Genomic DNA, 72,089 nt, shown 5'->3' on the forward strand with positions numbered 1-72,089 from the left:
GCATCAAGACCAGATATTTTGTCTCTATCTAATACCGGCAGATGATATAAAGCCCTTGGTCTCTTTATTGTCTTCTGAGAAGAATCTGGAAACCCCTTCTGCTGAGTGAGTACCAAAATGAGTTTTCAGTGTACCAGTACTAGGGTTTAGGACTGAGGAAGAAGTGACTCAGCCCAGAGAGCAAAGGGAAAAACTTGAAGTGGAAAATCTAGGCCAAAGCTAAGAATAGACAAAATCTGCACATGGAGAAGAAAACAGGAAAAAGAAAAAAAAAAAAAAAAAAAAAAAAAACTGCTGGCTACATGAATGCAGAAGACTAGGGAAAAATGTTTAATAGAGAATTTTCTTTTTACATCACCTATGCTGTATAAAATGTGCAATGTAAAGAAACCCATGCAGCTCTCAAGCACAGTGAAATCTGATTTACTAAAACCCATTTTAGTTAGAGACTCCTGCAGAGGAAGAGTTCCAGGATAGTCACCAACATTATGATTTATTTTTCAGTAAGAGTAATTTATTCATTCATCTCATATATAATTGAAAGAAATTCAAGTAAAAGGATGATTATGCTTTTAGTGAATGTGAACTCTCACCATACATCTAGCTTCACAGATTCTAACATAAAATGAAAACCAGGAAGCAAACAATTTCAAAATAGGTCTAAGCATCTTCTTATCCTACTACTCTGTAAGAGTAGTTTCTCTTCCTCTGCTTTGCTCCTTTTCTCCACCTGCTTTTAGTCCCTCCTTCCCTTTCTTTCACTCCGACTCCTCACTCCCACTTTCTCCATACCCTCACACATCCTGCTAATAGATTTGCTTGGGGAAATGCTTATTATTTGCAATTTTCTTCTTTCTGTTCTGCTACTAACTGATTTTTGCATTCTCCTTATTTGTAATTTCACATGTTTTTGAGAGGAAGAGAGTTTAACTGCAGAGACTTCTGCCTTGTTATGTTCGATTTTGCAGCAGAATTAAACAAAGTTTAACATTGTGTGACTCTAGTGATTTTTTTTCTTTTTTTTTTTTTCTGGAGAAAAGAGTCAGTAAACAGATGTGTCGGCAAGAATGCATTCTAAAACACCTTAGAAACAATCATTGCCCAAAAGAGTTATGCTCCGGTTCCCTTACAGTCTATTAAATCAGTGTTGGATAGGCTTCTGTATCCGGACAAGCAGCTCATATATATGTTAATGCAGAAACGCAGCTACATCTCCCACCCCAAATATTAATAATCAGCTTGACTTTTTGAAAATAAATGGAATAAAAAGTCAATAAGTTTGCCAGGATTTGCCGCTATGGGGAAAATCTGTTTGGCTGTCATTAGGAATGATGTTCTGCAAGGGTCTGTGAAGCACACAGCTGAGCTCTTTTGAGTTCCATTTTCCAGTCAAGAATTTACTCCTTGTCACCTTCAATTCGACATTAGAAACTTAAGTCAGGTAGGAAACATGTTATGTTATTTTTCCCTCTCTAGCTGACGACCAGGAATCTTTAAAAGTCAACAATGGGGAGTCAGGTGGTAGCGCAACCGGTTAAGTGCACGTGGCACAAAGCACAAGGACTGGCTGAAGGATTCCGGTTCGAGCCCCCTGGCTCCCCACTTGCAGGGGAGTCACTTCACAGGCACTGGGTGAAGCAGGTCTGCAGGTGTCTATCTTTCTCTCCCTCTCTCTGTCTTCCCCTCCTCTCTCCATTTCTCTCTGTTCTATTCAGCAATGACGACATCAATAATAAATACAGCAATAAAACAACAAGGACAACGAAAGGGAATACATAAATACAAAAGTCAACAATGTTGGATTTCAGTTTTGTTGTTCACTGAATGAGAATGCTGTTATTGAGAACCCAATCTCTCTTGCCTTTATTGTTCTAAATCTTTCCTATGTGCTGACCAAAAATTATATATATGACATTGACTTAGTTGACAGATGGTTTTATTTTACCTGTATTAAGCATAAGGTTTTAAACCTATTCAATCAGGTATAGAAAGAAGCCTCAAATTTCTTGAAAGAGCTTTACCATCCATTGGGGGGATCCAGAATATTTTAGGGACCTCCAGCCTTGGGGAAAGGATAACTGTGCTGTTTTTATAGGCAAAAGAATAAGAATTTCTTTGCTAAAACATGACTGTTTTCACCATGGGAACTTTTTCTGTTTATAAGTTCATAGAATAAAATGCAGGATTCTTTTTTCGTGCATTTAATTTTCAAGCCCCATCGTAATCATGTTTGCTCAAATCATCACTAATATCAACCTAATTGAGTTAGTGAATCACTAGAAAGGCTCACACTATCACTAGAGAGTTAAAATGCATAATTAGATATAGATGACATGAAATAGCTTGGAATTTTGTTTGCCTTACTTTTTTTTTTGTAGAACCAAGGTACTTACTTGCATATTCAATAAGTTCACTACTTTCTATATAGATTTTGCATGTAACTATATAAAAATAGAGAAAAATGGGGCTTTCTTTGGTGCTGTGGTTCTCCCAGTGATTGCCAGTACTCAAACCTGGACCATGAATAGGCCAGGCTCTCACTCCACCTAGTGAGATAACTCTCTGATCCTGCAAAGTTTTGCTGACTTACTAAGGCAGGGTTGATAAAGTTCTCCAGAAAGAAGTCATTATGTCCCAAATCTAATAAAGATGTTTTGCCTATGATTTATTGTATAGCTACAAGAAAACAGAAGAGTACAAACAGAGCTCAACAGAAATGGTATATCATTTACAAAAATGGGACTTTTGCAGAAAGCATGGTAGTTATTATAAGAACAGGTAGATTAGCAACTCTGACAGCTAACTGCTAAACCAATTTACAAAGAATTGGTTAAATGTAGATGGGGATATCCTAAAAGCATTTCGTTCACTTAGGTCTTCAGTAAATTATATGGTTAACACTTAATTAGTTTTCAAGCACCTCTCGAGGGCTGAAGAGAATGAAGAATGTGGTAAAGAGAATTCCTATTCTCCTAGAGTTTACATTCCAGAGAGAGAGAGAGAGAGACTATCAAAATAATCAGTAACTGTAATCAAAGTAATCAAGAGCACTCTAATAGTGCACAGAGATGAGGATCTAACCTCTCAGATATATTTTATATTTTATTTGAGACCTAAAAAGAGAGCAAGAGATGCCTAAAAGAGAATAATGAAAGGGTATCGCACCAAGAATATTTGATGGTACATGAAGCAATAGGTCTTGCCTTCCAAAAATTATTCAGTGTTGGTCAACTGAGATGTTTGTTTTGAAGTCAGCTCCTTTGTCTTATCTTGGACTGACCTGGAAGAAATCATGTTGCGACAAGCCAAAAAATAGAAGGACAAATACTGAATGATCTCACTTATAGGTAGAACAAAGAAAGAAAGGGGAAAAAAAAGTGAAATGTGGACTGGATGTGATATATTGTACCAAGGCAAGAGCCTCTGGGAAAGGAGGGTAAGAGAGGAGATGGAGAGAGCTTTGGCATTCTGTTGCATGATGGCCGAGAGGCCGTCAATTAGGGGTGATGGTGTTCTGTAACCCCTGCCCTGGAGAGATGAGAAATTGTACCCATGTGTCAAAAACTGTTCTATACATCATTAACCTCCCAATAAAATGATTGAAAAATCTTCAGTTTAGAAACATAGCACTAATTAAGACTAAGATCCTTAGTGGAAAGATGTTTAATAACATTGAGGATAGAACAGTTTGTGATTATATTATAAACATCTTGTGCATAGCGGAAACTTTTTTTTTCAGTCATAGTAACTGAAATTCACATCTTAATGGATTTTCATGTATTATTTTACAGGAGTAAGATGTGCAAACCAGGGTTTTCTCCTGTTTTATCAGTGGGTTAGTGGCTTACAGTACAGTTGTTGACATATAGCTACAACCTCTCATCTCCTCCTGACAGTTATCTGTAAGACCCTCTCCCCCAACCTAGGTCTTTCCCGTCACCAAGCATCAGGACTAAGGTGTCCTTTAAGGATTCCTGTTATGATGTGACTTTGTGGCCAAAAGCAACATAAATGTGGTTGACACGAAGAGAAATAGTGGAAGAAAAGGAGGAATCATTACTTATTTATATGTTTATTTGAATTTTGATTTTTTTTTGACCCACAGTACTGCTCAGCTCTCTTTTATGGTGGTGCCAGACACTGACCCCGGGACCTCTGTTCCCTTAGACATGGGAGTCTGTTGAATGAATAGCAGTGCAATCTCCATATTCCTGCTAGCTATTTAAATAGCAATAGAGTTATCTTATTGAGAAGAGAAAGTCAACTGAGTCAAGGGAATTATTCTAGATTTCTACTTGGTTTAAGGACTAATTTCTTTTTTTTTTTTCATTTTTATTTATAAAAAGAAAACAATGACAAAACCATAGGATAAGAGGGGTATAACTCCACACAATTCCCACCACCAGATCTCTGTATCCCATCCCCTCCTCTGATAGCTTTCCTATTCTTTAACCCTTGGGAGTATGGGATGCAGAAGGTGGAAGGTCCGGCTTCTGTAATTTCTTCCCTGCTGAACATGGGCATTGACAGGTCGATTCATACTCCCAACCTGTCTCTCTCTTTCCCTAGTGGGGTGGGGCTCTGGGGAAGCAGAGCTCCAGGACACACTAGTGGGCTCGTCTGTCTGTCCAGGGAAGTCTGGTTGGCATCATGGTAGCATCTGGATCCTGTTGGCTAAAAAAAGAGTAACATATAAAGCCAAACAAATTGTTAACTAATCATGAACCTAAAGCTGGAATAGTGCAGATGAAGATTTGGGGTCTCCATTTTTAAGATAGCTAGTAGGCATATTTTAGTTCTATTCCAAAGGGCTAATTTCTAAGTAACAATTAGGGGCTGATTTCTTCAGGATGCCTCTATCCAGATGAGTTAATTTTTTGGCTCTTAAATCATTAAACTGATAATATTAACTTGAAAAAAGATGGCCTAACATTAAAGTAATATAAAGAAAAAATATATAAGGAAAATAAAGGTATTAAGTTAGATTAAAAAAAATTAAATTCACCTTAGCAGTTTTTTTTTTTTTTTTTTTTTTTTTTTTTTTTTTTTTTTTTTTTTGCTGCTTTTACCCTTTGTTGTATGTGGCCCAAGGTCACACAAAACCAAAAAACCAAATCAAACAAAAATCAACTGTTAGGTATTCACATCTTTAAAAAGCAGTCCTCAATGTCTAATAATGTCCCTTTTGTCATTATTTAAATGCAAGTCATCAGCAAGGTTGGTAGCTTAATGTCTATGGAAGAAGATTCTCATGTCTGAGGCTCCAAAGCCCCAGGTTCAGTCCCCTGCATGACTATAAACCATAGCTGAACATTACTCTGATTAAAGGAAAAAGTATGAATGTTTTTTAAATTATGAGATATGTAAAGAAAAAAAACTTATTCACGCTTTATTTCTTGTCAAAATATATGATGATGATGATATGAATGGGATTGAAGAAGTATTATTAATATTCAAATTCAAAAACATCTGGATACAAGGACCAATGTCTATTATCAAAAACTGTGAAATTTCTGAGATGTATCCATACTAATAAAGTAGCAAGCTAACTTTCCACAAGTCCCTGTATACAGACAAAAGACATAAGATTCCAAAGCCAGAGATGATAAGTAATAATATATTCTCACAGCAATAGCAGTAGACAGAATACCAGCATTTGGACTATTTCCCTGAGTTTCTTTCATGTTTTTGTCTCTAGATCTTCAATTCTCTGGACCAACTTTTCTCAGTGAGGGACAGAGAAAGACAGGGAAATAAGGAATAAAGCCACAGCATCAAAGCTGCCCCAGGTGGGGTAGAGGCCAGACTAGCCCTGCCCTCTTCCAGATGAGCTGTCTTGCCAACAGTCCAGCAATCCCTGAGTTTCAATTCCTTGGAGACTAATGAAAAGACTCAGAAGTTGCCTATCTAGTCTGTGAATTGTGTCTCCCACCAAGAATTCTGAGTCTAGAGAACTCACATCTTTTATAATCCACAGTAAAGAGACCTGACATTTCCTCTGTCCTAAAGCAGTATCCATATGATTCAGGACAGCTAACAGACCTGCCCTTTGTTCTTGAGGCAAAGACTACTTCTAACTTCTAAGACTGTTTGCTATACAAATATCCTTGAAAGATAGTCCTCAACAAAGACAGTTCATGCCACTATTTGCAGAAGCTTAAAGTCATCATGAAGAGGACGAGGGGAATAGTTCACTTGGATAGAGTTCTGCTTTGCTGTGTGTGCCACCCCGTTTGACACAAACCCTCTAACTTACTGACTTCAGTGCTGTGACCTCTTTCACACTCTAGCTCTCTGGCTTCTCTGTCAAAGTTAAACAAAAAATCACTGAGTGGTCCTTCAACATCCCTTCCCTCAACTTTTACAATCTTGAAAGTGTGGTTCTGAGTCAATTAAACATCACCCTCTGTGCTTCAATTTTCTTTTTGTTTTACCACTTTTATCTGTCCCTTTATTTTTTTTTAACAAATCTCAGAAATTACCCCTCATCACTATTGTGAGCAAGATAATAAAAAAATTGACAGATAGGATAATATTTGGCAGGAAAAAAGTTCATATTCTCCAAAGAGGGAACCAAAAAGATATTTTTTTAAAATCCAGGTTTCTAATGAAAATTTAAAATCATAAACTGTGTATAGTCTCGATAAAAGTTATATTGTAGTAGAAAGCCTTCCGTGATGAAAGACAACCAGCACTTTCAGTCTCTTTTGATTACAAATATATTAGCAAGGGCTATGTTCAAAGATGCAAAGTCTTCAAAGGCAAAATTCAACTTCAAAGAAGCAGCCAGTGGATGCATGGAGAATGTCTTCTTTAAGGAGTTTTCATGTCTTAGATGAGTTTTCATAATATAAAATCAGTCTTTTAAAGTTAGTGAATAAAAAGAAGACAAAGTCTTAGGAAAGAATGTGTGTTTAAAGTGCTCCATCGAGGTCTTCTAATGCACAGCTGCTAAGGCACAAAACAGGAGATATCCCTGCAAAAAAAAAAAAAAAATTAAAAATTAAATAAAAAGTTATTGAGCAATTCTATGAACAATTCTATGATTCAGGGACATCATTGAATTTTCTCTTCTTCTTATTTTGATAAGTGTCTCTGCAGAAATAATAAGGCAACTAACCTTAAACAGTTTCTGTCATGTTGGACTTTGTCAGTAGTAGCCAATATACTCTCAAATCTAAGGTTTAGAAATCTTCCTCATAGAGTCAGAGCAAAGGAAGCTAAATACTGAGAAGTGGAAACTGTCATCGATACATTTGTCCCATTTTAAAGATTAATTCATCTCATATTCTATAATCAAGCACATTTACCTCATCTAATGTGTATCAAAAGCACTTTTTTAGTGTGTTCTCCCCACCCCCCACCATTATGACCAAGGATAAACATATGACTTTGGGATGCCGGTAGATTTTTTTTCAAGTGCTGATCTCCATTGTAATATATTGACGTGGGGTATCATTATTTCAAGAATGACAACCAAAAAGATGTATCCTTTAGTAGACAATGTAGAAAAGTGGTGGTCCAGGAGGTGGTGCAGTAGATAAAGCATTGAACTCTCTCAAGCATGAGGTCTTGAGATCAATCACTGGCAGCACATGTACCAGAGTGATATCTAGTTCTTTCTCTCCTCCTGTCTTTGTCATTAATAAATAAATAAATTTTTTAAAAAAGAAAGAAAAGAAAAAATGAATTCATTTATAAACATTATCATACTAGTGTGCAGACATACTTACAGAGAGGCTATTTTTGACTTGCTCATGTAACACTCATCTTCTTCCTAGTATCTTAGAATACTCACATATCCTATTTCCGTAAATCCAGAGCTATATTCAATGTTATCTTAGAAACATTGAATATACATATAAATTGAATATATATACCCATTGAATAAATATTCACTGAATATATATATTATATATGTACTATATTTGTGTATATATATATCCATCTTCTTCTCAGATCAATTAAATACATGCTTATTTTTTCTGGTTATGGAGGTCTAGGGAGTAAATTTCATTGCTTAGTTTGCTCTTTAAAAATTTTAAATGAAAGGACCTGGGTTTGAGCCCCTGTCCCCCACCTGCAAGGGGAAAAAACTCTGTAAGTGGTGAAGCAGGGCTGTATCTGTCTCTTCTGATCACGTCCTTCCTTCTTGATTTCTGGCTGTCTCTATCCAATAAACAAATAAAGATTTAAAAAAATCTACTAGAGGCCGGGTGGTAGCACACCTGGTTGAGCACACCTGTTACAGTGCACAAGGATCCAGGTCTGAGCCCATGGTCTCCACTTGTAGAGGGAAAGCTTTGCGAGTGGTGAAGTAAGGCTACAGGTGTCTCTCTGTATCTCTCCCTCTCTTTCTCACCCTTCCCTTTCGATTTCTGACTGTCTCTATCCAATAAATAAATAAAGACAATTTAAAAAATATATCTTTTTAAAAAATTTAAACAAGAGAGAGAGAGAAAGAGCCCTCTGGAGTCCAGGTCATACAAACGTGCTGTAGTCCCACTGTGCTAGCTGCCCAATCAAGCATTTTTCAGTGAACGTTCTGCTCTCTCAGAAGTTTCATTTCTTCCTCTGTTAACTTGACCTCTCCCCACTTTCCATCTGTTCCCACTCAGAAAGGTTGGCTCTCCTTCACCTCAGAAGTCATGTAACCAGAGACAAGCTTCTTTGCTCCCTTTGTTCATTTTTCATGGTTCAACTAAGAAGCTATTTGTTAGCTCCAAAATGCCAGAGACGCATCCACCCAACGTCGGCACTAAGAGTATGATAGAAGTTACATTACTGTGAGATATTGTCACAATTTACAATCCTCTTCTCTCTGGCAGACAGAGCAAAGAGAAAGGAATTATAGTAGCTGTAGACTAGAGTGAAGAGACAGCCTGCACCACTCCGCAATGTCTGGAGACTAATGTGGATAGGCAGGGGCAGGGGAGCTCTTGAAATTCTGACTAGATGTCTGTGCTTGCTCTAGCTCCACCTTCTGAAAGCAGCAATGGTACACCATAGCAGCACTTAGAGAAGTTAACATGAAGTCTTGATACCACACCACATGGAAGTATGACATGGTCTGGGACTGAGCTGCTGAGCAGTAAGATAATACAGGGTAATGCCCTAAAACATTTAAAGAATTAGCATCTCCAAAACCAAGCATATTTTTCTGTTGTGGTAGTTTTCATGGATAAAACTTGGTCCTATTAGTACAAAGTTTAACAAATTGATGTATGAGACCCTAAGGTCCTAGGCTCAATCCCCAGTGAGCCCTAGCTAATCACTGTTTTTGTCTGTCGGTATCTCTTTTTCATTAAAAGAATAATAAAATATAAAAATAAATGGTGAAATTGTAATACCTCCAAAATAGTGGAAGAGGAAAAAGAATAAAGGGGAAGGATAGCCAAAAGTTGCATTAGGTGCAGGTAGCCTATACTCTCAGAGAGATGTTAGGGGAAAATGAACAGAGACTCTGAACTCAATTCCATCATAATCCAGAGAAATAAGAGGAAAAAGGAAGAACATTCAAGATTATTAATAGGTGTAGATGTGAATTAGAATGAAAGAAAAAGCAAGACCACAGGGGGAAAAATGGGCAAATATGTAAAAATATAGATAGGTAGTTATAGAAATAATAGCCAACATATATATGTGACCTTGGAAGAGCAAACGTAGTTTCCAATGGAGGGAACAGGGACACAGAATGTCAGTGGTCGGAATGGTATGGCTGTATACTCCTGTTGTCTCATAATTTTATAAATCAATATAAAATAACTAGTACTGTTTAAAGTCATTAAAATTTAAATAGCAACTAAAAAATAAATGGGACCTTAGAAATAAATAAAAATAGGCATCAGTTTTCATATGAGGGCAGCCATCTTTGTCCAAATGGCCCACATGTTTCTCTGATGTGTGCCATTTCATTTTCCTGACAAGTAGTTTAAAATAAAAAATAAAATAAAATAACCATGAAGGATACTTAGAGATTGGAGGGAGAAATCTTTAAGAATCTCCTTCATGATCTTTTCAAAGTCCCAGTACCAACTACATGGTAAAAAAAAAAAACTGACAAAACAAACAAATAAAAACCCAGAATCTTGTTATAGTGATGGTAGAAATGATTCAATGCAAAAGCACCAGACTTGCATGCATAAGGCCTCAAGTTTTGTTTTTTTAATATTTATTTGTTCCCTTTGTTGCCCTTGTTTTTATTATTGTAGTTATTATTGTTGTTGTTATTGATGTCGTTGTTAGATAGGACAGAGAGAAATGGAGAGAGGAGGGGAAGATAGAGAGGGGGAGAGAAATATAGACACCTGCAGACCTGCTTCACTGCCTGTGAAGCAACTCCCCTGCAGGTGGGGATCCAGGGGCTCAAACCAGGATCCTTATGCCAGTTCTTGCACTTTGCGCCACCTGCACTTAGCCCACTGCACTACCGCCAGACTTCCGGGTCTCAAGTTAGATTGCTGGCACCATGCATGCCAGAATGCTGCTCAGTGTCTTGATTACTTACTTAGCTACTTAATTAGCAAAAAGCACAGAACATAGAGCACAGAACATAGACAACTGGGTATCAGAGGCAACTAAAAAAATTAAATTGCTAGGCTGGCTGAGCATTGTGATGGCAAGCCTGAGGTCACTGGTTCATTCCCCGTCCGCATGCTCAAAACCTCAAAACCTGACACTCTGGCTTATCTTTTCATTTCTGTCTTATGTGAAATCCTTTCTCATGTGAAGTTAATAAAATGAATATCTTAACTTCTAAAGAAAAATGGTTATCTGAATCAGTGTACAGTCTTGATGGAAGAAGGGATGTTCAGTGTTGTCTGTGATCAGTGTTTTCTGTCCTTCCTCATTTCCTGCAAGCTTACATGCCATGGTTGACTCTGGGGATCTGTCACAGCAAAACACACAATAAAAAAAAAAAAAAGATGCACTAAATTGAGATTGAAGGAAGCAGAACCAGAAACATTCTGAGCAAACAGCAGTAGTTTACAATGGCTGGAATTGGTCTTAGGGAAATTTCCTAGGGCTTATTACAATGCTCTTAGCAGCAAAGCTGTCTGGCATTTCCTAGGTGAGATTAATAGCATTTACTATTCATGTCATGTTGCATATTTTAGTAAAAGCTTCATATTTTAAAAATCACTTGATTCAAATCGATGCCATCACTTTTTGAGTAAAGTGATAAGATCGACAGCAAAGAAATGGTTGATAACAAAAAAGCAAATACCAAAGGCATTCATTTTATCCACATTATCAATATTTCACATCAGTCTCAGGTGTTTAACCCAGTGCAGTAACTGATGAAGATAAAGTCAGTTCTGATCGGCTTCTTTTTCCCACTTCATCTTTCTCAGTCTTATGGCAGCTTACAGTCTGACATCAAGCCTTACTGTATTACTTTTCTTGTCTGTGAAGTAAGTACATAAAGTCATTATGCATGTGCACTATCTCCTGCATGTTCACAGCTCAGGAAACTTTAAAATACTTGAATTAATTTGTGAGTCATTCTGTCAAGTTTGTTTTAATTTTTCCCTCTGGGCTTGTGCTCTAATAGATAAAAAGAAAATTATAAAACTGAACAATTTCAAATTAAAAAATAATGCCTCCTCCTCAGGTAAATAAACAAATAAATAACAGCCATCTGAATATCGTAGTCAACTTGTACAGTTATGCCAATACTTGTACATCTTTTCATATGGGTTGGTATATATAAAGATTATGGTGGATATTCAGTTAATGACATGTATATATACAAATAAGATTATCAAGGATGCTTATAATGCAAAAATGGAACAAGAATTTATAACAAATAACTGATTTAATTTAATCTGTCAAATATTACCAATGATTTGGATGGTCATTAAAACTGATCTTTCTTTTCTTGACATATGTGTCAGGTGTTAGGGTATTTACACAGAAACATGAAGATGAGTGAAACAAAAAAAAATGATGCCTTCTCTTCCTGGAGCATTTTATTTTTTAACAGATTATTTATTTATTAATGTATAAAGAGAGTATAATTTGTTTTATCAGCAGAAATATCAGATTCCTTTTTTTAAAAGGATTTCTTTTTTTCTTTTTTCTTTATGTATTTCCTTTTGTTGCCCTTGTTTTATTGTTGTAGTTATTATTGATGTTGTTGTTGTTGTTGGATAGGACAGAGAGAAATGGAGAGAGGACGGGGAAGACAGAGAGGGGGAGAGAAAGACAGACACCTGCAGATCTGCTTCACCACCTGTGAAGCGATTCCTCTGGAGGTGGGGAGCCGTGGGCTTGAACCAGGATCCTTATGCTGGTCCTTGCGCTTAGTGCCACCTGCGCTTAACCCGCTGTGCTACTGCCTGACTTCCAGAAGTATCAGATTCTAAGGCCTCTGACCTAGGTCACTTTGATTACAGCAGTAGAAAGTCCTATTTATGCTGAGAAGAGGGGGAAGATTGCCACCAATTTCATTTTTTTTTTCTTTAACTAGAAGATAACCCTGGCTTCCCTCTTGAGAAGTTAACCCTTAGCTTCTCTGCCCCAAGACAGCAATGCCACTCTTGGGCATTTATACAAGGGACATGCAAACACTAATCTGTGGTTTTCCAAGGCTTGAGCCTGGGTCTTCTCACATGGTAATTTGTACTTTCTTCAAGCTGGTATTTTCAAGAAGTACTTCTGTGTTATGTAGATTATTCCTTTTAAATTTTTTTTCCTTTATTGGGTGATTAATGTTTTACATTCAGCAGAGAATACAATAGTTTGTACATACAGAGCATTTCTCATTTTCCACATAACAGTACAATTCTCCCTAGGTCCTCTTGTCATACTTTTCTAGGACCTGTACTCTCCCTACTACCAGAGTCTTTTACTTTGGTGCAATACACCAACCTCCTGGAGTATTTTCAGTGAAACTCCATCTTTTAAACTGATTGATGAGAGAAAGAACTAGAAGGGCATTATAATTGTTTCAAAAAGCAATGACCATTGAGATAATAAGTAGTATTATCAGGGACTGGGCAGTAGTGCAGCAGGTTAAGTGCACATGGCTCAAAGTGCAAGGGCTGGTGTAAGTATCCTAGTTAGAGCCCCCAGCTCCCCACCTGCAGGGTGTCGCTTTGCAAGCAGTGAATCAAGTCTGCAGGTATCCATCTTTCTCTCCTCCTCTCTTAATTTCTCTCTGTCCTATCCGACAACAGTAGCTATTACAACAATAACAAATACAACAAGCATAACAACAAAGACAACAAAATGGGAAAAAGAGCCTCTAGGAGCAGTGGATTTGTAGTGCAGGCACTGAGCCCCAGCAATAACCCTGGAGGCAAAAAAAAAAAAGTGGTGTTACCAAGGCTTTACCTGAATTTTTACTATTTTAAATTTAGCTGTGAGTTACCATCTGTTCATTTTTAGAGGTGGCAGGGCTGAAGTATCTCATTCTAGTCCCAAGTAAATAAAGAAGCAAAAAATTCTGAAGACTGAGGTGGTATCCCGTGGTCTTAGTATATTTCTCATCCTATCAACAGGTACCGGCAAGGTAGCTCAGCCTGAGAAATCTGGGCAAATCTAGAATCAAAACAAATAAGTGGTCAGTTCATCTGCTGTGAACAGTGGTTGCTAGAAGTTTAAAGGAATCCTATGTCATACATATTATATGCTTGTTACTATTTGTAATAGTGTATCAAATAAGGTAGGTATCATTACTCACATTTTTTTTTCAATTCAGTGTTATATTTTTAGTATAAATGTTATTTATAAATTTTGTAGACAGTGATAGAAGGAAAGTTAAATATTGAAAAGACACTGAAATTCAGAGATCTGTAGCTAAGGTTTTTTTGTTTGTTTGTTTCCCTCTGACCTTCAAAACATGTCACCTGCTTGTAGGACACACACAGGTGTGTGTCCTACAAGCAGGTGACATACAAGGTCAATCAGATGGAGGCCTTGAGTTGGTGTCAGGTGCTGAGTGCAGGTGCTTTCAGAGTTTCAAATAAACTTTGACTTCTGGTGCATGGATGTTGCTGACTTATTTGGAGAGTAGATTTACTTTTGTGTCAGAATGATGACTTTAGAGTAGAATTGAGGCTGCCTACCCATATGACTCACTACAAAGAGTCAAAATGGACCCTAGCTTTTGATGACTCTTTGCACTGAACATGGCTGTTGGCTGAGCTCATGCAGGGACTCAGGGTACAATGTAGGATTTGGTGCTAGACATAAATGCTTTTAATAGAAATTACATTTTTTGGCATGGTAAAAATAATAAATAGGAATAACTCTTAGTTTACTTTTGATTATTTCTGTCTCTGTGGCCTTAAACAAGAATATGTAAAATGTACCTAACACTTTCTGGAGAATTTGTTGTTGAAAAGATATTAAGGGGAAAAAATGTGTGCTCATTTTCACATGAAGAAGAATATGATTTTTTTCTAAATTAGTGAATATATTTTTACCTTTAGAGTCAATAATTGGGAACTAGGATCTAGACCACTAAAAATAACACTGCATAAAAATATAGCTTCAGATTTGTGTTGAAATAGCAATTTGAACACAAATAAAGTAAACATAATAGAACTAAGCATAAACAGGGAGTCGGGCTGTAGCGCAGCGGGTTAAGCGCAGGTGGCACAAAGCACAAGGACCGGCATAAGGATCCCAGTTCGAACCCCGGCTCCCCACCTGCAGAGGAGTCGCTTCACAGGCGGTGAAGCAGGTCTGCAGGTGTCTATCTTTCTCTCCCCCTCTCTGTCTTCCCCTCCTCTCTCCATTTCTCTCTGTCCTATCCAACAACGACAACAACAATAATAACTACAACAATAAAACAACAAGGGCAAAAAAAGGGAATAAATAAAATAAAAAATAAAAAAAGAACTAAGCATAAACAAAATATACTATAGTCTGCTACAATGCCAGCCTGCAGCATTTGCTTATTATGGATTTGATTTTGTGAAAAGTGCAATTTCTCAAAATAGAATAAAACACAGAGGCACACATATGAAAACATACACATGCAAACTAGTTTAAAGTCATATTATTCACATACACACACACACAGAGAGAGAGAGAGAGAACATTAAAATGGAATATAGAAGGTTTTAACCTGGTAAAATACAAACCTATTTACCTGAGGCCCCAGAGGCTGCAGATTCAACCCAAAATACCACTTCATGTCAGACCTGGATTGTTCTCCGGTTCTTTCTTTCATTCTATTCTCAGCTTCTTATTATGGATAAAAAAATGATTGATAGATAGATAGACGATAGCTATTCCTTTAAAATATAAATAAAATAATATAAATCAGCATATATAAAAAAGACATGTGAAATGAATTGTTTTAATTTTTTTATTATTATTGGAAGTAAGATCAGCCAGAAGGAGAAAGATGAAGGTTTTATTCATAGGTGGGATTTAATGAAGAAAAGGAAAACATTAATTCTTTCAGTCCTAAAGGAAAGATTTTCTCTCACACACATACACTTTCTCTCTCTCTCTCTCTCTCTCTCCTCTCTCTCTTCCTCTTCCTCCTCCTCCTCCTGCTCCTCCTCCTCCTTCTTCTTCTTCTTCTCCTTTCCCTCCCCCTCACCAGTTGAACATACACATAAATGAACCCAGCAATGGAGGACCAAAACTGTAACTGGGGAATGGTGGAAGTTGAGGAGCAGAGTGACAGCAGCCAGATTGCAAGAAAGATTTCATTGTAAAGTCATAAATTGGCTGCAAAAAACAAGATTCCACAGTCAAACCTGTAGAGCACAGGGCAGTCTGCTATTTTGACAACCTGGTTGCTGTTGTTTGAACCCTTTCCAACACTGCCACCTCAGGAGCGTGTCTGCATCCTGGGAAGAATAGATGAAGGCAAGTCTCCAAGAACTGCCTCACCAAATTGAGTGACACCAGGCACCCTTTCAAGGGCGAGACACAAAAGAGGGAGAATTATTCTCCTCTGCAATTTGCTGGGCTTCTGGTCAGACTTAGCCATTTAAAGTCTTAGTAGGCATAATGATCAGCAGGGATCTGAACCTATATTTAATTTTATTCTCTGTGAGTCATAGAATAGCTTCTCAAAGAGAATTAAAGAGCACATGGTCAGCAGCAGGGAATAGCCATCTCCAATTCTAAAGCTCATGTTGGATTCCCAGAAATCTGACTATGAAGAACCTTAAAAACTGCAGCCATCCAATGTAATCTTTATTACTTTTAATTGGGTTGCATTTGTTCCCAAAAACCAGTAAACCTGAATATTTATGAAGACATATTTCTAAGAGTGCAGAAAACCACAAGTTCAGTCCAAAGCTTAATGATTTCCCCTCAGAAAGGAATTTCTCTAAGACTGTGTGAAATAAAAAGGCATGATAGCAGTACATAGAACTGAAATTCTTGAAAGTTGTCTCGTCTGTGTCACTCTGTTCTATAAGTTTTACTAAATTTACTATTTTATTATCCTATTGTAAATAAAAGATAAAGAGCATTAACAAGGTTAAAAAAAAAAAAAAAGAAGGAAATGGTGTATTGCGCCAGAGTAAAGGTCTCTGTGGGTGGAGTTGTTCACGTCCTGGAACATGATGGCAGAGGAGGACCTAGTGGGGGATTAGTGTTATGTGGAAAACTGAGAACTGTTACATGCACCAACCACTATGTTGTACTGTCGACTGTAAACCATTAATACCTTCCATTTTGAAAAACTTAAAAAAAAAAAGAAGTTAAAAGGAATCTATGCAAATTACAGATGTCATCTTGGAACAAGAGTTCTGTTCTTTAAGACACACTGTTAATGGCTTCATGATATAGTAATTACTCCTTTTTTGAGAAAAATACTACTTGATTTCCCTTAGTCTGTTATAAATGAACTATTAAAATTTGCAAATGTGGCTTCTCAAAAATTAATATAACATAACATTTAAATGAGCAACAAATGGGTTCATTCTTACTAATGAAGAAATCTAAGATTTAGAAGGCATATTTTTTTACTTCTTTTTTAAGATGTTGAAAGCCAGAATTAAAAAAAAAAGTCTCACAGAATGTCTACATGTAAAGGCACTTCAAAAGTTTGTATATAGAAAAGTGTAACCAAAACAAAAGTTTCATGTGGTAATGATAACGTTATTCCATTAATCCTGACTCCATTTGGCTTCTTTCCCATTACTGAAAGCACTGCTAACAGGGAGTCAGTCAGCTAGTCAGCTAGTCAGCTAGTCAGCTAGTCAGCTAGTCAGCTGGCTAGTTGACCTTGGAGGACATCTGAATCCTTACTCCATGAAAAGCTTCTTTCTTTCCTGCCATCAGACTGGTGGGGGCCTGCTTGTACGAGAGAGAGATGTATTGTCTGCAAAGTTCAACAAAACTTACCCGATAGTTTGCTTTCCTCCTGTATTAGGTGACATATAAGGCCCTATATTTTGCTCTGTCTTTACCTCATCACAGACCCCTGCAAGCGTCAACCCGGCTTTGACCTAGCACGTTATGATTGGGCCCTCCTCAATCGCTATCGAACAGGCCGGTGCACCGCTATGTTCCATCGCTGGGGAGCCAGAGACGACCCGAACTGCCCCTGCGGCTACAGACAGACTGTGACCCACATAGTCAATGACTGCCACCTCTCCAGATTCAAAGGAGGTCTCGAAACTTTACATCAGGCTCAACCTGACGCTGTTGACTGGCTACGGAAGAAGGGCAAACGCTAGAAGAAGAAGAAGAAGAAGAAGAAGAAGAAGAAGAAGAAGAAGAAGAAGAAGAAGAAGAAGAGCAAGAGGAAGAGGAAGAGGAAGAGGAAGAGGAAGAAGAAGAAGAAGAAGAAGAAGAAGAAGAAGAAGAAGAAGAAGAAGAAGAAGAAGAAGAAGGAGAAGAAGAAGAAGAATTAATTCAGATATCTAGGTTATCGGTAGGTTTTGAAACTCAGCTCCACAGGAACTGGGTTTTGACTATCTCATAGGACTCTAAGGGGAGAAGATGAGCTTAACTGGAAGACTGGATTGAACTTAACCCCAGCAGTTAATATTCTACAGTTGAATCAGGAAATGGAGGGGCAGATTTAGGGACTCAAATTCTGCTGGCCTCACTCTCCTGAAATAATAAATAAATAAAATTAGGACCTATTAAAGGCTTTGTTCTAGGAGGAAGTTTGAGGGGCTATGGAGCCAGACATAACTCAGCTTCATAAGAGTGACAACTAAGACAAAAATATTTGAATAAATTGAAGTAAAGTTGATAATATATTTTATTCAGTGGTGGCTGATGCAAATATTCATCTTTTAAAATTAAAACACACACACACACGCACACGCACACGCACATGCACACATCAAGGTTTGAACAAGTCCATTCTACTGGGCTTTTGCCACAAAGATGTATACAGTATAGGGAATGAATTATTTCATTTGACAGAATGATTTGTTCCATATTGCAGTTAAAGAAACTGATTAAAGCTCTCTGATCTGGTTGTCAGAGATCTTTGAAGCTTTTCAAATTTATTCTACTCTTTTCTGAAACTGTATAGTTACTTCTTGTAATTGCTCACTAGATGTGCATATCAATTTCAGAAAAGGGTAACAGTTTTCTAGTTAAATATTCAAGATGTTGGTATTGCCAACTCTACTCAATTTATTATTAAATTTCTCTAATTTTTGGTAGTATAATTCAATAGCCTCATTGTTGGCTCCTTTGGTTATATTTTCTTTGCCAAAATAAATTTATTTTATATTTGTTTTTAAAAATATTTATTTATTATTTATTCCCTTTTGTTGCCCCTGTTTTATTGTTGTAGTTATGATTGATGTCATTGTTGCTGGATAGGACAGAGAGAAATGAAGAGAGGAAGGGAAGACAGAGAGAGGGAGAAAAAGACAGACACCTGCAGACCTGCTTCACCACCTGTGAAGTGACTCCACTGAAGGTGGGGATCCGGAGGCTCAAACCAGGATCCTTATGCCGGTCCTTGCGCTTTGTGCCACCTGCGCTTAACCAGCTGCGCTACCACTACCTGACTCCCTTATTTTGTATTTCAACAAGTGATTTACTCTATCCTTCCTTTCTCCTCCTTCTAAATTATTATTAATTTGCATGTTATTGATAATAATTGACTAGTGGTAACCTTTGTTGTATGACTCACTTCCATTAACTCATGTGCTGCCTTTTCTCATCTTTTTTTTTTTATTTGTACTGATAACTTAGAAGGAGAGAAAGGCACATACATATATTAATTTGTCCTTCAACAAAACCAACTTTTCTCCTTATTATAACGTCAGAGTGAATCCATCAAAATGTGCTTAGTTTTAGAAAGATTGCATCTCAGTATCAGACACCTGTTTTAAGAGATCAGACCTAACAGGTAGGTCAGAGCCAACAAGGAAGTGTCTATGAAGCATTTTATAAAGAATTTTATAGGAAAAAAGTCATTGCTAGTATTTTGCCAGGGGGGACACTATGGTGGCAAAGATGTTTAGGGAAGATTAATTTAGTCTGTAGCCAGAAGTTTGTTAGAATAAAGGCAAAGGTCAGCTAACAACCTGTTATTCTCTAAGATTAAAATAAAATGTCATATAGAAGTGGAAATAAGAACAGATATGACAAAGCTAGAAAATGGGATTATAAAAACTAGCCAACAATGGAATGTTAAAGACAAAGTTCTTTTTTTTTTCTCCTTTAAAATTATGTCGGAGGGAGTCAGGCGGTAGTGCAGCGGGTTAAGCACAAGTGGCGCAAAGCGCAAGGACCGGCGTAAGGATCCCGGTTCGATTCCCCTGGCTCCCCACCTACATGGGAGTCGCTTCACAGGTGGTGAAGCAGGTCTGCAGGTGTCTGTCTTTCTCTCTCCATCTCTGTCTTCCCCTTCTCTCTCCATTTCTCTCTGTCCTATCCAACAACGATGACATCAAGAACGACAATAATAACTACAACAATAAAGCAACCAGGGCAACAAAAGGGAATAAATAAATAAATAAATATTTTAAAAATTATCTGTCGGCTAGTACAGTTAGTCTACTTGGTGATCTTGGTGACAGGAAGAAGACAGAATAGAGGAGATGGAATAAGAAGAATTTCCCAGAAATCTGACTATGAAGAACCTTAAAAACTGCAGCCATCCAATGTAATCTGTACCATGTAACTTGAAAGAGTGAGGAAATCAGCAACCTTTTAAATTTTTTTTTAGAACTTCCTCTTAAATCTCATGCATGTGAAGCACATGAGTGTCACATGACCTATTCAGACCATGCTTCCTATGATCACATCCTCAAGCTCCATCTCTTTGCCACTGTGGCGCAGGAAGTTGCAAGTACCAGTAGAAATCTGGTTCTTCTGACTCTTAGGTGTGCTACAGTCTGGAAGTCGCATATTCAACCTGCATCAGATTGCTGGTGGCAGAGCCCACCCCCCGACTACATGGCTAGATTTTTTTTTTAATTTTTAATTTTAATATTTATTTATTTATTTCCTTTTGTTGCCCTTGTTTTTTATTGTTTTAGTTATTATTGTTGTTGTTATTTGATGTCGCTGTTGTTGGATAGGACAGAGAGAAATGGAGAGAGGAGGGGAAGACAGAGAGGGGGTGAGAAAGACAGACACCTGCAGACCTGCTTCACCGCTTGCGCAGCGACCTCTGCAGGTGGGGAGCCAGAGCTCGAATCAGGATCTTTATGCTGGTCCTTGCACTTTGCACTATGTGCGCTTAACCCACTGCGCTACTACCTTACTCCCAACTTTTTTGTTGTTGTTGTTGTGATTTAATGTTGATTTACAAAATTATAAGAGGACAGGGGTATAACTCTACACCTTTCCCACCACCAGAGTTCTGTGTCCTCACTCCCTCCACCAGAAACTGCAGTGCTTCTCCCAAGATCACAGATATGGGTTGACTATTATTTCTATAATTATCTATATGATTATATATTGCCCATTTTTTCCTATGGTCTTGCCTCCTCTTTTTTTTTCTAAGTCACACATACTACTTCTGAGTGTCCTTCCTCCTCCCCCACCCCCACACCCCAAATCTCTCTCTGAGTCTTGGTGGAATTGGAGTTCAGAACCCTCTGGTAATATTCTCTTAACATATACCCCTCTGGGAGTATGGACCAAAATTCTTTATGTGGTTGCAGAAGGTGGGAGATCTGGCTTCTGTAATTGTTTCTTCTCTAGACATGGGCATTGGCAGGTCGATCCATACTCCCAGCCTGTTTCTATCTTTCCCTAGTGGAGCAGGGCTCTGGGGAAGTGAGGTTTCAGGACACATCAATGGGGTTATTTGTCCAGGAAGTTCAGGATGAAATCATAGTAGCATTCAAAACTTGGTGGCTGGGGAGTCGGGCTGTAGTACATGTGGCATAAAGCACAAGGACCAGCATAAGGATCCCGGTTAGAGCCCCGGCTCCCCACCTGCAGGGGAGTCGCTTCACAGGCAGTGTAGCAGGTCTGCAGGTGTCTATATTTCTCTCCCCCTCTCTGTCTTCCCCTCCTGTCTCCATTTCTCTCTGTCCTATCCAACAACAATAATAACTACAACAATAAAACAACAAGGGCAACAAAAGGGAATAAATAAATAAAATAAATTTTAAAAACTTGGTGGCTGAAAGGTGGTAAGATATAAAGCAGGTTAAAAATGTTTAATAAACAGGAACCTGAAAATAGGAATAGAGCAGATGTGAATTGGTATCTTAGGGCAAAAAGAAATTAGAAAGTCTATTTTATGTATGTTCCCAGGGGGGCATGACTTTAGTAATTTTTGCTAGAGCTTGATAGCTAACATGCAGACAGTCTAAAATTATTGTCTGGGAAGATGGTGTCAAAGTTGGCAATAGAACTAGAAAGCTGCATCAGGGTAGAGAATAGCTCTCAAACTTAATTAAAATATAAAAATACAAGTATCTGTTTACCCCATCAATCTTACCCAGGGCATAGATATATATGAGCCTGTATATCCTTGGGTTCCTTTCAGTCTGTGTTCACAATCCAAGGTCAAAGTTGGAAGCATTCTAGGCTGCACTCATTTCAGGACCAGTCGTCCTCAAGTGGGCAATCCCTACCACTGCTACTTTATATAAGGGCAAGGTGCTGAAGAAGTCCAGGAGAGGGCCTATGATGACAGTCCTGGTGGAAGTGACCAGTGATGGTAGAGGGAGTGATCTATTAGAGGTCTAGGCCCATCATATTTATGTGGGAATCCAAGATTCCCTGACTAGGGCCCCAGGTGATGGGGTGTGTGGTTAGCTTTTGGTTTAATTTCCTCTGTTCCTTAACATAGCTCTGTAAATAAGTCATTTTCATTAACAGCTCTGTAAATAAGTCATTTCTCTAGTTAAATCCTTTAATGTCTCTAATTACTCATTTTGTGAGTGCAACTTGTGGTCTGCTGAAAGCCATATAGAAAAGAAAATCAATCTTGATTACAAATTGTTTCTGGATAAAATTGGAGGACAACATCAATAGATATTGGTAGGGAGTTAGCAAATGGGAGCTCTACTGGTTGATGCAAAGGTGAAACAGATTCTATAATTGGCTTGAAAATTAGAACTAAGAAACCGTTTACTAATTTTTCCCTGTCATTTTTAGAATTTACAAATGGTTTTATTGAAGTTACATTGCGTTTTAACATTACAGAAGTTTCAGGTAACCTCACTAAATATCAGTCTGTATATATACTGCACTGTATGGGTGTGTATATATAACATCTTGTAAGGTATCTATAGATGTCTGAGTTCACCAGTAACAAACAAACAAACAAACAAACAAGAACAGTTCTGCCCTTCACCATGCAATTTAACCTTCTGGTACACATGAATGTGTGTGTGTGTGTGTGTGTGTGTGTGTGTGTGTGTGTGTGTGTGTGTGTGTTGCTTTAACTTTTAGTTCTTTCACTGTTGGGTGGTGTTCAGGAATTACATTATAGTTGTTGACATATAGATACAATCTCTCATCTCCCCGTGATAGATGACTGAGATAAATTCACTCCCCCAATTTAGTTCCTTTTCTACGATCATGAACCAGGATCTCACAGCCCATTCAACCCTTTCCGTGTCCCCCTCCGTCCAGAATCCTTTGTGTTGGTGCTGTACATTTAATACAATCCAAGCTGGATTTTATGGTTTCTCTTTCTGTGCTGCTTTCTTAAGTGCGGGCTATGAGTGAGATCATCCAGTAATGACCCTTCTCATTTTAGCTTTTCCTTTGTTTCCTTTCATCCTTCCCTTCTTTCTCCCTTCCTTCTTTTCTTTTTTCTATCCTCCCCTTCCTCCCTTCTTTCTTTTCTTCCTTCCCTCCTTCCTTCTGTCTTCTCTTTCTTTCTTCCTTCCACGATTTCTTTCCTTCCTTCCTTCCTTCCTTCCTTCCTTCCTTCCTTTCTGTCTTTCTTTCTTCCCTTCTTTCTTTCTCAGAATGCTTCTCTGCTCTGGTTATTGGTAGTTTCGGGGATTAAATGTGGGATATTGGATTCTCAGTCATAAAAGTCTTTTACGTAACTATTTTGCTACCTTCCCAGCTGGAATTACAAAAAGAAAAAAAAAGTGTAAATAGTCAATAAATTATTTTTTATGTGAGATTGAATGACAAGCTTATAGATTATACGACTTTGAATATAAAAGAGGTCCGAAATATAGCATTGGGGCTGGCCAAATAGCTCATTTGCATATATGCTGATTGGCAGTGTGCACCACCCAGGTTCTAGCCTGACCCCTGCCACACTGAAGGAAGCTTCAATACTGTGGTCTCTTTCTAGCTCTCTCTTCCTCTCTTTTTCTGCCTCTTTCACTGAAAGAGATAAAATAAGGGCCAGGTGGTGGTCTACTTGGATGAGCACACATTATAATGCTCAAGGACCTGAGTTCAAGCCCCCAGTCCCCAACTACATGGGGAAAGCTTCACAAGTGAAGTAGTGCTGCAGGTGTCTCTGTCTCTTTCCCTCACTAACTTCCCCTTCCTCTGTAATTTCTAGCTATCTCTAGTCAATAAATAAAGATAAAAAAACTTTTAAAAAAACATGAAAAAGTGAAGTAAAATAAAACAAAATAAAATAGAGAAGAAAATAATGATATACCATCATTGTATTCATTGATTGCTTCAGGAAACTTATGTATTTATTTATTTACTTATTTGTTTATTTGACAGTGACAGAGTGAAAGAGACCACAGTAGTAAAGCTTCTTTCAGTGCCATGAGTGGTTGGGTTCAATCCTGGTCATGCACATGACAAAAGAGTATAGAGTTCAGCTGCCCAGGAAACAGTTTCTAAACAGCGTACAATGCCAATTCTTAAGGTTTTTCTTTTTCTTTTTTCTGTTTTGTTTCTTACCGAGCACAACTTCACCATTCCTAGACCACTTTAATCCACTCCAATGATTTAAATGCCCCTTTTGTTTAAAACACTAGTTGGGTAACTGCTTTGTAAGCAAGTCAGCCCCTACTGCAGATGAACTCAAGAAATATCTGATCACAAAACTGTGTAGATTTCCCTTTCTTCCTCATTGAAGCTCTTCCTCCTTAATTCTTGGGCCTATGCGACACCTTTCCTTTGTTTTGACCTGGAAAAATAGATCAGAGAAAACTTGTTCTCCTGTTCTTGCTTTGACCAACTCTAAATCAATCCTATTCACCTCTTTCCAAAACCCTGTGCTACTGTGTTTTGATATCAATTTTGCTTTTTTGTGCAGAAGCCTAAGTTGGGTCTTTTAGCATCAAGTCTGAAATTATAACCATAGAAGGAAACAAATGACAGTTTCTTTAAAGGGTATTTTAAAGTGTGTTCCATGTTCCCTATCACAAATTGCTGGGAATTCTTACTTTACAGTCAAATAACACATAATTTAAAAGAATCACTTTGAAACACTATGTAAAATTTGAAATAAAAATTATGTATCCCAGAACACAGAAGGGAAAAAAATTTCAACATGTAACAGAAAGTGTATACAGCAAAAGAGAAAGAGAAAGAAAAGAAAGCATGAAAAGGAAAATTGTAGATGACAGAACTGAGTCAGATATTCAAGCTAGAATGGTCATTAGAAAAAAAAAATAATACCTTCTTGTCTAACAACAAATGAGTTTGACTCTGATGGGGAAATTTAAATAATGTCACACAGAGGTAATATTATAGGCAAATCATACCAGACAAGTATTTTAAAAACTCAACTAAAAAATCCTAAGTAGTACAAAATTAATAGGTTTGTATACATAAAAAGATGACACATAATCATCACAAAAATTTTCCACAAATATATAGAAAACTCTTAGTGATAAATGAAGTCGCATTGCTTCATGAAAGGAGAATAAAGGGAAATTTTTGTACAAAATGACCTCAAGTTCCCTTCAAAGTCTAATCCTGGCACCAATATTGTCTTTTGCTGTATTCAAAAACTGAGGCGTCAGTTGGCAAATTACTCCCTGAATGCACACAAGCATTTTTCTTTCTTCTGAACTCACGCTCTGTCTTTCAAGTCACTAGAGTAACAACTGAAAAATGATCACTCCAGTGGTTCCTCATAGACTATACTTCTGAGCTTTACTTCCTAGATTATATTCTGGGCAACTGCCAGAAAATTAAACAAGACACTCTTTGTGTAGTGTTTTTATCATTCTAGGCATTCACTCTTGCCTGAAATTCCAATGAAAATGAGAAAAAAGGTGACATGTCTTCACACTGAAATTGTAAACATCAATTCCCAAAGCTCTCATGAAACAACAAGTCTATCAGTTAATATCTTGACTTCTAAGATGTTGATTAGATCAATTTGTCTGTTTTAAGTTGAGTTTCAATTTTTAATTAGACAACAAGGTTTTGTAACTTAGACTGAACACAAAGTAAATTGCATTAGAGAAACTGCTGATCTTCTCCTGAAGGGGGAAGCTTCATGTTGGTGAAGTAGTGCTGCAGGTGTCTTTCTCTCTCTCTTCCTCTCTCCCTCTGTAGCTTTCACTTTTCCATGTCAATTTGTCTCTGACTCTACCCAGTTTAAAAGAAGAAGGAGGAGGAGAATGAAAAACTGCTGGAATGCTAAAACACATTTGCTTTCCAAAAATGCACACTTTTGTGATCTGCAATACTTCCTTCCTCACTTCACTTCCTGGACATAATTTTTAGTTTCTCACCTTTGCAATGTGAGCATCAATTTATGGGCCTAAGAAGATGGCATAATCGTTATGCATATAGACTTCCATGTCTGAAAACCCAAGGTCCCAAATTCAGTCCTTTGTAGCAGTAAGCCATAGCTGAGCAGTGCTCTGGTAAAGAAAACTAAATAAGTAAAATAATAATGATTAGTTCATTAAAAAGCTTACCAATGTATGTAAGCATGTCAGTCATTGTGATTCATAGGAAAAATGTTTTTTCTAAAAGAAGACCTAATAAAAAAAGTAAATTAAAATTTTACATAGTTATTGATATGTGAATTTATAAAAACTGGATATATTTTTATATGGCTTCATCTGAACATGTTTGCCTCTGATTTTCCTATTCTGTTTGCATCTTATTCTAAATTGTTGAAAAATAAACTTTAAGACACAGTCCACGAAAAGAATAACTAATGTGTGGGGACTTTGTTAAAACTGAAAATGGCAGCCTATAGGTGGCACAGTAGATAAAGCATTGAACTCTGAAGCCTGAGGTCCTGAGTTCAGTCCCTGGCATTGCATGTGACAGGAGGATGCACTGGCTCTCTCTTTTTAATAACTAATTAAAATGGTAAGATTAAAAATATTTATAGAGATTGATAAAGCTGAGAAAAACAGAGACTAAGAAAGAGGAAAAGTGAATGACATAACAACACCAAAGCTTAATTCCCTGCAGCAGAGGCTGGGTTTGAACCTGGATCCTGCACATGGTAAACCAGCATAGTATGCAAGTAAGCTATCTTGCTAGTCTTGAAAAAAAATTAAGTTTGCTTTCTAACAGTTAATGTAAAAGAATAAGGGGAAAAAAGAAAGTGTGTAAAAAGACATGTCACAGACTGGGGAAATATTTACAATAGCCCCTTCTGATAAACTACTGTAATTCAAACATTAAAAAAAAAAAATCAAAATCTTAAACTGAACAATAAGAAAATGAAGAGGGAGGACAAGAGCTTCATGAGCAGTGAAGCAAGTCTGCAGCTGTCTCTCTTTCTCTCTCCTTTTCTGTCTTCCTACCCTTTCAAATTCTCTTTTCCCTACCTAATAAAAATAAATAAATAAATAAATAAATAAATAAATAAATAAATAAATGAAAAATGGTTGCCCAGAGCAGTGGTGGATTGGTTAAGGCACCAAGCCTCAGTAATAACAATGATGGTGATAAAAAGAAAGAAAGAAAGGGGAGGGGAGGGAAGGGGAAGGGAAAGGGGAAGGGGTAGGGGAAGGGGAAGGGGAAAGGGAAAGGGAAGGGGAAAGGGAGGGAAGGGAAGGGAAGGGAAGGGAAGGGAAGGGAAGGGAAGGGAAGGGAAGGGAAGGGAAGGGAAGGAAAGGAAAGGAAAGGAAAGGAAAGGAAAGGAAAGGAAAGGAAAGGAAAGGAAAGGAAAGGAAAGGAAAGGAAAGGAAAGGAAAGGAAAGAGAAAGGAACAAACACAATTTAATAGTGGAGTAAATACCTTCATAGACAACTTTTTCAAGCAGATATAGATTTAGCTAGTAAGTGTAAGATGAGGTGTTCAACAATACATGTCATCAAGAAATTATGAATTGAATCAACAGTTGATATCAAACACCTGTTAGAGTGACCAAAATCTGAACTCTTATGAATATCATCTTGTGCCTCATGGAACTGCAGAGGATCCAGATTCTTTGTACAGCAAATAAAGAAAGCAGTGACTTAATTCAATCTTCCAGGATCAGAGGATAAATGGAGACATCTTGGTCTGGCTGAAAGGGAGGTATAAACATACCTGTGAGAAGCTCTGAGAAAGTGTGTGCTAGTTGTTCTAACATCATCTCTAAAGAAAATCAGGAATACTTCATGCAAAAGACTGAAGGTACTTAGGACCAGAGAGGGTCATCAGGGCATCTCCAGGAGATAAAAGCAGGGAAGAAACACTTGTTTCTTTTGACAAAATTCAAGGGAAAAAAATCAAACAAGCAAGCATGCTGAATAGCCAAAGAATGGCTTCAAGGTAGTGCCTTTTCTTAGTCGCCATGGGAAGATTGTTTATGTGACATTCAACTAAACCTTATGGAACAAGATTCCAGGGAAGAACTCAGCTTCTGTCACGATGGATTCTGAGGACAGACTAATTAATTAACAGACTGTTAAATGACACTTGCTTCTCAGAACCGTGTCCTTCAAATGTATTTTAACTACCTGGCGTTCTTAGTACTTATATTGACTTTATCTATTATCTACTTGTCATCTGTCTAGCTTATCTGTATGTGTGGTATTTAGCTAACATTTTTAAGGGGAGTTTGTACTTCTTTCCAAATTGAAAAAAAAGTGTCTAATCCTGACCAAGTTATTTCAGAGGTTTCCCTACATTATTGCAACTTGTAACCTCCTGAAGTCTCTTTGTAAGGCTGTGAATTATAATGTTCATAAATAGCTTCGTTCAATTTTCATGGCATGAACAGATATGCCTTTCCTGTCATTTTGCAGATGATAATTAATAAAAGTCAAATAAGTAATCATCCAGTTAGGTACACATTCAGGAGAGATAAGCATAAGAACATACTCGACACATTAAGCAGTAGACATAATAGCAGCTGTTCTAACAACACACCCCCAGATAGGCAGACTTTCTAGCTTACCACCAGAGGAAGGCTGGCCAGTAGCTCTCACACTGACAGGGCTCCAGGTTCTCTCACTCTCTGACACTCTTTATGGATTCCTGCACTTCCAGTTCCAAGGATGAGAAAAGAAAGAACAAGAGGATTGTTCGGGCCATCGCTTCCCCCCATATTGTGTGATTCCAATCCTTCTTCCACTTTATCCTAATGGAGGTTGGGGAGTATTAGAAAATATGGTCTGATCAAATATGGTCTGATCAAAGAAGGGAGATAGAACTGTGAGCATCTGGCCAATTTCCATCCCATAAATGTGTAGAGTATCACAGCTAACTCTCCTGGGGCTGGGAAGTAGTTTAACTCACAGAGTACACACATTACCATTGTCAAGGACCAGGGTTTGTACTCTTTTTTAAAGATATTTATTTATTCTCTTTTGTTGCCCTGTTGTTTTATTGTTGTAGTTATTATTGTTGCCATCGTTGTTGGATATGACAATGAGAAATGGAGAGAAAGAGTGGGAGAGAAAGATAGACACCTGCAGACCTGCTTCATCACTTTGAAGCGACTTCCCTGCATGTGGGGAGCCAGGGACTCCAACTGGGATCCTTTCCCTGGTCCTTGAACTTTGTGTCACTTGCACTTAACCTGCTGCGCTGCTGCCCACTCCCCAGGGTTTGTACTCTCAACCCCTATTTTCAAGGGTAAGCTTCATAAGCAGTAGAGCAGTATAGCGATCTCTTTCTCTCTCTCTGTCGATTTCTTTTCTCCACTTCATCTCTCACCTTCTCTACAAAGAGAGAAAAATGAACTCCAGCTTTCTCGGTAGTTGGGCGGTAGCGCTGCGGGTTAAGCACACATGGTGCAAAGCACAAGGATTGGCAAGGATCCCATTTTGACCCCAACTCCCCACCTGCAGGGGAGTCCCTTCACAGCTGGTGAAGCAGGTCTGCGGGTGTCTGTCTTTCTCTTCCCCTCTCTGTCTTCTCCTCCCCTCTTCATTTTCTCTGTCCAATCTAATAACAACAACATCAATAACAACAACATAGTAATTACAACAACAATAAAAAACAAGGGCAACAAAAGGGAAAATAATAAACATAAAAAATAATTTTAAAAAAGAACTTCAGCTTTCTCACACAAATAACACAAATAATAGCTCAGAGAAGCAATTTTGATCATGAGAAAATGGAAAAGGACCCTAGCGCCTGCAGAATCATTACTGGAAAGGTTAAGAATAAATGAGTTAAATGGGAATAAGTAGCAGAAACTTTGCGTTCACTTTGCATTTTATTCAATACCTAGCACTTCCTTTAATTGATGTATCTTTTTTTATTTTTTATTTAAGAAAGGATTAATTAACAAAACCATAGGGTAGGAGGGGTACAACTCCACACAATTCCCACCACCCAATCTCCATATCCCACCCCCTCCCCTGATAGCTTTCCCATTCTTGAGTTGGGGGATTGGTGCTATGGCAAGCATTTTTTGACTGGCCAGTCTAATATCTTTTTCAGGCTTTTTTTTTCCTCCTTATCTCTTTGCTTAAGGATATAAAACTGCTAAAATCTCATATGTCCACATTATTTCAGCCAAGGAAGCATGGTCAGTCACATGTGACAGCTCTGTGCCATCAGATGCAATGAGGATTTGACTATAGTTTCCTAGGGAAGATGGGTGTTTCCCTGGAAGAAAGTTTGTACTATCTGCTCCCATCACTCCCTGTCTTCCTTCTGCGTAAGTGTGGATGTGAGGTCTTAACACTGGTAGCCATTCTGTTTCCATGACACTACTGATGTCACTGAGTCACTCTGTACAGCCCCTGCTCCAGCAATTTATAATTCTTGCCCTCTGCCAGCTGAGCTGTTCCCCTAGTTTCAGTATTCCATATTTATTTTAGTTTTCGGCACACTAATATGGAAAAATTAAGAATCGACCTGAACAATTATCAACTGAATGATCAAGAGAAACACACTTAATATTTGAATAATTGCTTGATGTCAGTTCAGTAAGAAGGATTGCTATATATTTGTTTGTGCAGATAATCTCACAATGACTTGTGATTATAAACTGGATAGTTTCTGGTTTGTGTAATATACCAAAGGATTCTTTTTTTTATTATTTTTGCATTAAAATGTAGCATACAGATACATTCTGACAGCTGATAGCTTTTTAAAATCACTTTATATTAAAAAAAACTGGAATCAGTTAAATTTCATTGATTGCCATCTATAATTAAAACATCTCTTGCCTATTAAAAAGTATAAGATAGGGTTTTCAAAAACTTTTGAGAAATTTAAGATTCAAGCCATTGAATTTCTACACAAGCAAACTTGGATTCTGCTAGTGATTTGAAATCCTCTCTGCAGATGTCTTCAAGAAACATTGAAATTGCTTAACTTAATTCAGACTGCTACTGTGTGGCTTCCTTTCCCCCTGCAGAATGTCACTCAAACAGCAGAGGAGAGCAGATATTGAGTGGGAGGGCCAGAGATTCAGGGATGGCTGGATAGGGAGAGCTTCCTGCATGTGCTCATTGTCAGTCTGGACTGTTTAGGCTGATATGGAGGAGGACTCTGCAGATGAAGGAGAATTTGGAGGACCATAAAGACCCACAGCCAAAGAGTAGATCAAAGTAGGAAAAGGGGGAATCAGGCAGTAGCACAGCGGGTTAGGGAGCACAAGGAACAGCAGAAGGATCCTGGTTACAGCCCAGCCTCCCCACCTTCAGAGGAGCCACTTCGCAGGCGGTGAAGCAGGTCTCCAGGTGTCTGTCTTTCTCTCTCTCTGTCTTCCCCTCCTGTCTCCATTTCTCTCTGTCCTATCCAAAAAACAACATCATCAATAACAACAATAATAACTACAACAACAACAATAATAATAATAATATAGCAAAGCTGGAAAAGGGAAGTTCACCAAACATTTTCACAATGCTCAATGTCACTGATTAGCAGAGAAGTACAAATAAAAACTAACAATGAAATAGCACTTTAGACCTGTGATAATGTCATACATTAGAAAGGATAGGGGAAAAAAGGAAGGAAGAAGGAAGGAAGGGAGGGAGGAAGGAAAGAAAAAAAATAAAATGTTGGAGAGAATGTGGGACGTGGGGAGGACACTTCTGCACTATTGGTAGGCTGTAAATTGGTCCCACCTTTGAAGAAAACAATCTGAAGAAGATTCTTTAGAACACTAGAAGTAAACTCACTCTGTGAGCCAGCAATTTCTCTCTTGGGGATATAGCAAAAGGAAACAGAAGCGAGTATTAGAATATATGTTTGAGGGGCTGGGGAGTGCTGAGTGCACATGTTACAATGCACACGGATCCACGTTCAAGCTCTCAGACACCATGTGAAAGAGGGAAACTGAGTGGTGAAGCAGTGCTTCATGTTTCTCTTTTTCACTGTCTTTCTCCCTTCCCTTTCAATTGCTCTGTCTCTATCCAATAAAAAATATATAAATAAACAACAACAACAAAAAAAAGAAATGAGAGATCTATGCACAGTTATGCTCATGGCAACACAGTAAACTATTAACCTTTCAATGAAAATGTTTAATCAAATAACACTTTCTCATAAATACAGTTGCCATCAGACACATTATTTTTTTGTGTCTTACCATCTAACCACCCTTATTCTGGGAAAAAATCACCACACTTAGCAAGAATAAGAAAATCAACACATTATCTAAGACAGAATTTCAATATATTGCTTAAATTACAAGGGTTTGTGATTGAGAACTAGAATACCATCTGCACTAAAATGTTTAAGGTTCAAAATAAAAAAGCAATATTTGTGGAAAGAAAGAGTAAATATGGGTGTGTTCCATATTAGAAAGTGACTTCGTCCTTGAATACAAGCAAAACCTTGGAAAAAGATGTGATTACTCTGTCCTTGAAATGGATCATATTGAGCTTAATTTAACATATTTTGCATTTTTACTTTCTAAGTGATTTATGCTGAAATTGCTGCATAATATTTTTGAGGAAATAGACAGCAAACTTGACTTTTTCTTTTCTATGTTAGTATCAACAAGGTCTCACACATGGGCAGTTAACTCTTCACTCTCTTAGATAAGGAGAGAAGGGGGGGCTGGGTGGTGGCACACTTGGTTGAGTGCACAGGTTACAGTGTTCAAGGACCCGGGTTTGAGCCCCCGGTCCCACCTGCAGGAGGAAAGCTTCACAAATGGTGTAGCAGTGCTGCAGGTGTCTCTCTGTCACTTCCCCCTCTCTATGTCCCCTTCCCCCTCAATTTTTAGCTGTCTCTATCAAATAAATAAAGATAATAAAAATAAAAAAGAGAGAATGAGACGGCTAGATTAGATAGACAGACAGACAGATAAATAAATACCAGAATTTTTCCTGGGGCCTTGGCACTTCCATATGGTGCCAGGACTTGAAATTTTGTAGAACCCCACATTGACCTTCAATACTGCAATTTTTTCAAAGATGTGTTTATTTATTAACATGAGAAAGAGGGGAGGGAACCGGGTCATCACACTGGCATATATGATACTGGGAATTGAACTCGAGCCCTTATGCTTTTAAGTTCAAAGTTCTAGCCATTATGCCACCTCCTGAGTTATTTAAACTTACCATTTTTTAAAAAGAATGATATTGGTAAAATCAGGGAGATGCCATTGAAAATGCTCACACACTAATGCCAGAATTTAAGAATACTAGGGTTTATGGCAAAGGAGATGGAATTACTGAAGCCACACTGCTGTTTTGGAGATGATGCTGAGTTATCTGAGTGAGCTCAGTGTAATCACAATCATCCTCTGACATTATTAATTTACAAAATTATGAGATAACATGAGTATGATTTCACACCATTCCCACCACCAAAATGTTTGTCACCATTCCCTCCATTGAAAACTACAGCAGTTCTCCCAAGGTTACAGATATAAGTTGACTATTATTTCTTTTTTTTATATTTATTTATTCCCTTTGTTGCTCTTGTTTTTTATTATTGTTGTATTTGTTATTGTTGTTGTGATTGATATTGCTGTTCTTGGATAGGACAGAGAGAAATGGAGAGAGGAGGGGGAAGCAGAGAGGGAGAGAAAGATAGACACCTACAGACCTGCTTCACCACCTGTGAAGTGACTTCCCTGCAGGTGGGGAGCCAGGGCTCGAACCGGGATCCTTACGCTGGTCCTTGCGCTTTGTGCCACCTGTGCTTAACCCGCTGCGCTACCTCCTGACTCCCGACTATTATTTCTATAGCTGTCTGTCTCTTGTTATATATATTTGGCAATTTTTCCCTATGGTCCCACCTCCATTTCTTTCCTGTTTTTTTTTTAAATGTATTTGTAAAATGGAAAATATCAGCAGAATCATAGAATAAGGGGGGTGAAATTCCACACATTTGCCACCACTAGAGTTCCATATCCCATCCTCTCCACTGGAAGCTTTCCTAGTCTTTATCTTTTTGGGAGCATGGACCCAGGGTCATTACAGAGTGCAGAAGGTGGGAGGTCTGGTTTCTATAATTGCTTCTCCAATGGATATGGGCATTGACAGGTTGATACATACTCCCAGCCTGTCCCTGTCTTTCCCTTCTGGGGCAGTCCTCTGGAGAGGTGGGGTTCCAGGGTACATTGGTGAGTTTGTCTGTCCAAGCAAGTCGGGTTGGCATCATGGTAGCATCTGCAACTTGGTGTTTGGAACATGTATTCCTTCGCTTCCTCCTTTCTTGTGGGACTCAGTAGTTCTTTGTAAGGTGGGGTTGATCGTGGCAAATTCCTCTAGTTCTTGAATATTTGAGAAAAACCTTATTTCTCCCTCGTATATGAAGAATAATTTTACAGGATACAATATTCGAGGCTGAAATTCCCTCTCCTTTAGAACTTTGACTATGTCATTCTACTCTCCCCTTGCCTCTAGAGACTGTGAAGAGAAATCTGATGGAAGTTTTATAGCTCTGTCTTAGTATGTAACTTCGTTCCTTGCCATAGCAGCCAGCAAAATATTTTCCTTGTCATTGACTTTTGATAGTTTTATAATAATGTGCCTTGGAATTGGTCTTTTTGTATTTATAAATCTGGGTGATTGTTCTGCCTCTTGAATGAGAATGATCTGATGGTTTCCTAAGTGAGAGAAGTTCTCAGCTAAAATTGCTCAGAAAATGGACTCTGGGCCTCTGGCCTTGTCCTCCTCTTCAGATATACTTTTCCCTCTTATATTCGATCTTTTTTTTTTTTTTTTTTACTTTTTATCTTTTTTCTTTTTCTTTTTTTTATATTTTTTAAATTTCTTTATTGGGGAATTAATGTTTTACATTCAGCAGTAAATGCAATAGTTTGTGCATGCATAACATTCCCCAGTTTCCCATATAACAATACAACCCCCACTATGTCCTCTATCATCCTTCATGGACCTGTGTTCTCCCCACCCACCCCAGAGTCTTTTACTTTGGTGCGATATGCCAATTCCATTTCAGGTTCTACTTGTGTTTTCTTTTCTGATCTTGTTTTTCAACTTCTGCCTGAGAGTGAGATCATTCCATATTCATCCTTCTGTTTCTGACTTATTTCACTTAACATGAATTTTTCAAGGTCCATCCAAGATCGGCTGAAAACGGTGAAGTCACCATTTTTTCTTTACAGCTGAGTAGTATTCCATTGTGTATATAGACCACAACTTGCTCAGCCACTCATCTGTTGTTGGACACCTGGGTTGCTTCCAAGTTTTGGCTGTTACAAATTGTGCTGCCAAGAACATATGTGTACACAGATATTTTGGGATGGATGTGTTGGGTTCCTTAGGATATATCCCCAGGAGAGGAATTGCAGGGTCTTAGGGTAGGTCCATTTCTAGCCTCCTGAGAGTTCTCCAGACTGTTCTCCACAGAGGTTGGACCAATTTACATTCCCACCAGCAGTGCAGGAGGGTTCCTTTGACCCCACAACCTCTCCAGCATTTGCTGCTATTACCTTTTCTGATGTATGACATTCTCACAGGAGTGGAGTGGTATCTCATTGTTGTCTTTATTTGCATTTCTCTGACAATCAGAGACTTGGAGCATTTTTTCATATGTTTCTGGGCCTTTTGGATCTCTTCTGTGGTGAATATTCTGACCAAGTCCTCCCCCCATTTTTGGATGGGGTTATTTGTTGTCTTGTTGTTAAGTTTGGCAAGCTCTTTATATATGTTGGTCATTAAACTCTTATCTGATGCATGGTATGTAAAGATCTTCTCCCATTCTGTGAGGGGTCTCTTGGTTTGGGTACTGGTTTCTTTTGCTGTACAGAAGCTTTTTAATTTGATGTGGTCCCATAGGTTTACACTTGCCTTAATCTTTGTAATTGGATTCATTTCATTGAATATGTCTTTAAAATTTATGCGGAAAAGAGTTCTGCCAATATTTTCCTCTAAGTATCTGATCGTTTCTGGTCTAACATCCAAGTCCTTGATCCACTTAGAATTTACTTTTGTATTTGGTGAAATACAGTGATTCAGTTTCATTCTTCTGCATGTTTCAACCCATTTTTCCCAACACCATTTGTTGAAGATACTCTGCTTTCCCCATTTAATAGTCTGGGCACCTTTGTCAAAGATTAGATGTCCATAGGTGTGTATTTGATCTTTTTATGGAGTCTGCAATTTCACAGAGAGTTGCTTCAGTCTTTCTAAACCATTCCTCTTTCTTAAATTTAGAGCAACTCACAGAGACAGACTATACAGGTAACATTATGATGCCTCTCCAAGAAATGAAGCAAGAATTAAAAGAGCATGTTACTATGGAATTAAAATACATGAGAGAGAAACTTGTAACAGAGATCACTACGAATCTTCAAATCTTGAAAGAAGAACTTCAGTCATAACTCCAGGGAGTAAAAGACACCCTAATCCAAGCATCCTTAAAGGAAGTAAAGGATGACCAAGGAGGGAGGGTTACAGTGTGCAAAGGACATGACCAGTCATCAGTGGCTTTGAACATAATGAAATAAGGATTTAAGTAAGGATGTTTTAAAAGATAACAATAATAGCAAAACTCAGATCTCCCCTAGAACCTTCCAAAAGAAAGAATGAACCGCTTTATTTCTTCTTCTTTTTCTTCTTCTTCTTCTTATTATTTATAAAAAGGAAACACTGACAAAACAATAGGATAAGGCGGGTACAACTCCACACAATTTCCATATTAGAACTCAGTAACCCATCCCCTCCCCTGATAGCTTTCCTCTTCTTTAACCCTCTGGAAGTATGGGCCCAAGGTCTTTGTGGGGTGCAGAAGGTGGAAGGTCTGGCTTCTGTAATTGCTTCCCTGCTGAACATGGGCATTGACAAGTCGATCCATACTCCAAGCCTGTCTCTCTCTTTCCATAGTGGGGTGGGGCTCTGGGGAATTGGAGCTCCAGGACACATTGGTGGGGTTGTCTGTGCAGGGAAGTCTGGTTGGCATCATGCTAGCATCTGGAACCTGGTAACTGAATAGAGATTTAACATATAAAGCCAAACAAGTTGTTGACTAATAATGAACCTAAAGGCTAGAATAGTGCAGATAAAGAGTTGTGGGGGGTCTCCATTTTATAGATAGCTAGTATGCATATGTTAGTTATATTCCAAAGGGCCTGTGGCTTTATTAGATTTTTTCGTTTTCCCTGAGCCTGAAATCTGATATGCAGGTGGATCCAAGCTATTGTCTGAGGAGATAAATGACATGGCTGGAAAAAGGACCAGAAAGCTGGATCAGGGAAGAAAGTAGCTCCCAAATATGGGAAAGTTGTATAAATATTGTTGACTGTAAACCCCATAGATTTGATCTGATCTGGGGCCCATATTCATCTTACGAGCCTATGTGACCTCTGCATCCCTGTAGATCTGAGCTCACATTCTGTGATCATGAGTAGGAACATTCCAAGCTGCCCCAATTTCAGGGCCCATCTTCCTCAGGTCAAACATAGAGTATGCTGTCCAGCCTCCCTTCTGAAGATGGTACATTCTCTACCTGTGTTGATCCAAGTTGAGGGCAAGGTGCTACGGGGACCCACAAAGGGCTCTTTTGTGTTGTTCCTGATAGAAATGAATGGTAACATTGGGGAGAGGGATTTATTTGAGGTCTAGGTTCATCATGTCTGTTTGGGAATCTCAGGACACCCCGACTAGGGCCCCAGCTGATAGAGTGGCGTGATAGTGATTAAAGAGTCATCATTAAAGTATGCCAGTCTCTTGCCCTTATTAAGTTTTTGAAGTCCTTGCTTTGATAAGGTTGGCTTTGGAGTGAGTGAGAGAACTGTAATAGGAAGTAGGTGATGAGGGTATCTAAGTCTAAGTAGACACTATTTCATTATGAACTTTATACTGACTCACTGCAGACTATTGTGTATTTTTGCTTTCAGGTATATATTTTGCCCTAATTTATGGATGCATGTGAACATATGCTCTATCTTATGGGACCTGGTCTATATCTAGGCTTTGGGACTTTGTTAAGAACTGAACCACCTGGAATGGAATTAGAGAATCCTATGAAAGGAAAGGTCTCACCTGAGTAATGAGGCTGAAGGGTTGACATTCCATGCCTGACATCTCTGGACACAGTCTGAAGTGAAACATGCTGAAGTGGTACTCATTGCACTGATTAGGTTGGGATCGGCAGATGCAATATTATTTGGTATGAATTGAGAGAAGCATGCAGGAAAATGAGCCCCACCCTAGGATTTCCAGGACTGGAGGAAATACAGACTCCCTAGAGGAAGCGGGAGGTTTCTGCTGTTTTAGGGTTTAAGAAGACAATAGATGATTATTGCTAGAATCACATTATTTGGCAATTGGGTTAACTTTGAAAAAACCCTTTGTTAGTATTTGCTGTATCATACACAACATCACTATAATTTATGTCCTTTGACATTATTTGTATATAGCTGTGCCACCGGTTGCTTCTATTCTCCCTGGTCTAAGCTTTTAAGAGAGTCAACATATCAAAGACTCAGCCTATAGTCTGTGCATTAAAAAGTTTGAGACAATCAATCAATTTTCCCATCTCATATTAATTAAATAGTGATTTATATGACTACAATTTAATAGGAGTGTACATAAATACCATTCCCACCACCAAAAGACTGTGTCCTATCCCATCCTCCCTCCCCCAAAACCCTTAGTGAAGCTGAACTTCTGCCCTCGCCCTCAACCCAGAGATTTTTACTTTGGTGCCCTGCTCCAAATTCAATAAAATCCTGCTTTGAGTTTACCTTTCTGTTCTTTCTCAACTTCTGTTTATGAGTGGAATCATCCCACACTCTATCTTTCTGACTTAGCTCATTTAACATAATTCCTTCTAGCTCCATCCAAGATGAGTCAGAGAATGTGGGTTCATTGTTCTTCATAGCTGCATAGTATTCCATTATATATGTGTATATGTATACACATATACATATACACACACACATACATACACATATATATACCACAGCTTTCTCAGCCATTCATCTGTTGTTTGGCACCTGGGTTGCTTCCAAGTTTTTGCTATTATGAATTGTGCTGCTATGAACATAGGTGTACACATTTCTTTTTGGTTGGGTGTTATGGAGTCCTTAGGATATATCCCTAGCAGAGGAATTACTGGGTCATATGGAAGGTCCATGTCTAGCCTTGTGAGAATTCTCCAGACTGCTCTTTACAAAGGTTGGACCAAGTTACATTCCCACTAGCAGTGCAGAAGAGTTCCTTTCTCTCCACAGCCTCTCCAGTATTTGTTGCTGCTGTCTTTTTTGATGTACACTTTTCTCACAGTTCAGAGGTGGTATATCAATGATGTCTTTATTTGCATTTATCTAGCAATCAGTGGCCTGGAGCAATTTTTCATGTTTGCTAGCCTTTTGGGTCTCTACTGTAGTGAATGTTCTGTTCATATCCTCTGCCCATTTTTGGATGGGGTCATTTATGTTGATTTGAGCAGAAGGTTCCTGAGGACACATGTTCCATGTGCCTATTGCACTACCCTACCGACCATGACTCAGTGTTGTATAGGTCAGCCCAGGTGGTGGCACAGTAGATAAAATATTGAATTTACATGCATGAGGTCCTGAATCCTAACTCTGATATTGTCTTGCCAGACTTATGCTCAGATGCACTCTTTCTCTTTCATCAGTAAATATGTCTTAAAACTAAACATGTCAAATTGGTCATAATACTTCTGATTATGGTAGTAGTTAAAGAGAATTACTCACAACTGGGTTATTTGATTTTGTAGTGCTAGTGGTGGCCACATATTGGACTTAGGAATAAAGTAGACATTGGCCTAAAGTTATTTGCATACATAGGTCTCTTGTTTTTCTTAAAGACCATAAGCTAAACTAATATGAGGTAAATATCTATCCAATGATAACCAAAATTTGGAGACTAGAATAAAAGATCACCTGCTAATGGTAATGGCAGGCCCTATAGTGTAGCTGTCTGTCTGAAGAGTCTTAAAAATCAGTTACAGACAAGCAAGTGTATTAAGAACTAATCCAAAAGTTTTAACAACAGATGACCAAAGATAAGACCACTTCCATGCCTCATCTTGGATGAACCTCAAAGGAGTCATGTTAAATGAGACCCCACCAATATGTCCTGGAGCTCAGCTTCCCCAGAGACCCACCCTACTAGGGAAAGAGAGAGGCAGACTGGGAGTATGGACCGACCAGTCAACGCCCATGTTCAGCGGGGAAGCAATTACAGAAGCCAGACCTTCTACCTTCTGCAACCCACAATGACCCTGGGTCCATGCTCCCAGAGGGATAGAGAATGGGAAAGCTATCGGGGGAGGGGGTGGGATAAGGAGATTGGGTGGTGGGAATTGTGTGGAGTTGTACCCCTCCTACCCTATGGTTTTGTTAATTAATCCTTTCTTAAATAAAAAAATAAAAAAATAAAAAAAAATACCAGTTAAAAAAAAAAAGAATAAGTAAGCTATCAGGGGAGGGGAGAGGATATAGAGATCTGATGGCTGGAATTGTGTGGAGTTGTACCCCTCTTAGTCTATGGTTTTTGTCAGTGTTTCCTTTTTTTTTTTTTTACTATCTATTTATATCATTTTGTCTAAAAAAAAAAAAAAATGAGATAAGTCATGTGGCCCAGGAGGTGGTGTTGTGAATAAGACATTGAACTCTCAAGCATGAGGTCTCAAGTTTGAACCTTGGTATTATATGTGCTAGAATAATTATTTTGTTTGTTCTCTTTCTCTTTCCTAATTTTTTTATTAGATAGGACAAAGAGAAGTTGAGATAGGACAGGGAGGTAGAGGGAGATAAAGATAGATACCTGCAGACCAGCTTCATTGATATGAAGCAGAGTCACTGCAGGTGAGGAACTGGATCTCAAACCTGGGTCCTTCCTCTTGGTGTGCTTAACCGAGTTGGCCACTGCCCAGCTCCTGGTTCTTTCTCTCCCTCTCCCCCTATATCACTAGTAAATTCTAAATTAATTTTTTAAGTGAGACAAGCCAAAGGAAGAAGAATGAGTACCGAATGATGATGCTTATAGGCAGAACTTAAACAAGAAGAAAATGGCAAACACGATGTACAATTTGGATGAGGACTAGTAAGTTGCATGTGAGCAAAGGCTTTGGGAGGCAGAGGGGGTAGGTGCACTACAGTGGAGAAAGACCTAAATTCACAGTGGGAGTGGTGTGCAGACACCACTCTTGGGGAGACGAGAAAACTGAACTCACCTGTCAAACATTGTGTATAATAGTATAAATCATTAGTCCCCCATTACAATTATTTGGAAGAATTCTTTCACTGAAATAAATAAATATTTAAATATTTCCCCTGTGCCTTGACTCAGAGGATGCATATCTTGAGGTGGTTCCATAGACAAGTTCCCAAATCATGATTTCTACTGTCAGATCAATGCCCTCCTGATCCTCAGTCAACAGGGTCATTACTCCACTCATAATTTTTGTTAAAGACAGTGGAAAACCAAAGGTCACAACTATATAAAGCTCAGCCAGGAAACCACAGTATTTGCATACATGAGGAATCCAATTCCATTCCAATTACAGGAATGGTTCTCTTGCTCATTCTCACTCTCTCTCTCTCTCTCTCCTTTATTCTCTCCTCTATATCATATAAAAATAAAATAAATACATATTTTTAAAGATACAACTGTAATAGTGCCTCTTTGAGGTTCCATATGTGAAGTTGTAATGAATAATATTTTTTCAATCCTTTTTCCTATTGTCTCTTTGATCTGCTAATTGAAATGTAGTTTTATGTTGGTTGAATCTATCAGTACATTTTCTCTTCATTTATCTTCAACATTCCATTTTCTAGCAAATTTATGTGGGCTTTTTTTTTATATTTTATTTATTATTTTTATTGTAAAAGCATAGATCACTGACAACTAGAAATTAAAAAGCAAAACTCTCTTGCAGCACAGATGACTTGAGAAATAGTGCTCTATACGTCATCCCACATTAAAGATAAGGAAGTCATAGGAAGATGAATGGTTGTGTGCAGAATGTGCAGAAAAATCAGATTGTATTGTCTCTATATATCCAAAGAATGCTAATAAGCCTCCAGCAACAAAGTGCTGCTGTTTTTAGAAAACTCCTATGATATATTGGCTCAGAGCCCTGTCTTGTTAAACATTTAATTAATAAGTAGGAGGAAGACAGACAAAGAGCATGACTTTCAGCTTAAGATGACAGCAAGCTGGGAGAGATAACTAAGGCAGTAGACACAAAACCCAGAGAAAATGTTTTAGACCATCTGGTATGTTAATGTGGAAATACAGACAAAACTTTATAGAAATAGAACAGAAGTCTGGTACATAACTTCAGTGACAGAATTTAGGAATAGAGGCAACCTGCTTGATAGCAGTGTCTTTAAAAAAAAAAAATCTCAATTTTAATTGGATGTGTACATACATTGCAATACACCAGATGAACTTCCTTAAAATTCGAACCAAAACACTGAGCTTGCCAAACAGAAGAGGAACCTAGGTGTTGTATTCCATGTCTTCCATGGCTCACAGGGCTATTGGGTTATTTTAGATTTGTATTTCCTGTTTTGTTAGGTTTTGACAAATCGCTATCTCCTCTCCATTTGTGCATGTCTTAAATGGAATGAACTAGGACAATGGGTACACCCCAAACGACAACTTCTACCTGTGATAACTACCACTGGGTTACAGAGGCCAGTGTTGGAGCTGTACAACACATTCCTGGCCCCTATGGAGGTCTGCCTCTACGTTAGGATTCAGATGTAGAGAGTCAGAAGAGAAGAGGACGGGAGGGGAGGAGAGAATGATACTTTTGTGCAAAACTGGCAATGTGAATGTGTCGGGAACACTATTTTACTGATGGTGAGCAAAAGGAATTATGGGACATGAACATGATTAGCATGTGGCTGATGTCATGATATATAGAAGAGCATGTAAACTAACAGGGATTGTGGGTATGAGAGGTTACTTAAGCAAACATCTGATAGAAGTTCAGCTTTTTCAGATCTCTTCTTGCCTCCCTTCCACTGTAGCCATACTTGTCTAATCTTTTCTCCTGACCCGCACGGTGCCATTCTTTTTGGGAGCTGCTTATGTTGTAGCTGAAGGGCTGGTGAACTAAGTTTATGTACTAGTGGTTGCTGCCACTTTAATAGCTAGCCTTTTCTCCTGACTATTTTTCTACCTTGGCCATTATGTACCTAACAAATATGCTATTTGCTAAACCCCAAACAATGCCTATGGAAGTTTTTTGTTTATTATTATTATTACTTTACTACAGGAGTTGAGCACCTGCACATGGGAACTGAGAGTCTGAACCCAGGTCCTAACCCATGGTAATATTTATTCACTACAGGGTGGGCTACCACCTGGCCCTCCTTCCATAGAATTTTCTGCAATGGCTGTACAAACTATCCATGCATTTTCACCAAAATTACCTGTAGTTTTCCTCTCTTGTAATGTGTGTATCTAGCTATGGTATCAAAGTAACACTAACTTCAGAGAGTAAATTTGAGATTATCCTGCCCCCTATTTGGGGGAAGAGTTTAAGAAGGATTGCTATTAATTCTTTAAATGTTGTACAAAGTTCATTCGTGCAACCGTTTAGTCCTGGACTTGGCCTGACTTGGAACTGTCAAACTACTAACAGAAATCTATTGAATCTTAAAATTAAGTTACATACTACAACACTTTATAAAATTAACATTTTGATACCTACAAAAGATGTAATTGCCAACAGCATGGACACCTCCTCCTCACATCAGCTTGGATGAAAAGTGTGGATTCAAGATTATTTGCTGAATGATACTTTGCACTGGGAAGATGCCAGGTTTACTTTGTTTCCAGAGAATAAATCATTAAGCTGTAACTATTGATGGTGTTGGGGTCTGAACCTGGGAATTCTCCTGTGCATTACCACTGTGGGGTTTAGTTAGGGGGAACTGAGTGCTGGGAGTCCCTGTTGCCCAGGTGGCGGGGACTGTCTAAAATATATAACACACACGCACGCGCACGCGCACGCGCACGCACACGCACACACATATATATACACACCATTCACCATGGGAGGGGTTTTAGAAAATTAGCCCCATCTGGGAAACCCAAGTCCAACAGACCAATGAAAAAATTGCCTTCAGGTGGGATTATGGCTGAAGGAGACATGCCAAAATCTGCCACAAGGAAAGAATTCTGACACCCCAATTCCCACTCCTGTGTCAAAAGGCAGCTTTCTCCTCAAACAACCCCAGTTGTTTTACTTCCACTCTGAAACACCTTAGGTAAAGGAGAGATTTAACCTGAGACTAACATCACCCCAGGCAAGAAGGTTAAGCAATAATGGAGAGGTAACCCCCTCCCTGCCACAACTCGTGATGAGCCTGATTTCCAGGACCCATGACTGAAGGATCAGCTCCTTGTTTCCCCCCATACATGCCCAGAACTTACCATCCTATATTTATCTGCATTATCTCTAGCCTGGGTCAAGAATTTTCTCTAATAAAGTCTACTTGTCTGTGGATCTCTGCATGATGTTTCTCACTCACATTTCCAAGAATGGCTGGTTTGGATTCCTTGCCACTTGTTTTCCTTATGAAAGAGGAGAAGTGTTAAGAGAACACTAGGAAGTAGTCAGGAGAGCTTGAGAGAGCACCAGGAAGCACCATTCACCATGGGAGGGGCTTTAGAAAATTAGCCCCATCTGGGAAACCCAAGTCCAACAGACCAATGAAAAAATTGTCTTCAGGTGGGATTAAGGAGAGAGACAGTTCTCTCCATGGACCTCTTATGTCTATGCTTAAAGCAATTTTGCACTATTTTTTTTCCTGCACACTAACTACCTCACTTCTTTGAAATAAAGTTTGTGTATCTGATATTCAGAGTGGTGATTCTTTCTCCAAAATGATGTTTCTGAATGGGTGCACAACAGCCCCACCCCACCCTAGGTGCTGGTCACTAGGTACTCTGGGACTCAGGGCTAGTACTCCAGCAACAGTCTCTTAGTCTCAGGATTCATGCATTTTGATGCCTCTAAATTTTATTTTGGAGCTCTTTCTTTTTTCCACTCCTGTAAATGATAAATAAAAGAACTCAGAAATAGAAATGGCAGAGTTGATGATGAGACTCAGGTTTATTCTCTTCTTTTGCTTTAACTGTTCTTGGTCTGACAACAAGTGACAGAGGATGCTTGGTTAAGAGGATTCTGTTTGAATAAGTAGAATCCCCACAGTGAACTGTCCCTTAAGGTAGCAAACCCGAACTGCCCCTGCGGCTCCAGACAGACTATGACCCACATAGTCAACGACTGCCACCTCTCCAGATTCAAAGGAGGTCTCGAAACTTTACATCAGGCTCAACCTGACGCTGTTGACTGGCTACGGAAGAAGGGCAAACGCTAGAAGAAGAAGAAGGTAGCAAATACCTAGTATTAACATATCGACCTTCCAGAGTGGTTGGAAGACTGTTTTTCTTTGTTTCTCCTCCTCCTCTTTCTCCTCCTCCTCCTCCTCCTCCTCCTCCTCCTCCTGCTTCTGCTTCTGTTTCTTCTTTTTCTCTTTCTTTTATCTCATGGTTTCCTCTGGAAGAGACATTAAGGAGTCTGTCTTGGGATATGAGTTTCATTTCTAGGTTACTGAAGTATCACAAGAGTGCAGTCAAATGGAAAACTAGTGAATAATATCCAGAGGGCACTGCTAGCAAGAGACCCAGAGTTTTGAAAAACTTGAGAAATGATGACCAAGAAATATTTTAAATCAAGTTTGTTGTTCGTGAGAATACAAAGATATTTTGTCAACCAACCTTCTGGCCAGGCTTAACAATAAATTGTAGATATCTATCCTTCCAAGTCAGATTGAATGAATATATGTATATATTTTTTTCCACTTCACCATTTTCCAGTACTAGGCCATTACATTCAAAAAGAATTGTTTTATTCTATAGATTCATTGCCTAAATTAAGACTAAGATGCATTCAAAATCTTTTGGAATATTTATGTGTGTTTCAATAGTTAACTCGAGTAAATTTCTGGACAATTTTTTATATTTGTATTATCTTTATTTATTAAATAGAGACCATCAGAAGTCAAGAGGGAAGGAGGTAATGAGAGATACAGACACAGAGAGACACCTGCAACACTGCTTCACCACTAGTAAAGCTTTCCCCATGCAAGTGGGGACTGGGGACTTGAACCTATTCCTTGTGTATTATAACATGTACACTCCACCAGATCTGGCACTTCCCAGCCCCTTTCTGGACATTTTCAAGTGCAAATTTTGTCATCAGCAATCTACCCATGGAAACATTCACTTATGTCACCTAGGTGTTTTCTTCTGAGATAAGCTAGATAATGATAAAAATTCCTTCTGATGAAAATGTGTTCTTTTTCCTTGAGTACTACCAAATAGTAACAACTGCTATTAAGAAAAATAAATAAACTGGGGACCAGGCCATAGCACACCTAGTTAAATGCACACATTAAAGTGTTCAAGGTCCTGGGTTCAAGACCCTGGTCCCCACTTGCAGGCGGGAAGCTTCATGAGTGGTGAAGCAGAGCTGCAGGTGTCTCTCTCACTCTCTGTCTGCCTTTCCCTCTCGATTTCTGACTGTCTCTATCTAGTAAATAAATAAATATAAAAAAGAAAACTAAAAAGGAAACCCCTTTAAAAAAAAAAGAAAAGAAAAAACTTCAAATCAGAGAAAACAGTGTTAGAATCTGTGGATGGATCAGTGCTGCCTTGCATGCTTTTTTACAATGATGACCTGAGCTCAATCTTAACTGAGTAAGTAATCAATTTACTTATTTGATTTCTACTCAGAGGCATAGAAAGAATAAAAGAGACCTAAGAACTGAAGCTTCATTCAGTGTACTTGGGTTGGGCTTGAACGGGGCCATGAACATATACATTATGCAGGTGAGCTATTGTGTCAGCCCATCAATATCTATTACCGTCTGAAATCCCTATGGTTAAAAAAATAAAAAGTGGGAGTCAGGCTGTAGTGCAGCGGGTTAAGCGCAGGTGGCGCAAAGCACAAGGACCGGCATAAGGATCCCGGTTCGAACCCCGGCTCCCCACCTGCAGGGGAGTTGCTTCACAGGCGGTGAAGCAGGTCTGCAGGTGTCTTTCTCTCCTCCTCTCTGTCTTCCCCTCCCTCTCCACTTCTCTATGTCCTATCCAACAACAACAACAACAATAATAACTGCAACAATAAAACAACAAGGGCAACAAAAGGGAATAAATAAAATAAATATAAAAAATAAAAAGTATAAAACAATTCTATGAATGATGAAGCAGTGCTTTGGCCTCTTGCATTCAATAAATAAATAAATAGGAATCAAACACACCCATCTAAAATGATCTGTGTATACCTATGTCCATAGAAGCACAATTTTAAAAGCCAAAACCTGGAAGGAACCGAGGTGTCCAACTACAGATGAGTGGCTAAAAAGTCGGTATATATATACACATGCATGCAGTGAATACTACTCAGCTGTGAAAAATGATAAATGCACCTTATCCACCTCATCTAGGATGGAACTTGAATGAATAATGTGAAAAGTGACATAAGCCAGAAAGAGAAAGATGAAGGTAGGATAATTTCCCTTATGAACAGAAGGTGAGAAAAAAGTACAGATGGGGAAACACAAAGTAGAATTTGGATTAGGTTTGGCATATAGCACCAAGTAAAGGACTCTGGAGCAGGGCAGCTTTTTAATCCTGGTACATGATGGCAGAGGAGGATGTAGGCTGGGAGTGGGTGGGTGTGAAAGTGTTTCATAGAAAACTGAGATAGTTTACACATGTACCAATGATTTTATGTACTGTTGACTGTAAAACATTAATCCCACAATAAAAGAACATAATAATTACAAAAAAATAATAATAAAGAGCTGGTGCTTGAAACTTAAGTCAGTCCAGAGAGTGTGAGACAGAATTTGGCTGAGGAGCAAGGAAGAAATCATGTTCTGAAAATCATAGTGTTGGTGGGGCTACAGAGTAGCAGCAGCTGCGCTCCTCTCCTCTCTTCTCCTCTCCTCTCCTCTCCTCTCCTCTCCTCTCCTCTCCTCTCCTCTCCTCTCCTCTCCTCTACTCTCTTCTCCTCTCCTGGGCCAATGAGGAATACAAAAGGGGAACTCAACAAGACAGAACTAGAATGATTTAAGGAACCCACCAAATCACCAGTGAATGTAAGTATGTGTGGCTCTTGGACAGAGAGGAGCTTACGGAGAGATTAAGTGGCTGGTAACAGTCCAGCAGTTTAAAGGTTACAAGTTGAGACACCACCTCCAGTCTTTTCCACCAACAAAACTGGCTGAAGGGAGGAAAGGACTCCCCTGAGACTCACCAAATGCAACTGTGAGCCTCCATTGATAATGCCCTCAGAATCTGGAGCAGCAGCAGGGAGGCCCTGTACTGACACCAGGAAAGACAGGGAACTAACCAGGAAACTCAGGAGAAGATCTATACCACTGTGACTTAGCTGTGGGGCTGTTACAATCTCTTTGCATAAGCACTGGACTATCTCTGCCCCACCCGGCTTTATCTCTTGGTCAGGAGACAGTGATTAAGCTAAGAAGCCTTATTATAGCTTAAAGCCCTCAGGCTCCCATAGCCTACAGGCTTTTAAGCCACTGAGGACCAACTAAGGGATTAAAATACTATTGAAACAACTGTCAACTTCCACAACTGTGAACCCTTTAATTACATTACTTAGACACAAGTCAATCCAGGCTAGAGTGATCAGTAATTTAAAAAGTACTGAGAGAGGGACCTCATAACATACTGTATAGAATGATTAAAGTAACAAGAAGAAATATTGGAGAAATAAACCAGGACAAGAGTCCAGTTAAAAGCCCCCCAAAGGTCAACATCCAAACACTAATTAAGCACAAAATAATTAGGTGAACATCCAAACACTAGTTAAGGAAATAATCACAGGAGTGAGTAAAAAGTTTGAAAGAATTGTCAACATAAATACAGAAACAACAAATGAGACTTTGGAAGAAAACACTGTTTATATCAAGGTTATTAGAGAGCTGAAAGCTGAAATAGCTGAGCTAAGAACACAACTAGTTGAACAAGATAAACAGCATCAGAACAGGGTAACAAAATAGATGACCTCCAGAAAATAGAGGGGAGAGAGAATAGAATAAATGAGGCTGAAGACAGAATTAGCAAGATCGAGGATGAATTAGAGACAACTAAACAAGAAGTAAGAGATCTCACAAAAATATTAAGGGATACTGAAAACAACAACAACAACAAACCTATGGGATGACTTCAAAAGAAACAATATACACATTATTGGCTTACCAGAGGAAGAAAGAGAGGGAGGGGATGAAAGCATTCTTCAGAACATAATGTTTGAGAACTTCTCTACTCTGTCTAGACAACATCAAAGACATAAAGGTTCATGAAGCCCTGTGGGTCCCAAACAAAATTAAACCAGACTTAAAGACACAGAGACATATCATATTGAAAATGGAAAGAATTAAGGATAAAGAAAGGATTCTGAATGCTGCCAGAGAAAAACAAAGTGTCAACTATAGAGGAAAACTCATAAGATTAGCACCAGACTTCTCCACACAAACACTATAGACCAGAAAAGAATGGTAAGATAACTATGCAGTGCTCAATGAGAAAGGCTTTGAACAAATACTACTATATAGACTAGACTGCTGTACAGTATACTGCTGGACTGTCATTCAGACTAGATGGAGGCAAAAATACCTTCTCAGACAAGCAACAGTTGAAAGAATCAACTATCACCAAGACTGCCCTGAAAGAAGATGTGAAAGGTCTCCTATAAACAGTCAGACCACCATAAATAGGCCATATATCAGAACACTCTAAAACTCTAAAAGAATGGCGTTAAAATATCTTCAATCTTTGATATCAGTGAACGTCAATGGCCTGAATTCAACCACTAAAAGGCACAGAGTAGGAACATCAATCAAAAAATAAAACTCAACAATATGCTATCTACAGGAAACCCACCAAACTAAAAAAGACAAACACAGACTCAAAGTGAAAGGATGGAAAACTATCATACAGGCCATGGCCCACAAAAACAGGCAGGAGCAGCTATTCTCATATCTGACATGATAGACTTTAAAATAAATAAAATTTTAAAAGATAGCGATGGATACTACTTAGTGCTCAGAGGAACAGTCAATCAAGAGGACTTAACAATTATTAACATCTACGCACCCAATGACAAGCCATCTAAATACATCAAACATCTACTGAAAGAGCTACAGCAATATCTTAACAGCAAGCAACACAAAGTAGGGAACTTCAACACCTCACTCTCTGAACTTGACATCATCCAGGCAGAAAATCAATAAAGACACGAGGGAGCTAAATGAGGAGATAAATAAACTAGAACTACTGGACATTTTCAGAGTCATCCATCCCATGAAACTGGAATACACATTGTGCTCAAGTCCACATAAGCCATTCTCAAGGATAGATCATATGTTAGGCCACAAAAACAGCATCAGCAAATTCAAGAGCACTGGAATCATCCCAAGCATCCTCTAATACCACCAGTGGAATTAAAGTAACACTTAACAATCAACATAAAATTAGTAATAGTCCCAAAATGTGGAAGCTTGAAAGTACACTATTTAACAACTACTAGTTCAATGAGGAAATCAAGGAAGAAATCAAAATGTTTTGAGAGTTTAAAAATGTTTGTCTGTAACCAGAAAAGACCTAGAATTGCCAAAAAAAAAAAAAAAAAAAACTTGAGAGGAAAGAGCAGAACTGGAGGCATCACACTCCCAGATCTCAAATTGTATTATAGGGCCATTGTCATCAAAACTGCTTGGTACTAGAACGTGAATAGACACACTGACCAGTGAAATAGAAGTGAGAGCACAAGTGAGCCCCATACCTTTGGACATCTAATCTTTGACAAAGGCACTCAGACTATTAAATGGAGAAAGCAGAGTCTCCTCAACAAATGGTGTCAGAAAAAATGGGTTGAAACATGTAGAAGAATGAAACTGAACCACTGTATTTCACCAAATACAAAGTAATTTCCTTGTGGATCAAGGACTTGGATGTTAGAACAGAAACGATCAGATACTTAGAGGAAAATATTGGCAGACTCTTTTCTGCATAAATTTTAAAGTCATCTTCTATTAAATGAATCCAATTACAAAGAAGATTAAGGCAAGCATAAACCTATGGGACCACATCAAATTAAAAAGCTTCTGCACAGTAAAAGAAACCACTGCCCAAACCAAGAGACCCCTCACAGAATCAGAGAAGATCTTTACATGCCATACATCAGATGAGAGGCTAATACCCACAATATATAAAGAGCTTGCCAAACTCAACAACAAGAAAACAAATAACCCCATCCAAAAATGAGGAGAGAACATGGACAGAATATTCACCACAGAAGAGATCCAAAAGGCTGAGAAACACATGAAAAAGTGCTCCAAGTCTCTGACTGTCAGAGTAATGTAAATAAAGACAACAATGAGATACCATGTCACTCCTGTGAGAATGTCGTACATCAGAAAAGGTAACAGCAAAAAATTCTGGAGAGGTTGTGGGATCAAAGGATCCCTCCTGCTCTGCTGCTGGGAATATAAATTGGTCCAACCTCTGTGGAGAACAGTCTGGAGAAGTCTTAGAAGTTTTGAAATGAACCTACCCTATGATCCTGCAATTCCTCTCCTGGGGATATATCCTAAGGAACCCAACATACCCATCCAAAAAGATCTGAGTACACCTATGTTCTTAGCAGCACAATTTGTAATGTCCAAAACCTGGAAACAACCCAGGTGTCCAACAACAGATAAGTGGTTGAGCAAGTTGTAGTATATATACACAATGGAATACTACTCAGCTATAAAAAATGGTAACTTCACCATTTTCAGCTGATCTTGGATGGACCTTGAGAAAAATCATGTTGAGTAAAATAAGTCAGAAACAGAAGGATGAATATGGGATGATCTCACTCTCAGGCAGAAGTTGCAAAACAAGATCAGAAGAGAAAGCACAAGTAGAACCTGAACATCCTACATTTTTTTTTTTTTTAATTTTTTTAAATATTTATTTTATTTACTTATTCCCTTTTGTTGCCCTTGTTGTTTTATTGTTGTAGTTATTATTGTTGTTGTTGTTGGATAGGACAGAGAGAAATGTAGAGAGGGAGGGGAAGACAGAGAGGGGGAGAGAAAGACAGACACCTGCAGACCTGCTTCACCGCCTGTGAAGCGACTCCCCTGTAGGTGGGGAGCCGGGGTTCGAACCGGGATCCTTATGCCGGTCCTTGTGCTTTGCGCCACCTGCGCTTAGCCCGCTGCACTACAGCCCGACTCCCAACATCCTACATTTTTACATTGGCATATTGCACCAAAGTAAAAGACTGAAGTGTGTGTGTGGGGGGAGAACACAGGTTCAAGATGGATGACAGAGCACCTAGTGGGGGTTGTATTGTTATATGGAAAACTGAGAAATGTTATACATGTACAAACTATTATATTTACTGTCAAATGTAAGACATTAATTCCCCAATAAAAAATTTAAAAAAAAAAGAAAAGAAGGAAAGAAACCTCAGAGCTGATACTTGTCCAAGGCCCTAGGTTCATTTTATTGAATCACATAATTTAAAAAAATTATAGATTTTTGGGGCATGATAGCTTAGTGGTTATGCAAAACTTTCATGCTTCAGCCTTAAGATCCCATGTTCATTTTGGTGCAACACCGTAAGCCAGAGCTGAATAGTGCTCTGGGCATTCTCACTGTGTCTCTGTATCTCTTTCTCCCATTAAAATAATAGCCAGTAAAATATATTTGTAGAATATTTACTAATTTGGAAATGTACACAAAATTCTAAAAGTGAAAAAGGAACATACTATCTCCTCACACAAATTTTGTTTTTTAAAAAAAAGTGAATTTTATCTTGGAAACACCCTTTGTAAGCTGACGTTATTCTATTATGCAAAAAGTCTACCACTTACCCAGAAATCTGGGAATGTTCTCTCCAGACAGATGTCCTGACTACAACTTGAAGTTAGCAAAACAGAGCAGGGCTGTAGGGATGGAGGAGGGATGTACAGATATGGAAGTCAAGGAAGAGCAGGGCCAAATTCTTCATGAACTCTGGCCAAACTCCTGACAGATTCAGAAATCAGGATGCCATGTGACAGACTGCAAGCTCTCCAGAAGAACTAAAGAAATGGAGATACACTGCAGCTGCTGTAGACATGGAAGGCAGAGTCTGAGGTCTGAGTTTAGTTTCAAAACAAAAATCCAAGCATCCCTGAAATTTTTAAAAATTATTTATTTATTCCTTTTTGCTGCCCTTGTTGTTGTTGTTGTAGCTATTATTGTTGTTGTTATTGATATCATCGTTGTTGGATAGAATAGAGAGAAATGGAGAGAGGAGGGGAAGACAGAGAAGGAGAGAGAAAGATAGACACCTGCAGAACTGCTTCACCACCTGTGAAGCGACTCCCCTGAAGGAGGGGAGCTGGGGGCTCGAAGTGGGATCTTTATGCAGTTTCCTGTGCTTATCTCACTGTGCTACTGCCTGACTCTTGCATCTGACATTTTTAGAATAGGAATATATTTGAAGGATTAATAGGCAAAGGATTCCTCAGTTTGGTGAAAGCATAACTTTTACAAATTAAAAAATAAAACCTTGTCAGTGGTCCAAGACCTGGCACAGTGGCTAAAGCACAGGACTCTTAGGCACAAAACCCTGGGTTCAAACCCCAGCATCACAGCAATGTTTTGTTCTCTTTGTTATTAAGTGATAAGTAAATAAACGTTAACAAAAAGAGAGAAAGAAATCCATCAATCTTGACTAGAAGAGATACAAACAAAAATAAAGGCACATCATAACTAAACAGCTGACAATTCAAAAGAGCATTTTCACAGGATATTAGGATAAAGCTCTTAAATATAAGGTGGGAGGGGGAGAGACCAAGGAGATATCATAATGGTTATACTAAAAAACTTTCATTCCTGAGACACCAAAGGTCTCAAGTTCAGCCTATAAACCAGTGTCAAGCACTCCTCTGGAAAAAAGAGAGAGAGAGGAGGAGGAGAGGAAAATAAAACACAACAGTTAAACATAACTACATGAGGGGACCTGTGAAATGATCTAATCAGCAGCACAACAGACTTTCATACCTGAAGCCCCAGAAGCCCTAGGTTCAGTCCCCAGCATCACCATAAGTCAGAGTTGACCAGTGCTCTGGTATCTCTCTCTCCCAAACTTGAAATAATAAATAATCTTTAGGAAAAGATTTGTTCAACAACAACAACAACACACACATACTTCAGCCCACTTAAATATTTAAATTAAAAAGACTGACCAAATCACTGACCAAGAAAACTCTCATATTTTGTTGGTGAAAATAAAAAGTGACAGGATCACTTTAGAAAACTATTTTTTTTCCATTTCTTAAAATGTCAAACATGTTTATAGGGAAATAATACTTGCCAAACTTCTCTGTTCCTGTAAAAGACTGAGGCTCTTAGAAATACTCTCATTCATCCTGAAAATCAAATCTATAGCCATTTGGCTAGTTAATTACTTTGACCTACATGACAGTGAGACTTTTCATTTCTCTTGGAAAGGGACCAAAATTATATAGCCAGCTCAATAGAGCTGTGGCCTCAGAAGTTGATGAAGAGTACCTTTTTTGTTTTGTCAGCCTTAATTCTGAGCAGAAAACACTGCTTTGATCTACTAATGAGGCCAAGACACAAAGGGTGACCTGAGATTTCATCTTTTTTTTTCTATCACTTTTTGATAGTGTATGATACTGAAAGAAGAAATAAATAAGTTTTGTAAAATAATTACCTCTGAGTCTTTGCTTGGCCCTTCCCCAATGCTATTAGGAAAAACTTCTATGTAGAAACTTATGGATGGATAAATATATATATGTCGGGTTGTGTCATGGGGGAGAGAGAAGAGACCAGGAACTTGTGGCAGAGTGGGAATGCAAATCTTTATTCACACGGACACCCCAGAATTGGGTGTGAGCACAGTAGTTTAGGCCACATGGAACTAGCAAAATGGCCACCTCCCACCATGCCCACAGTCCTTCTACAGGTCTTCTCCAGGTCAGGACATGGAAGAGAAAGAGAGCAAAACTGGAACAGCAGCGGGTTTCATAGGGTAAAAACCAGAAGTGGCAAGTTGGAAATGGAAATGGCTAGGAAAGGGGATGGAGAGAGGCAAAAGGCATGCTTGGAAGGTGAAAGTGTCCTTAGCAACTGTTGCGATGGTTTTAACTGAATTAGCAATAACCTGAGGGGATAACATGGTGGGGATCTTTCAGGTAAAACAATGATTATGTAAATAGACCATAGTGTTAGCAATGGAGTGGGGTGGGGGGGGGCTGGCTTTAAGGCCCAACATATATACATATATGCCTCCAGAGTTATTACTGGGGCTATGTGTCTACACTATAAATTCACTGCTCCTGGAGGCCATCTTTTTTCCCACTGTTGTCCCTGCTGCTGTTGTTGTTGGATAGGACAGAGAGAAATTAAGAGAAGAGGGGAAGACAGAGAGAGGGAGAGGAAAATAGACACCTTCAGACCTGCTTCATCACTTGTAAAGCGACTCCCCTGTATATAGGGAGCCCGGGGCTGGACCAGAATCCTTGTGCCAGTCCTTGTGCTGCATCCTACTCTGTGTTACCGCATGGTCTCCAGGGTTTTGAAATCTAAATTCCAAACACTATATCTTCTATTAAGCCAGATTTGAAATAAATACTATAATGAGGGGAAAAAATGCTTATGTTCTAACAAACTATTCACAGGAGTAGATGTGTGGACTGGCTTTAGCTCTGCAGAAAACAGGCTCAATCTAAGAGCCTGTGAGCACTTGAAGCATTTTGCCATGACTGAACATATCTTTAACAGAAGACCCCTCTGAAAAGCAGCTGAATTAGAGCATCCAAAAATAAACAAGCCAGGTCTGACATGAAGCCACCATTAAGTCCATTGCCACCATCCTCTATCTACCTGAGAAGGTAGGGCAGAAGGAGAACTCTCTACTTTTCTAAGAAGACAATATAATATACTAGGTCAGGCATGGCAGTGGCTAACAACTATATTCTCTTTCTTCTCATACACACACACACACACACACACACACACACACACACACACACATACATAACATATATTTCCTGGATATAGACAGAGAGAAATCAATAGACGAGTGGGGGGATAACCTGGGAGGGTAGGATAATCTAGCAGTAGTACAAGAAATTATAATTGGGTCAACAACTCACCCCGACCCCCACCAGTGACAACATGTTTTAAATTATTGATGTGGATTTACTTGAAGTTTATTTGAGCCAGAACTGTTAAAAGACTATTCACATCTTTAAAAGTTTTAGCTTGTATTACCATTGTTTTTTTTTAGTCATGAAACTTCTGTGGAATTGGTGTTTAAATGCATCTGCTATTTGATTTTAAAAGATGTATTACGACTTATTAGAGAAGCATTTGTTTTTAAAATAGAGAATTTGGTATTCAGAGGTAAACAAAAGATGTTTTCAACATTCTTGAAGAGTGAACAGCTGTTCATTTACTCAATAGTCAACTTCCTTTCTAAATTTTCTATTTAATCTAAGAATAGTATTGATATTTTTTTCAACATGTTTCTTCTGTTATTTTAAATAATTCTTCTGATAGTGAATAGTCCAGATAACCATAAAAGGGAAAAATCTGAAATATCAATATCAAAATAAACACTGCTAACATTTGAACCATAATTATCCAGAAGAGGGTATGGTATAACATGATTGTATAAATAAATTATTCATCTATACATGGACGTAAATCAAGTTGAACAGGTACCTAGTCTTTGGTGTTACACAAAGCCAAAATGTGTCACACCAGCTTTAGCATGAAAGAGAATTGACCCTATTGCTATTGGGATCCACTCTCAGAAACTGGCGTCCATTAAATAAGCTCTCCTACGCTGGCCCTCCAAGGAGTGTCAGCCTTTTATACAAATGGAGAAAGTGCAAGCAGACACAAGAGTCAGGAGCTGAATTAGGGACAGGCTGAAAGTTCTCTATATCTTCCCACTGCTTGAGTCCTCAAATTGCCTTCTAGAACAATGTCTACAACAGGTCTTAACGTTTTTTTCTTCATAACAGTAGAAAGAACATCAGGAAGGGAGTGTGAATTCCAGTCCTTGTGAATCCCCTTTAGTTTCCAAGTTCAATTTTAGCACTCTAACTCCTAGAATTAAATTCAAGCTAATCTACTAATTTCTGCCCATTTCTTCCCCCCAATGATGTAACTGTTCCTGGGGGTCCTGATTCATAAACATTAAACTGAATTTCTTGAAATTACTGGTATTTGTGATATTTGCTTACACTTACAATAGCATTCTGGCATAGTTCAGTCTAAAAAATAAATGTAAGCTGTATGTATCCAATATAAAATAAATATGAAAGTGATTTTTTAAATAATTGTTTTGGAATCATTTAAAATCTTTGTTACAAGGATTTCTCTACAGAGTTAATGTAACTCTTCATTAATTTTCATCCCTCTTCCTTCTCCTGTTCCTCCCCCTCTTCCTCCTCCTCCTCCTTTTGTTTGCACAATCAGGAATATTTCATGTCTAGATGTTATAATTGATGGTAGAAGGAGAATGCTTACGTACACATATCTTCACATCTTCCCAATCTCATTTTCCTATGCGATAAAGATGCTTGAAATGAAAGTTCTTGGTGAAAGAGTAACTTTGGGGGCTGGAGTAGAGAAACTTTAAAATATCTAAGTTCTTCCTGTTCCCTGTAGTTTTTAAGGGTTTTTTTCATTTCTCCTCTTCTTCTTCTTCTTCTTCTTCTTCTTCTTCTTCTTCTTCTTCTTCTTCTTCTTCTTCTTCTTCTTCTTCTTCTTCTCCTCCTCCTCCTCCTCCTCCTCCTCCTCCTCCTCCTCCTCCTCCTCCTCCTCCTCCTCCTCCTCCTCCCTCTTCCTCTTTCTCTTCCTCTTCCTCTTCTTTTTTTTTTTTTTTTTTGCCTCCAGGAGGCTATTTTCCCCATTTTGTTGCCCTTGTAGTTGTTGTTGTTATAGCTGTTGTTGTTGCTGGATAGGACAGAGAGAAATCCAGAGAGGAGGGGAGACCAAGAGGGGGAGAGCAAGATAGACACCTGAAGACCTGCTTTACCACTTGCGAAGCGACTCCCCTGTAGCTGGGGACATTGGGGCTTGAACCTGGGTCCTTGTGCACTATAACTTATGTGCTCAACTAGGTGTGCCACAATCTGACACCATGGAATTTTCCATTCAAGCCTCCCACTTCCCACTCATTCTTGCCTATTTGCCCTTAATACATATGCAGCCTGCAATATATTATCCGCTTAAAAACTATTTGTTAACTTGTGACAGAGGGTAGAAGGAGAGTACAGGAGAGCCAGACCAACACTCTGCTCACCTGGTGCCAGAGATCCAAGTGTCAGTTAGCAGAGTCGGGTTTACTGGCTTCTGGTGACTCTTTTGAGGGTTGAGCTCTTCTTACTTCTGGGACCTCAGGCTGACCACTGTGATCTGTGAAAGTGAAGTGACATGCAACCAATCCCTGTTTTTATCAAGCTTTGAAAATGCAGAGGACTTGAAAAGTGGTTCCCCATGGCCCCCTAAACAATCATATGTACAAAAAGGGAAAAGACTTGAAATGAAATTACCATAAGAAAGGATATCAGGAGACATGTCCTGTGCTTTCTTTTTCAGGGGTTGGAGAGAGATGGGTGATTTTTTTTTTTTTTATAACATCGGCCTAATGTAGACAGCCCCTCTTGACTCAGTAACAGTAGTTCAGTTGATTATATTTTGGAAAATAAAATCAAATGAAAACAAAACTATTAAGAAAGAAAAGTGAATTAGAACTGACTGGTCTTTTGTATGTGTGTGTGGGGGTGGGGGGCAAGGTAGACTGAGCAGAAACCAGAGAAGTGTGTGAGTCTACTGCAGGACAAATGTGGTTTGTTGAGTTGGTGGGACCCAGCTTTCTCTGGTGACACTTTACACTAGTGAGAAGTGAGCACCATCTGACTCATGTAGGACTGTGACTTGTTCTCCAGTTTATGTTTGGAAGTAATCCTAAAATATTTTGATTAAACCCAAGGAATTTTGTCCTTATTCCTGTGTATCTTTTGATTGGATTCATGGAGAGAGAACAGACTTTAGATGATAATTGAGAATCTAAGACGTCAAGTAGAATGCAAGGGGGAAAATGTGGACTTTCAGTGACTAAAGCAAATTAGCTGCTGGAACATATTGGGGTGCTTTTGACTTCTCTCTTTAAGAAAACTCACTTTTTAATTTTATGTTTCTATTTATTTACTCCCTTTTGTTGCCCTTGTTGTTTTATTGTTGTAGTTATTATTGTTGTTGTTATTGATGTCCTTGTTGTTGGATAGGACAGAGAGAAATGGAGAGAGGAGGGGAAGACAGAAAGGGGGAAAGAAAGATAGACACCTGCAGACCTGCTTCACTGCCTGTGAAGTGACTCCCCTGCAGGTGGGTAGCTGGAGGCTCGACCCTGAATCCTTCCTCAGGTCCTTGAGCTTTGCACCAGGTGTGCTTAACCCGCTGCGCTACCGCCCAACTCCCAAACACTCATTTTTTTGCTTATACACATGCCTTATGGTGATTCCATTTTCTTTCCTTTTTTAAAATATTTTATTTATTTTTGAGAGAGCTGCAGACAAGGAAGGGGGTGGGGGGAGAGAGAAAAACACCAGAGCACTGCTCAGCTCTGGCTTATGGTGGTGTGAGGGATTTAACCTGGGACTTTGGAGCCTCAGGCATGAGAGTCTGTTTGCACAACCATTATGCTATCTTCCCTGCCTGTGATTCATTTTTATAATTTGGAGCTCTTTTTTCATTCATGTTTTTATTTATTAATGGTTGTAAAGGAACCAGAGTATCAATTTCACACGCATGATGCTTGGAATTTAACTCAGGACTTCATAGTCCCGAATCCAACACTTCATTCACTGCCCATCTCCTGGGTCATCTGTCTCTATTTTCATTTATTTATTTTTTATTGTTCTTTTTAAAAATGCATTTATTTGCAAATGGGGGAGCAGGCCTGCAGGTTTCTGTCTCTATCTCCTCCTCTTTTCTCAAGTTCTCTATGTCCTATTCAATAAAAAGGGGGGGGGGAATGTCTGCCAGGGGCAGTGGATTCATAGTGCCAGCACTGAACCCCAGTGATAACCCTAGAGGCAAAAAAACACATTTATTTATAAGTAGATACATAGAGAGGCAGAAACAGAGAGTGAAAGAGAACATAGCACTGAGGCTTCCTTCAGTGTGGCGGGAGCTGGACTTGAACCTGAGCCCAACACATGGCAAAGTAGCCACTGACCACATGAGCTATATTATCAATTCTTCTTTATTTTATTGTTTAATATATACTTATTTATTTATTCCCTTTTGTTACCCTTGTTTTTTATTGTAGTTATTATTGTTGCCATTGTTGTTGGATAGGACAGAGAAATAGAGAGAACAGGGGAAGACAGAGAGGGAGAGAAAGACATCTGCAGACCTGCTTCACCGCCTGTGAAGCGACTCCTCTGCAGGTGGGGACCTGGGGGCTCAAACTGGGATCCTTACTCTGGTCCTTGTGCTTTGTGTCACCTGCACTTAACCTGCTGAGCTACCTCCTGACTCCCTCCTCTTTATTTTTTTGTCCTATGCTGGGGAACAGACCCAGGGTCTTATGCATGCATTATTCCACTGAGCCCCTCCTTGATAGAGTTTTATTTCCTATTTTTTTAATATTTAATATTTTTATTATTATCTTTACTTATTTGCTACAGATAGCCAGAAATCGAGAGGAAAGGGGGTGATAGAGAGGGAGAGAGACACCTGCAGACATGCTTCACCACTTGCAAAGCTTTCCCCCTGCAAGTGGGGAACAGGGGCTTGAACCTGGGTCCTTGTGCATTGTAACATGTGCACTCAACCAGGTGCGCCACCACCTGGCCCCTTATTTCCTATTTTTATAGGGGGAAAAGGCATAGGGAAGAGAGAAAGAAGGGAAAGACACTAGAGCACTACTTCACCATCCATGAAGTTCTATGCATGCCTGCTTTTGCTGCTCTCCTGTGGTGTCAGGGATCAAACTCAGGGTCTAAAACATGAAGTCCGGTGAGCTACGACTGACACACCTCCTATACCCAAGAATTTTTTTGAATGTTATTTACTGATGTTCATTAGAGATATTTAAAATGCACTGCCATTGTCTCAACCCTTCCTTTTGTACGTGTGTTTCCTAAGATAATCTTTTTATTTACTTATTTATTTTTGATTGGGAGGTTCATGGTACATTTGTTGGCACATGGGTACAAGTTCCCATCTTGCCATGATAAGTGTGTGTAAAATATTTATCATGGTGGTCCTTCTCCACCATCAAGTACTAGGATTTGAACACACACACACCCCACCTCCCACCCTCATCTCCTTCTCTGGAGTCCTTTGATCTGGTGCAATACACCAAACCAGATTTGGCATGTCTAATCAGTGCTGCCTTCTTGACCCTTAATACTACAAGAACAATTGTTTTTTCACAACAATTTTGAATGTATTTATTTATATTTATATCCTTAATGCATCAAAATATATCTTAGGGTATCTTGGGATAAAATATCCTGATTATGTAAATATGTCTTATCCTCAACATACTCAAGGTCTAAACCATCACTACTTTAGATAACTACTGTGAAGTTTCACTGAGCTTTGTAGTAAAGAAATAAAGCTAAAGAAATTAATAATTAGGCATAAAGTTGTATTTAGCATTCATATTACAGAGGCTGGCTGGTGATGCACCTGAAAAGTACACATATTGCCATGCATAAGGACCCAGGTTCAAATACCCTGTCCTCACTTGTAAGTCGAAGGCTTCAGAAGAACTGAAACGGGTTCTTTGTGTTTCTCTCTTTCTCCTTCTCTAATCCCCTTCTCAGTTTCTCTCTGTTCTGTCAAATAAAATTAATAAAGTTAAAAAAGGAAACTGGTTAAAAAGGAATACTACTGAGTCTACATTCACCCTAATTGAAAATTAAATTACAGTTTGATCCTAGTTCATCGTATTTATGTCTAAGAGTGAATTTTTTTCATCCAAGTGTTAAGAACAGGTGTTTTTCAGAGATTTATAAATGCCCTTTCTACTTCTCTGTATTTTCAAAATTTTCTGAAAAATATGCTTCTTTGTGAGAACCCCTCCCTTCTACCATCCACAGTGCTTTCGAAAATTGTTAGAAGAGACAATAAATCTGGTCAATGAGAGGGAGGAGAGAGGAAGAGAGAGTTCAGAAACAATGCAGGTGCTGGCCGATTTTCAAAACAGTAACTACCACTCCACTGCTTTTGCTGCTCTCCTGTGGTGTCAGGGATCAAACTCAGGGTCTTAAACATGGAAGTCAGGTGAGCTATGGCTGACATACCCCCTATACCGGAGAATTCTTTTTGAATGTTATTTACTGATGTTCATTAGAGATATTTAAGATGTACTGCCATTGTCTCAATCCTTTCTTTTATATGTGTGTTTCCTGAGATAATCTTTTTATTTGATCAAAGAACAGAAAGAGAACTTTAGACACAGTTGATATTTGTTGCACTTGCAGATATGTTGCGTTTCTAGATGTGTCTGTTCTCAAAACAGTCTCATCCCCAATCAAAACTGTAGATGTGGGGCCAGTCAGTCAGGTAGAGAGCATGGCTCTGGAGGCCCTTCAGTGTGTGCGCCCAGCCTTGGTGCGGGAGGTGAGGCCCAGCCTTCTGGCTTCAGCCCTCCTGCCCTAAACAGGTGTGTTTTCAGCAGTGGCTCTGTTTGTGGGTGATTTCCTGTCAGAAATTCTGCAGCTGATTGATAAAATACCGCCTTATATTCTTAGATACGTGAAGGCTGTGATGTACCTTACAGAGAAAACAAGTGTTCTGTCAGTTGCATTCAGAGTTAGACTTGTTGACTATGAATCTGATGGCCTAATTAAGTGCACAATGGATTTATTAATCCATTACTATATTTTGCCAAGGGTTAGTGTTGGGGCTTGGTGCCTATGTGACAAGTCCTCCATCCCCAGAAGCTTTTTTTTTTTCCAGTTTTGTTCTTTTCTGATGGAGATAGAGAAATAGAGAGGAAGAGGAAATGGAAGAGAGAACGAGAGAGATAGACACCTATAGCACTTTTCCACTGCCCATGAAGCTTCCCCTCTGCTGGTAGACTAGCAGCTTGAACCCAGGTCCTCATGCAGAGTAATGTGTGTACTCTACCAGACTTGTCACCAGAATGCTTCTATTGATCAAATGTTTATAACTAATCATCACCAAATAGAGGCCAGATATCTTTTTTTTTTTATTGTTGTCAACAAGGATCATACACATGCAATGTTATTGTTCAGGGCAAACTTTGTTGTTTTAGATAAAGAGACATCACAGGACTGAAGCCTCTACCAGTAGCTTAGCTCCCTGTGATAGTTGTCTTCACATCATACAGTTTTAAAAGAATCTCTGATGAGGCTGAGTGGTGGTGCACCTGATTAGCATGCATATGACCACATTGAAGAACCCAGGCTTGAACCGCCACCCCCCCAACTTCCGGGGGAAGCTTCATAAGCTTCATTCATACTCGTTCCACATAGTATGGCAAGCCAAGTGCCCTTTCATGTGAACAACTACACCAGCCCTAATATTACATATATTTAAAATAGACATTGTATATTTTAAACATAAGTGGTCATGTAAAAGGCCTTTCATGATTGAGGCTTCAAAGTCCCAGGTTTAATCCCCTGCACCACCATACACCATACACCAGAGTTGAACATACTCTGGTAAAAAAAAAAAAAAAAAAAGATTAATAAATAAAGAAGTATGGAATACATTAGACAAGGCAATGCATCAGTCTTGCCCCTAGAAGCAACAGTGCATTACTGATCTGCTTTGCTTAATGATGCAGCTATGCTCTGGGGACATGAGTGATTTCTGTGATTGTATGAAGGTCACAGAGACTATGTTATTCTACAAACAGAACTTCTCCATTTTGCTGGTGTGGTGATTAAAAGGTCATGTAGGAAGAGGAACTGGGCCATCTATGGCTTTTATAATATATTGGCAGTATGTTCTAAGATCTGACAGGGACAGAGGGCTTTATTATAGCCCTTCCTGACTGAAATTGCCATTATAGGAGTATGACTGTGTTCATTAACTTAGCTTTTGTGTATAAAGTATCATTATCTTACAAGAGAACACAACAAATCTGGAGACTATAATTGGTTGGAATATTATCGCCTTAATGCAGCACAGCTTAACTTTGGCTGAACAATGGGTTCTTCTGGAAGATGAGACTTCAAAAATGTATTATTAGTCATTTTGACATTGGTTTAAAAAATATCAGATTTCATGGGTAGAGTGTCACTCCCATATGTGTGTTGGTGTAAATCACCAAAGATCTATGCTCTCACTCCCCAACTACCTTTGTTCTGTCTCATAAAGTCTATGAGACAAGTTGGTCACCATGTTTTTATCAAGTTTGCTTATTTTAGTTACTTACAGGAGGAAAAATCAACCCTACCTGCTATTTAATTTGGCAAAATCACTGGAGGGTGTGAAATTGTGAACAAGCAGATAGCCTGGGCCTCTGCACCATTGTGCTTTGCAACCTGCTTAGGTAAATACAGAAATTCCTATTTTCTGCAGAATTACAATTGGTAGGTGCTGTTTTGTGAAAGACCATTTTAGAAGTGCTCTTTTCTTTTCTATCTTCTTTTTTTTTGTTCTAATAAATAATGGGACTGTCATCAGGAATGTTTCTCTGCCCTTTCCCTTCCTGCTGACAAAGAAAATGGTGCTTTGAACCCTCCTAGATCTCTTGGCTTCTGAGACCATGCTATAAGGATGGTGGAGAAATAGTTGAGTTTGTAAAAGTCAGCATTTCTGTATCTAAGGTTCCTGTTTGAATAGCTAGAGTTGTGCTATAGCAGAGTGGTGCGCTGGCTCTTCCTTCTCCTCCTCTTTCTTCTTCTTATCAGCCGCCTTCTCCTCCTCCTTCTTTTTCTTATTATTAGCCTTATTATTATTATTATTATTATTATCCTTTTCTCCTCCTCCTCCTCTTCTTTTCCTTCTTCTTCTGTCTCTCTTTTGTGAAACGAGGATGGCAGAGCAGCAGACAAATGATAGGCAGAGGAGCCGTATCCTTCATTACTTGGACCTCAGCTGCCCATTTTGTTACCCATACAAGCCCTTCTTTCATACAGAAGCAAAATGAATCATTATGCATTAAACCAGTGTTTTTGTTACCCATAGCCCAACATTTTTTTTTTCTTAGTGTATCTTTTTTTTCCTCTAGAAATACTGGAATAGTGTAGGCACACTGATCCCTGGTTACAGAGAGAGAGAGAGAAACTAGGTAGATAGAGGGATAAAAGAAATACATAAAGTTAGCACAGTTATATTTAAACATATCAATAGTTGCAATTAATGTAAATAATTTAAACACTGAAGATAATAAATTACTTTTTTTTAGGGAATGGATAAAACCCAAGTTATGTTGTACTTGCAAGATGTATTCTAAAAAACTAGGCCCTAAAAATTTGTGAATAATAAAATAGTAACCCCGGAGCTGGAGCAGTGGGTAGAGTGTGTGGCTCTCAAAGATAAAGTCTGAGTTTGGTTCTTGGTATCACATATGCCAGAATGATGCTCTGGCTTTCTCTCTTACAAATAAATAATGAATGAATAAATAAATCATTTAAAAAAGAAAACAGTAAAAGGAAAAAAAAAGTGAAAGTCTATGTTATTGAGTATAATAGAAAAATCTTTAGGCTGGGGGCTGGATGTAGTGGTATACCAGGTAGAGTGCACATGTTACAGTGTCCCCACGTGTAAGGAGGGGAAGCTTCAAGAGTGGTGAAGCATTATTGCAGATCTCTCTCTTTCTCCTTCTGTGTCTCCCCCTTCTTTCTCAATTTTTGTTTGTCTATGTTCAAAATAAATAAATAATTGAGAATGTTTAGTTTCTAGGCAATGGTAAAAATAAAGAGGAATCATATGTAAAGATACAATTCAGTGGTCTGGGAGGTGGCGCAGTAGATAAAGCATTGGACTCTCAAGCATGAGGTCCTGAGTTCAATCTCTGGCAACACATGTACCAGAGTGATGTCTGGTATCTGTTCTAGTTTACCTTACTAAGAACAGACCCAATGTTATTTGAGGTTTTATAACATGAGAGGTAGCAAAGGCAGGAAAGAGTGGGAAGGGAAGGAGTGGGATTAAAAAAAAAAAAAAGCGAAAGTGGATGTAATAGCAAATAAGTAAAATCATAGGTGGGAAAAGCAAGCAAGAAAGTTAAACTGACTCTTCAACAAGAGTTATACTAAAGGCGAGTCCTGAAAAAAGAACAGAGAGAGACATGACATACATAGCCATTAAGAGGAATAGAAAAAGTGTGTGTGTGTGTAATTAGAAAAGCAGTGAGAATGCATTTTGAGCAAATTAAGTCCATGAATGTGAAAAATTAAAAGGTCACATTCATTAAATTCCCAAGTTAGACTTAAAACTAAATACATGACCAAAATAAAACAACCCTATGACCATTAACCAAAATGTCATCAGAAGTTAAAATCTTCCCACAAACAAGACACAACACAAGCTGGTGAATTTTTACAAGTGAATTTTCACAAATATTCTAGAATTACAACATTTCCCTTTCCTGCAAACTGTTATAGAAAACACACAAAACAGGACATTCTCAACTTACTCAGCAAGTACATTAACTTCAGAATTAAATACGGTGGCATAGGAACAACCAAGGCCACAAAGGCCAATGTGAACATCATAAACAGACTGTTAATTAGACCAATCCAAAATATACAAACATGATGGATTATTCCAGGCTGGCTTTCTAATAGCAACCCAGGTTTAGTTTAAGGTAATGTCGGGCAGCCCCCTGCTCCATCCTCCATTGCTGACACTATGGCCTATTTACATAGTCACTGTTTTGCCTGAAATATTCCCTACCCATTCCTTTGATCTATCTTCTTTCTACCTCAAGACCTGCACTGCCTGCAGGGTACATTAATCCCACCAGTTAAAATCCTAGCAACCATTGCTATGGAAGCTTTCTACCTTCCTGCTCTTTCCTTTTCTCCACCCCTTTCCTAGCCATTTCCTTTTCTGACTTGCCACTTGCAGTTATAAATATATAAAAGCCGTTGTCTCTTATCAAGAATGACATTGCATTCCCACTCCACCACTGGTCTCTCTCCCACTTTGCTGAGTAAGCAGCAGCCCATGTTGGCTCCGGTTGAGTTCTCTCCAACCCCAAGAGCACGTGCCAGGGAAGAAACACCCTCACACTAGGCTGGCAAGGTAAAATAAATAAATAGAAAGTATTTCCACAAAATATACTATATTAACAGGTAAAGGCAAAGAGACATTTAACTATCACAGTAGTTGAAATAAAAAGTAATAAGTACATCTCATTCAGCACTGAGGATAGAAAGTCACTCAGCAAACTAGGAATTGAAGGAAAGACTATATCCTGGTGAGGGGAATGTAGGAAATGTGCACAGCGACCGTTTTCTCAGTGGTAAAGGTTAGAAGCACCCCAATTAACATTAGAAACAGTAACTCTCGGGAGTCGGGCTGTAGCGCAGCGGGTTAAGCGCAGGTGGCGCAAAGCACAAGGACCGGCATAAGGATCCCGGTTCGAACCCCGGCTCCCCACCTGCAGGGGAGTCGCTTCACAGGCGGTGAAGCAGGTCTGCAGGTGTCTATCTTTCTCTCCTCCTCTCTGTTTTCCCCTCCTCTCTCCATTTCTCTCTGTCCTATCCAACAACGACAACAACAATAATAATTACAGCAATAAAAAAACAACAAGGGCAACAAAAGGAAATAAATAAAATTTTTAAAAAATACAAAAATAAAAAAAGAAACAGTAACTCTCTTTCAGAGCCACCAAGTTCCAGATGCTACCATGATGCCAACCTGACTTCCCTGGGCATATGACCCCCCAGCAATGTGTCCTGGAGCTCCAATTCCCCAGCGCCCTGCCCCACTAGGGAAAGAGAGAGGCAGGCTGGGAGTATGGATCGACCTGTCAATGCTCATGTTCACTGGGGAAGCAATTACAGAAGCCAGACCTTCCACCTTCTGCATCCCACAATGACCTTGGGTCCATGCTCCCAGAGGGTTAAAGAATAAGAAAGTTATCAGGGGAGGGGATGGGATACAGAGTTCTGGTGGGGGAAATTGTGTGAAACTGTACCACTCTTATCCTATGGTCTTGTCAATATTTCCATTTTATAACTAAAATTAAAATAAGCAAAGAAAGAAAGAGCAGAATGAGCCCCACTACTAAGAATCCCACTCTGTACTTTAAGGGTGATTTATTTATGATTAACTAGAGAGAGAAGAAAAGAAAGGGAGAGAGAAGCAGAACATCCCTCTGGCACATGTGATGCTGGGGTTAGAATTTGCTAACCTTTGGTGTCTAAGTCCAAATCTCTAATCAGGGAGCCACCTCCTGAGCAGCAGCCCCTTCAGTATTTCATAGGTGGTTCAAACAAATGAAGTAAGAAGGGGGCCGGGTGGTGGTGTACCTGGCTAACCACACACATTACCATGCAGGAGGACTCAGGTTCAAGCCCTTGGTCCCCACCTGCAGGGGACAGCTTCACTAGTGGGGAAGCAGGACTGCAGGTGTCTCTCTGTCTCTCACCCTCTCTACCTCTCCCTTTCCTCTCAATTTCTTTCTCTCTATCCAACAATTAAAAAATAAAGATGGCTTTAATATATAAACAAATGAAGTAATAACACTAAAAATTATATTATAAAGTTAGAAGGAAGAAATTATGTATTTGTCAAAAAATTATCTGTATTTATTTCTTGCATAGATACAGCCAGAAATCAAGAGAGAAGGGGGGGGATAGAGAAGGAGAGAGACAGAGAGACACCTGCATACCTGTTTCACCACTTGCAAAGCTTTCCCTCTGCATGTGGGGACCAGAGGCTTCAACCTGGGTCCTTGCACATTGGAACATGTGTACTCAACCAGATGTGCCACCCTCCGACCCCCTAGAAATTATAATTATTGTGAATTATGAATTACAAACCATGTGCCTTAGTATTGTAAGAAAATTTACCAAAAAGAAAGAAAGAAAATTTACCAGTAAATTATTAAATTAGAAAAAAAAGTATTAAATTAGAAACTGGGACTCAGAAGTTCTCAGAAACAACACAAATACATCAAAGCCAGTTGCACTTTCTACATATTAGCAACAGCTCGGGCAAATAATTAAAAATAAATATCACCTGCTATAACAGTAATGTCAAAATTCCTCAGACTTAAAGCTATTAGATAATTGCTACGTATGATATAAGAGACATCTCATGATTATGAATAAGACTAATGCAAAAGGGTCAGTTTTCCCAAAATGAAGGCAGTGCACTCACAATTAGCATGTATTATGTATTATTCTGTGCTTGCCTTGAAAATGAGTGAAAGCACAGAAATGCATGTGGACAAAAACTTAAAAAACTTTAATTAAAAGACTAGAGGGAAAATAGACTTAACCTGGATAGATATCAAGGCTGATAAAAATAGTGTAGTAATTAAGACAGCATGGTACTGTCACTGGCATAATTAAATTTGCCAATGGAATAAAGCACTCTGACACAGACACCCAGGAAATACCAAGAGAGAGAGGAGATGGAGATGGTATCAGAATTTGTGGAAATGGAGAGATTGTTCAATCTTTTCAGTCTCAGGAAATGGGTTATTAGCACAGAAAAAAAAAAAATCTCAGAATGGACAAAACAATGAATGCAAATCAGATTGAAGGTTTACAGAAGAATGAAAGAGAAAACCAGTGCCCTTTAGATCCTAGATGTTTCCCAATTATCTTCTCTCCAGTGTGCCCTTGTGTGATCCCTTTCTATCCCCTTGGTGTCAGTGGAATCTCGTTCTTGCTTCTGGTTCAAGCTGATTGCTGCCTCTCCTGTGATGACGCTATGCCCTGAGGAGCGAGCAGATTCCTGTTACTCTCCCTCATCCAGGTTCTTCAGAAGGAAACTGGCATATGGAGAAGCCCAGATGGCAAACGACTGAAAGTGAACTCCAGCCAAGAGGCAGAGTGAAGAGCGGGCGTTGAATGTGACGATTTACATGGAATTCAGTCTTGCGGATACCCACAGGAGCTTGATGCCGGTGGCTTTTCCAGATTAGGCCCAAATGAAACCCCACCGACAGCCAGCAACCACAAATTTGGGGAGCCCCTGAGCAGAAGACCCGGCTAACCCTGGATCCCTGACCTTCTGAAGTGGCACAAGACTAAATGGGCATTGCTTGAGGCCATTGATTGTATGATAATAATATTACACAGTACTAGATAATTGACAAAAACTTGATTAATAGTTAGAAGAACACAGACTTTGCCAAGACCTTGGGAAATATTCTTTAATAAGATGCAAAAAATCATAAATAATAAAGGAAAACATTGGCATACTAGCTCCTATCCACCATAAGAAAGCCTATGTATCAAAATATATCACAAAAGTCATAGTACAAAGATCACGAAAATAGAAGCCAAGGAGTTATTCACTACACATACAATCACAAAAGAGATTAGCATTATTCACATATATTTTTTCCAGTAAATCAATAAGGAAATGTAACATCAATAGGAAAAGAGTGACATGATCATGAACTTCATTTCATCAAAGAAGAAACCCAACTGGAAAAAAAATCAAGACTAGTATATGTGTTTATGTACATACATCCAGGTATATGTAAATATACTTTGTCACTAATTAAGGAATGCAAATGTAACACCACTTTGTCCCACCAAACAGGAAAAGTATTAAAAAGTCTGAAAATAGCAAGTAGAGGAGTAAATCTAGAGCATCTGAAACCTTTCTATTGTGATTACACCAACAATCTGTACAGGTATTTTGGCAAACACATGAACAGAGCGAACTCAGCCCTAGATAAACAGGTGAAGGAGGAGGGTGGGGTAAGTGTGGGTGGGAAGATTCTGCTTGCAAGCAAGACACAATAACAAATTGGTGTAGAGGTGTACTATAGAATGCATGTGAAGTTTTACAGACAACGCTTGAATCTGCAAGTATAAGAAACATTCCCGAAATCCACTAACGGGATAAAAGATGAGGGCTGAGAACTAGCTTACTTGGGAGAGTACATTCTTTCCCTTGTGCTATGACCCAGACTCAAACCCATAAACACCGCTTGGGAGTATTATGCAAAGGGGAAAGCTTCATAAGTGGTAATGCAGTGCTGTATGGGGCCGGGTGGCCGTTTAAACACACAGAGTACTGAGTGCAATGCTGTGGCATCACTCCCATTTTCTCGGTCTTTCATCTTCTATTTGAAAAAAAAAAAAAAGCCACGAGAAATGTGAGTTGCTGAGCCCAAGCAAAGCCTTGAAGGCAAAAAGGGGGGGGGGGGTCTATGTTCCGATAATATCATATTCATATAATGGAACAGTGCCAAAATAAACAATCTCTACCTAGAGACATCAACGTGTATGAGACACCACTGTGAACAAAGAAAAGCAAATGGCACAAGAACGTTTGCAGTCTGCTACTGTGTAGACAGAGTTTAAACACATGCAAAGATATGTGACATGTTGATAAAGATGAGACATGTGGCAGAGCTGTAAAGAAAAGCAAAAGGAATGGTAAACACAGAGTCCAGAAACCATGATAGGCTGGGCGGCGTCTCACTGTGGAAACAGGAGGATGTGGGGTGTGAGACGTGATGACTGAAAGTGGCACTGAGGGCTGATCCGCTGGTGCAAATTCCTTACGGTGGGTGGTAGATACACTCATGTTTCTGTTATTAACATATTTTACGTCTTTTATATTTTGTACCACTTTGGGTCCGACTATGGAGGATGTGAGTGCATTCTGACTCTGTGATATAGAAGCTTACCGATGCCAAAGAAGAGAACTTTGGATTCCCCAGTTCCGATCCATGACCTCTGTCCGCAGTGTCA

General features: G+C 38.9%; 1 long non-coding RNA gene across 1 annotated transcript; it reads right to left on the reverse strand.

The window, feature by feature from the left end:
* Nucleotides 1–24,078: 24,078 nt before the first annotated feature.
* Nucleotides 24,079–45,552, reverse strand: LOC132533183 (uncharacterized). The gene is made up of 3 exons (XR_009545101.1): nt 45,504–45,552; nt 26,043–26,187; nt 24,079–24,481 (listed from the first exon to the last, which is right to left on the reverse strand). It is a non-coding gene; the product is annotated as an uncharacterized LOC132533183 (long non-coding RNA).
* Nucleotides 45,553–72,089: the final 26,537 nt, after the last annotated feature.

Source organism: Erinaceus europaeus, chromosome 15 (assembly GCF_950295315.1).
Source record: "Erinaceus europaeus chromosome 15, mEriEur2.1, whole genome shotgun sequence".
Classification (NCBI taxonomy): Eukaryota; Metazoa; Chordata; class Mammalia; order Eulipotyphla; family Erinaceidae; genus Erinaceus; species Erinaceus europaeus.